The sequence below is a fragment of the Mus caroli genome, unplaced genomic scaffold (assembly GCF_978045245.1).
Source record: "Mus caroli unplaced genomic scaffold, Mus_caroli_1 scaffold_2, whole genome shotgun sequence".
Classification (NCBI taxonomy): Eukaryota; Metazoa; Chordata; class Mammalia; order Rodentia; family Muridae; genus Mus; species Mus caroli.
In genome coordinates, this window is record NW_028227257.1 from 147443654 (window position 1) to 147514562 (window position 70909).

Below are 70909 nucleotides of genomic sequence, written 5' to 3' on the forward strand. Positions count from 1 at the left end.
TTTAACTTTAGGGAAGCTTGAAATAACTGAATGTAAGAACAGTAAGCTCTGCATTTGCAGAATAATTGGAAAGACTAAGGGAGGGGGCTGCTCTGGAGCTCAGAGGCAGACACTCACCTGGTGCAAAGCCCTGGGAGAAGGGTAGGAAAGGGAGAGGCCTGGTGGTGAACTCCTTTAGTCCCAGCACCTAGGAGGCAGAGGCAGGTGGATTTGACGCCAGCCTGGTCTACAGAGCTTCAGGTTAGCCGGGACTACAGGGGATGAGTAGGGAAAGGAGAGAGAGTGATGTGCCAGACTTGTTAAGAGCAAGTGATTTTGCTGGAGAGATGGCTCAGCAGTTAAGAGCACTGACTGCTCTTCCAGAGGTCTTGAGTTCAATTCCCAGAAACCACAAGGTGGCTCACAACCATCTGTAATGAGAGCAGATGCCCTCTTTCAGTGTCTGAAGACAGCTACAGTGTACTTAGATATAATAAATAAATCTTTAAAAAAAAAAAAAAACTGGGCGGTGTTGGTGCGCACCTTTAATCCCAGCTCTTGGGAGGCAGAGGCCGGTGGATTTCTGAGTTCGAGGACAGCCTGGTCTAGAAAGTGAGTTCTAGGACAGCCAGGGCTACACAGAGAAACCCTGTCTCAAAAAAAACAAAAAAAAAAAAAGAACCAAGTGACTGTTAAAAACACCTCAGTTTTTTCACTTGTCATCTTTCCTGTCTCTCAAGCATGACTTCTGAGGGACTGAAGGATGATGCAAGTGTTATAAGGAAGATTTCTAAGAACTACTGTAGGCGATGGCTCAGTTGGTGAACTGCCCAGCAAACATGAGGACCAGAGTTCACTCCCCAGCACTCACAAACAGCTACAGTGGGGTATGTGCTTGCAGTCCCAGCACTGGAGGGCAGACAGGGGGAATCTTTTAGAACTTGATGGCTAGCCAGCCTGGAGGTTGTCTTAAATTCACAAGTGGAAGCCCCTGAGAAACAGATTAAAGCTGATCTCTGGCCAGCCTGCACATTGAGTCCTACCTCCACACGCTCACATTAAAAAATAATCATAAACTAACATCTGTAAAGAACAATAGCTTTTGATCTTTGAGTTGTCTGGCTCTTTATATGTTACTTAGAAAGCTTGGTATTTATTGATGATTGGTTTATAGTATTAGATCAAGGTGATACATGGCAATGATAGATGGTGCTCATGTGTGCACTCGTGTGGTAGCCAGCAATTGATAGATACCAAGTGTCTTGGGTCATTCTCACCTGCAGTCTGAGCCTTCCCTCACTTGCCCAGGAGCTCACCCATTAGCCAGTCCTGCCAGCTAGCTCTCTGCCAGAATCAGGCAGGCCACCACACTCACTTAGCATTTACATAGCTGCTGGGGATCTGAACTCCCGGCCTCATACTTTGCAGAGGAGTACTTTTCCCCTCTGAGTCATCTCCCCAGCCCTTGTTCTAGGTGTTTCTGTGGATTTTAATGCACTTCAGAGTTGGGGGCACTAGCAGGACTTCCAAGACACAGGAGCCAGTCCTATGTAGAACTGTCTCATGCAGTGTCCACCAGATGCGCCGTCCAGCAGCAGCACAGGCAGTGCTTACTGTTTTCTATGTCTAGTAGCGGGGACAGTAGCAACTTCCTAGTAGGTCTATAAGTCCTTGAGCAGTATAGAAACAACCAGATGGAAAACCTCGCTTTGCTCATGTCCGGAGTTCTCAAGGAGCTAATCTCCAAGAGTGACCTGCACCGCTCAGCAGCAGTGTTTCCTAGTGCTGAAAGACTAGGCCTATCACTTTCCCTATCACAAGCCTATCACTGCAGCACCGTCTTCCTCTGTTTTTCCTGAACTCAAGTCCATGGCCACCTTTTGTGTCTGTACATGTGTACATGTGCAAGCTTGTGTGTGGAAGCCATAGGTCATCCTTTTGTCCTCTGCTTTATTTTTTGAACGTGAAGCTAACTAGACTGTCTAGACTGGCTGGTCAAGAGCTGCTCTGAGGGGACCCTCCTGTCTTCATCCCAAACGAAGCATTAGGGATTGCAGCCATTAGATGCCATACTCATCCTTTTACCTGGGCCCTGGGGTACCAAGCACTTGTCCCGTTCTTATGGGACTGTGACCTGCTTCATTCCTGTCAAAGAACCTTAGCATGGGCATTTCTGTCTTCCCACAAGTCAGTTCTTTTTTTTTTCCCCTATTCTTTTGGAGTGTACATGGAGGTGGAGCTTAGAGAGCCATACATGCTAAGCATACAATCTTCCCCAGCCCCCCCTCCCCCCCCACATACACACAGTGCTGTTGTTCCTTCCTCTAGTTTTGGTAAATGTGGAGAGGCCAGGGATGATAGTTGAGTTATTTTGATAAGATTCATGTTTGTTTTAATTAGTAGTAGTTTGTTTTGCTGAGAGAATTTATATGCTTGGAGATATATTCACTGTAGATTCTGTCTCCTCACAGACAGGGCCAAATGGAGAGTTGCTGTGTGTGTGTGTGGGGGGGTGCACTTACTCTGGGGACCCTCAACTCCTACAGGCTGATCTCAGGGGACTGCTGCTCATGGATGAGTGCTCAGAGATGAGGGGACTTGATGGAGCTTGGGGACTTGTCTTGGTGTTTTCAGTGCTGGGCGAGGGGGCAGATGGGCTTCTTGGAGGCTGGGGTTAGTACTAACTTTCCTTCTCTTGCAGCACTAAACAAGATTGGTGATGAAATGGAGCCTGGAACGAACTCTTTTCAAGTAGAGTTTCCAGATTTTTCCAGCACCATTCTGCAGAAACTAAACCAGCAGCGCCAGCAAGGACAGTTATGTGATGTCTCCATTGTTGTCCAAGGCCACATTTTCCAGGCACACAAAGCCGTTCTTGCCGCCAGTTCACCCTACTTTTGTGACCAAGTACTCCTGAAAAACAGTAGGAGAATTGTTTTGCCCGATGTGATGAACCCAAGAGTGTTTGAGAACATTCTTTTATTTAGCTACACAGGACGCCTTGTCATGCCTGCTCCAGAAATTGTTAGTTACTTAACTGCGGCCAGCTTCCTCCAGATGTGGCATGTGGTGGACAAGTGCACCGAGGTTCTGGAGGGAAACCCCACGGTCCTGTGTCAGAAGCTGAACCACGGCAGTGACCACCAGTCTCCCAGTAGCAGTAACTACAACGGCCTGGTGGAGAGCTTTGAGCTGGGCTCTGGGGGCCACACTGATTTCCCCAAAGCCCAGGAACTGAGAGATGGAGAGAATGAAGAGGAGAGCACCAAAGACGAGCTGTCATCTCAGGTCACCGAGCATGAGTATTTGCCCAGTAACTCGTCTACTGAGCACGACCGACTGAGCACAGAGATGGCCAGCCAGGACGGGGAGGAGGGGACCAATGACAGTACTGAGTTCCACTACACCCGGCCTCTGTATAGCAAGCCCAGCATCATGGCTCATAGGCGCTGGATCCACGTGAAGCCTGAGCGCTTGGAACAGGCATGGGATGGCATGGATGTTCACGCTGCCTACGATGAGCACCAGGTCACTGAGTCTGTCAATACCATGCAGACAGATCACTCTGCCCAGCCTTCGGGAGCAGAGGAGGAGTTCCAAATTGTGGAAAAGAAAGTGGAAGTAGAGTTTGACGAGCAAGCAGAAGGCAGCAGCTATGATGAACAGGTGGACTTCTATGGCTCCTCCATGGAAGAGTTCTCTGGAGAAAAGTTGGGTGGGAATCTAATTGGACACAAACAGGAGGCTGCCCTTGCCGCAGGCTACAGCGAGAATATTGAAATGGCAATGGGGATAAAAGAAGAGGCGTCCCACTTAGGATTCTCGGCCACCGACAAGCTGTATCCTTGTCAGTGTGGGAAAAGTTTCACGCACAAAAGTCAGCGAGATCGACACATGAGCATGCACCTCGGTCTTCGCCCGTATGGCTGTAGTGTCTGTGGTAAGAAATTCAAAATGAAGCACCATCTCGTGGGCCACATGAAAATTCATACAGGCATAAAGCCCTACGAGTGTAATATCTGTGCAAAGAGGTTTATGTGGAGGGACAGTTTCCACAGGCATGTGACTTCTTGTACCAAGTCCTATGAAGCTGCAAAGGCTGAGCAGAATACAACTGAGGCTAACTAAAAATAGGGTCTGGCCCTTGAGTGGCATGCATAAAAATAAACTATGGTAATTAATGCAAATCTGGGCACAGATGATGCGTGCCACTTGCTATTATGAGAGAGGCTTAAAAAAAAAAAAAAGAAAGATATTTCTGAAAGACCAGCTCTAAGTAGGCCAATTAAAAGATTTAATTTCTCAAATCTGTATGTTCTCATCCTGGCCTAAATGGTTGATGGGGCTAAGTTCACCCAGTGCCCAGCTGGCAAGACAGCCCTTCCAGTCAGCAGTGGCTAAGGCAGGGGGCTGGGTGGCAGAATCTAACCCAATCCTGCCCAGGTGACAGCGGCCGGCTATCACTGTTGTCCTGAGGTCTTGTTGCATTTTGTTCTCTCCTGGTAGCTACAGGGCTTCTGGGCTTTGCTTTGGTAGCTGCATCACTGGATGCTGCTCCCCTCAAGGCTACAGCAAGGACTCCTGGGCTGAGCTGTGAGCAGAGCTCTTTTTTGTCTACTTTCATACGTTCTTAAGGTTCTAGCTAAAGCCGTGGTGATGTTAGGCGGAGCTTCAGAGTCCGAAGCAGGAGACACTGTCACCATGCTGCAGACTCTGGATAAGGCACGATTTTATGTTTAATTCTACTTGGTTAAGTCTATGGGTGCCAGAGATAGGTGTTTCTAGTTGGTGTGTTGTCCTACACTTCCCTCATTTAATGGCAGGAGATGACCAGTTTGCAGTGTCACATGACAGTGCTGGCTAGCAGTGACCTGTGGCTCCCCTGCCTTAGATCATGGTGCTTCCCAAAAGGGCAGCCAGGGACCACAGCTCCTGAGACTAAGCCAGAATGTGTGGCTAAGGGTTCCCCGTGAATAAGACGTTCCCAAACTCAGTGAGTGAGAGGCAGCAACTTATACACAGAAGGCTTGAGAGAGGAATCCTAAAAACACTGGTGTGGACAGGGCTCAGTTAGAGGGTGCACTGAGCAATATTGTCAGCTCTTTGTGGCTTCAGAGGGGGAAGGAGCCCTACATTAAGCAACGTCATCTACAGACTCATGTTCCCCAGTCACAGAGAAAGCTGCATTTACAAGTCCCAGTAGTTTATGAACGCACACACCATACATACATACATACATACATACATACATACACCATCTCTGCAAGGACAAGGCTGTCCTTGAGGTCTGTTCTGCATGGTCAGATGTTTTAGGTTGGAAAGAACAGAAAGGTTTTAAGCCTGTGATGGGCCTGAGGCTCCTGCTGGGTAGGGGTCTGGTATGCTTTGCTTTACTGGCCAAAGCAGCTTAGGGAGGAAGAGGTTTATGTCAGCTCACACCACCATCATTGAGGAAACTCCTGGCAGGAACTTGAATATTGACAGTCAAGACTGCTGGCCAGACACGCCCACAGGCCACTCCCTCAGCAGAGACTCCCTCTGGCTCTAGGCTGTGTCGGACAGAGCTAGACAGTAGGGCAGGGGTTTGCTCCTATATTATCATCTGTTTCTTTTCTTTTTTTTTCTTTTTTTTTTTTTTTGGTTTTTCGAGACAGGGTTTCTCTGTATAGCCCTGGCTGTCCTGGAACTCACTTTGTAGACCAGGCTGGCCTCGAACTCAGAAATCCGCCTGCCTCTGCCTCCCGAGTGCTGGGATTAAAGGCGTGCGCCACCACGCCCGGCTCATCTGTTTCATTTTTAAAGTTTGGCTTTCTCTAACATGACAGACATTTCTGGCAAAAGCCTCTGATCTTCAGACTCTGACACAAAGGATGTACCTTTGACCTTTGTCTGGAAAGAGGAAAGAAAATATGGACTCGCCAGTAAATGTTTGTGATCAAGATTACAAAACAGGGATCTATTTACAAACACTGTATCAGTCTTGGCATATAAAAGCACTTTGTATTAAACCTTTATTATAAGTATAGATGTAGGGTGGTTTTTGTTTTAAAACTAGAAACTAGAAATTACCTCCTAGTGGTTTGCTACATTCAGATCTTCCAGTGTCTGCCAGTCAGCAGCAGCCCTGTCCCTGTCCCTGAGAAGTGAATACAGATGTACAGTCACACTCACACGCCTCCTACCCTTCACATATTAGAGGCCAGCGGGTTTCCGGATGGCCCTGAGCTTCGTGAGGATGAAGTGCTTTGGGCTTCTTAATATTTCTACCCTGAGGCAGTTAAGCTGTTCTGTTGTCAGAAGCAACCCTCATGTTCATGCCTTCTGCCTGCTGGACAGATCCGTGTGCTGTCTCCCATTGAAGTCTATTCATATAAGAGCTGAGACCTTTGCAGGGAAGAGTTTGGGGGGGTAAAACACACCCTGGTCCTTGGGTTGTACTGAGTCCGTAACCTTTGTCAAAAGCTGACCAAGCTTTCGTTCAGTTGGAATGTGGCAGACCCTGTGAGAAGGTGGGGTGTCCGGTCCGGAAGCCTCTGACCTGCCTTTCCCCGTAGAGAGCCTTTCTGGCAGCCTGCCCTGTTACAGTACCAGCCTCTCCCCTCACCACTGCCTTAGGAAATAAATCCTCACCTTCCAGAAGAGCTTGACTAGTCTAGTCGTGGGCAGCACTGTCCAGTGTTTCAGGGATTCGGTCAGTGGCCCACCAGCACAATGTATGTCTCCACTCTGAGCCTTGGCTGGTTGTCTCCAGTCCGAGTACAAAGGGCTTCAAGGCCCTGCTGGTTGCGTTTCATAATCTGCAGGCACAGGCCTTCAATCTGGGATGCACACGGCACAGAAGCCCCTCTTGTGCTGTGGTTTGCTGTGTGTTCTCCTGAGCCCTGGCCCAGGACCCTGGATTTCTGTTCTCACCACCTCCGCCTACATCTTTAGAGCCTGCCCTAAAGGCTCCCTTCCATTGCAGGAGGAGTTTCCTGAACCACTCTGACCCTGGGCGGGTTTTTAGCTGTTGGGAAAGCTACATGCTACCGAGGGTGACGTACCCTGAGAAGTTGAACATTCTGGAAAAGGTATACTGGGGCTGAGTCCCCAAGGTCAGGGTGGAGCTTTGCTGTGCCACAGATGTGGTTGCTCCCTAAATTCTCAGATACTTTGGAAATGCTGAGGACCACAGGCCAGGCTATCCTTGGCCTCCTGGGAACTAGGCTGCTTTGACCTGTAAAACTAATCCAGTGAATCCTAGGTTGCTTTGGTTTTTGTTTTTCTTTTTGTTCTCTCTCTCTGCTATTTACATATTTAAAGGTACTAGTTTGCAAACCTCTACTGATAGTGCCCTGTGGGAAGATGCTGGAACACCGTTTGCAAATGTGATTTTTTTTTCTTTTTAAATGTTGCTTGAAGCCTGTGTCATGTCAGTTGCTGCTGCCTCCTTTCCTTTTATGAGGGTCCCAATGTTTCTTCCAGAACATTATTTTATTTATGCAAGTCAGGTGACTCTTAGGCCACAGAACCATGGGATGATAAGCAGATTGTCATTAGGTGCATATCATGGATATTTGTGAACCACCTGTGTTTTAGAAGTTAAATAGTTCTTTCTAGAATTGCTGTCTTCAGTGTACAGCGTGGTTTTAATTGAATGTTACCGTTTAATATTTTCTTCTTATAGAAGAGACCATGTCCTTTTGTATGACAAGTTTTAATAAATGTTACCTGTCCATTTTGTACAAAGTTGTGTTGCTTTCACTCATGTTTTGGTTCTGGCTTTTGTAGTCTGATATTAAAGTTGTGTCATCGCCTTTCGGTATGTAAAGATGACACAAGCCGTTCACAGGTGTCGTGAGTGCCTGTTCTCAGAATGGCTGCCGACGGTTATCTTATCCAAACCCACCTGCCACAAGTGTTGCCTGGTTCCATCCTCCCACTGGGAAGAGGCTGACTGGCCCCTTGGCCTTTGCCTTGTGCTCAGGAGCCATTGAAGATGGCAGGTGGGAGGGGTGTGACGGAGAAGCCGAGGGACTTTACCCCCGGCTCTCTCTAGGTACAGGTTGGCAGTGGACAGCTTCTCCTTCTAAGGCCACAGTTCCAGACAGTAAGCTTTGGTACCACACCCTCTTCTTGTCCCTTCCAGTTCCGTATTGGACCCGTCTCCCTGCTTTTTTGCCAGCCCTCAGGTGCTTCACTGCCCTGCCGGCTGCTTCTCACTGGGACCCCACGCACACTATGGGCTTCTGTGCTCTGTAACGTCCCCATGTGCCTCAGTCGGGCCCTTTCCTTGCCTTCCTGCATCCCCTTCTCCCCAAAAAGCCCAGCCCTGGAAAAGCAGCAGCCTGCTTCGGAGGCCCCACATACTTCCTCACAACAGCTCATTACCACAGACACTGCTTGTTTTAGACCATCTTCCCACACAAACCTTCTGTTACCACTGTTTGTTGTGAGGCACCCCCACCCCCACCGCCCTGTTGCTGATTTTAAAGCCAGCTCCGAATTGCCTGGGCTCACTTAGCAGTCTCTAGGTAGGGAAGGCCTCCAGAAGACCCTGGCTAGCCCCATTTTGAAATAGAGGCCTGTTCATTCTGGCCATGGGCAAACAGCACTGTGTCTGCATCGTGGCGACTCATTCTGGTCCCCTTGCCACCCCTTGAGATGCTGGTGGACAGCACTGCAGCAGAGGTCACCTGAGGAGCAGCCACACAGCACACATCACCCCCACCCCAGGGCGGCTGGCGGCCTCTTAGAGGCAGTGGCACGTGAGCACGGGGAGATGGGGTAGCAGGAGTGGGAACAGAAGGGGGTAGATGCGAAGGTTGTTACCCACCCAGATGGAGCTCAAGCACCTGTGCAGGTTTATTTAGCTCCCTTCTTAGTCAGCGAGGGACTGCTTCCCACCAAGCCACCAAAGCATTCCTCGAGACAGTCCTGGTGGCTGGAAGGTCCATACAGCCCCATAAACCCAGGGGTCACTCGGCAGCTGGAAATGAGGTAAGCTCAGACCCACAGTCGGGAGGTGAATGACTTTTAACTGTGTTCGTTCTCAGGTAGCTACATGAAGAAAAAGGCCTCTCTCGTGTGCTCTCAGTGGTACAGCACCTAGCGTGAGAGGTTCCATGGTTCTAGTAAACTAAACAAAGGCCTGTTTGAAGGTGAGTGAGTGAAAGTGCTGTCCCTTTGTGAGAAAGCACAGAGGTGGGGATGGGGCAGCTGGAGGAGCCTCCGGGGCTTGCTTTGAATGAGTTGGTCTAGTTTGAGTCAACAGGAAACAATTTTGAGTTTCAAATCTAGGCCCACTTTTAATTTCTTCTGAGCAGATGATGGGCCAGCTGAGCCTTGCACATAGATAGCAGTAGAGGTGGAGCTGTCCTGAGTGGGCGAGCATTCCGAATCAATACTGCAGGTAAACCTACAGTTTAAAAATAGTGACTTTACACTCGGGCTCAGGCGATCACGAGTTCTATTTTTTTTTTCTTCAGTTCTCCAGAATAAGAAGCCAGTACGAAAGCTATTAAATGTATTTATAACCTAATAAGATAGTAGTTACTCCCCTGAGGGTTCTAGCCTGCCAAATACTGCAGCTAACCTTGATGAATGGAAGCTCAGAGCTCCCTCCAGAACTGCCCATCCTGTTACTTTAGGGTCAGCAATGTTGTGATAAAATTTCACTTATTAGGGTTCTCAAAAAAGACCCTCAACCACTGGGGACTCCAGTCATGATGGATAGATGTTAGGACTGTAAACAGGCTAGCAGTCCCTCAGGATTCAGGCTGGCCTTCAATTCCCAAAGCCACTTGCTCCCAAATACTGACTTTACAGATAGGAGCCACCATGCCTGGCTCTTGGCTTTTTTATTTTATTTTATTTTTTTAAATGGCTATTCAACCCACTGAACACCATAGCCACTTTGGCCTAAGACCATTGAGTTCACCGAATACAATTGGCTCCAAGTCCCTGCCATGCTTAATGTGTGAAGCATTTGATTGTGGGGTAGAGTTGCCTTCCAGGCTACAGGAAAGAATGATAACATAGACTCTGATGGGGAGGGCTTGTCTCCCTCAAGAGAGAAGCTGTTTTAAGCCGTTCTCTTGTACAAGGGGGGCATGAGTCAATGGTAGATCACTTGTTTAGCCAGCACCAAAATTAAACATACAAAGGGTGAGATTTGTAAAGGTGACCCACACTTAGCAGAGTACTGAGGCCTCGCTCTGACATGACTCTCTTGGTGCTGAGGTATAGTGGGTCGCAATGGGTCCTTAAGTTGCTGAACTCTGCCATCCAAGGAGAAGTAAGACTTGAGACATCAGCTGTCCTTCCCTTTCGGCTTGCTTTCCAGGGCTCGGTCTATCACTAACTACTCCCTGGCCAGGACCAATATTCTTCCCTCACTCTGATAATGTGAACTCAGTCCCCAGCCTTGCAAGGCAGGACTCGGACTTGAGAGAATCAAAAACAAGGGGCTTTGTAGCCTGACCCTGGGCTGGGAAGGTAGCCCAGTCAGAAGTGCTTGCTGCTCTGGAGCTTCAGTGGGAAGCTGGGTATGGTGGCATATCTGCAATGGAAACAATGGGGATGCAGAGACAGGAACTCTGGGCTGCTGATTAGTCCAGAGAAGACTGCTCAGGGAGTCCCAAGTTCCAGTGACAGAACCTGTCTCAAGGAGCATGGTGGGGCCTCAGAGATGGCCCAGCTGCTAAAGGTCCTTGTGACCAAATCTGAAAATTTGAGTTCAATCTGCATGGTGGAAGTAGAGACCCAACCAACTCCTGTAAATTGTCCTATAAAGGAAGACAACAAGGTGGACACAGCTTCTGAAGACTACGTAAGGTTGACCTCTGGCCCCTGCAGGCACATACACTCAAGCACGCATTCTAGCATGCACACACACAAAGCTTGCCCTATTGCAACCTGGGAAGCCTATGGCTTGTGTACCTTCTACCTTGGTCACCTTTCATCCAGAAACTCCCAGCCAAGGGCTCAGAGTGTCCAGAGTAAACCCACAGCCTGCTGGTATCAAGAGATCAAAGGTCACAGACTTACCTATCAGTGTGGTTATCACCAGGTCAGTACTAACCAGCCCTGCTTAGCTCTCTGCATTGTTGGGCCCCAGGACATTCATGAGTTCCAAACAGCCTCTGTTCTGCACCTGTCTCCCAGCCTGTACTGCTCCAAAATGTCTTTTTCCAAGCAGTGCTGATCCTGCTGCTACTGCCAGGCAAGCTGCACTTGACATCACATCCCCAGCTGACACCCTAGCTCCTCCTGCTGCCACCAAGCCAGCCTACTTGCCTGACCTTTGTTGAGTCCCTTCGGCTGGCTTCTCTTGGTCCTTGCAGGGATGGTTTGACCTGCTCCACCTCTCTTCCATCACCCTTCCCTAGGCTTTGTCTTTCTAGAAGGTTCTTTTCTCTTTTTTTAAATTTATTTATTTTTTATTTATATGAGTACACTACAGCTGTCTTCAGACACACACTTAGAAGAGTGCATTGGATTCCATTACAGATGGTTGTGAGCCACCATGTGGTTGCTGGGAATTGAACTCAGGACCTCTGATAGAGCAGTAAGTGCTCTTAACTGCTGAGCCATCTCTCCAGCACCCTAGAAGGTTCTTTTAAGGGCCCCCAAAGTCCACACCACTTTCAGTGATCCCACTGCACTTTGAGCATGAGCCTATGGTGGCACTTGTCACTGAACTGCAGTCTTTAGAGGTCACCCACTCTTCATCCTCCTGCACCCATGGCCCTGGCAGGACAACAGGAACATGAGCAGTCCTTGTTATTTATTTATTTATGTATTTATGTATGTATGTATTTATTTATTTTGGAGTTAGAGATCAACCCCTGGGCCTGATACAGTCTAGAAAAGCACTCCTACCAAAGAGCATCCCCAGCCCCTCCCCTTGGCATTTTGAAACAGAATCTCGCCAAGTTGCTGGCTGGCCTTGAACCTTCTCTAATCCTGCCTCCATATCCAGTGGCTGAGATTGCCTGTGTGTGCCACCACACCTGAGAAGCCACACTGTAGTCATCTCTGAATGGCCACCCCTGGCACAGTTCTGACTCACAGCTAATACATGCTGCCAGCTATCTTCTTATTTATCTTTTCTAAGTACAGATGAGCTGTGTGGTGTTCATCCACCAGTTACTACCGTACACTGTTTTTGTTTTGTTTTTCAAAACAGGGATTCTCTGTGTAGCCCTGGCCATGACTGCTCTCATAACCTGTTTGTTTGTTTGTTTGTTTGTTTGTTTTAATTAAAAAAATTTTGAGCCAGGCAGTGGTGGCACATGCCTTTAATCCTAGCACTTGGGAAGCAGAAGCAGGTGGATTTCTGAGTTCCCGGCCAGCCTGGTCTACAGAGTGAGTTCCAGGACAGAGAGCTATACAGAGAAACCCTGTCTCGAAAAACAAAACAAAAACAAACAAACAAAAAACCTTTCGGGGGCTGGGGGGAGGAGGGAGGGTTGAGGATGCGACTCAGGTGGGACTGAGGACTCCGGTGGAACTGAGTTCCCAGCACTAGAGCCAAACACCTTTCTTAGAAAACGTGGCACCTGATAAACATAGGAAGTCTCTGGAATCCCTGCTGGCTGAGAATTCTAGTGGAAGATTTCATACCAGAACATGTAACTTTGCTACTAAACTGGGGAGATGCCAGTCAGTCAGGTGCTTGCCTTAGAGATATTAGGACCTGTGTTTGATCCCCAGAACCTCATCTGGGAGTGGAGGAGGGGAAGGAATGGGAAAAAGAAATTCCAGTACTGGGGAGGTAGAGACAAGCACGTCTGGCCAGCTGACCGAAGGCAATGAGAGAACTCTCTTGAAAACAAGGTTAGCGGTTCCTGAGGATTCTGGTTTAAGTACAGTCAGGCAGAAGAGACCAGGGTTGCTATCAAAACAAGACACACTCTAACAGGGTGGTCCTGGTGCAAGCCTTTAATCCCCACACTCCAGCCCTGAGAGTTCAAGGTCAGCCTGCTGGTCTACAAAGAGAGTTCCAGGACAGCCATACTCAGAGAAATCTTGTCTCAAAAAGCCAAAACTTAAAAAAAAAAAAATGGGGGCAGGGGATGTTAACTGTTCATCTCTGCTGGAAATTTGAGTAGAAAAAGCGTTCTTCCAGAGAGACTTGGGCACCTTTTGAAGCAGGTATTTATTTGCCTCTTATTTGGTTCTTCATCTAACCCTAAAACTTGAGGCAACTGATCAAGACTCAAAAGTTAGTTTTGGATCCCTTTCAAATTGTGTTTTTTCCCAATCTGGCCTTTAAGCAATGGAAGAGTGTTTATACTGGAAAGCAGGGAATCTGGGCCAGCGGAGGGACCTGAGAGGGATAGCAAGTGCAGTGGGAACTGTGTTGCTTGTGGACTGCCTCTGGAGGGGGCACAGCAGGCTTTTTCTGAGTGCCTGAAATTAGAAGAGGCAACCGTGAGGACCGTGGCTCATTTGCACTGGAGCCCGGCCAAGGCAGTGTTCTACAGCTCAGCTCCTCTGGGAGCGGCCGGAGAAGCATCAGGCAATTGGGCAATTGTTCCCACTCTTCCCATGCAGAGGGCTTGAAAGACCCACAACGTGAGGACTCCCCCACGTTCTGACTCAGGAGAGGCGACACCCCAAAATCACCCACAAGAAACGGTCTTGCTGCAACTGCAAGAGGATTTTTATTCGAGAGCGTTCTCGGGCCCATGGTCATACACCACGCAGGGGTAGAGGACCATGGCGCGCTGAGTAGCTGAGTAAGGGGGTATTTAAAGGAAGGAACCACAATTCATGGAGGTGGGGAGGGCGTTGTTGGAAAATACCAAAAATACCAGTTAAGAGTCACAAGGAAGTATAAAGTCACAAGTGTCAGGTTATCTCTCAAGACAGTTTCTAAGAGCCCCTAACAATCTAAGAGCCCCTAAAGATAGCACATTTGCATTGCAGGTTCCAGTAATGGTCAGGGTGCCATTCTTTGAATTGAACCCAAGAAGAGGGTAGGTGGAGGAATGTCGCTATCTGTTTTATGACCAGTACCTGGAGCACTAAGCCACAAAGGCTACACTCCCAAGCCTGGGCCCAAAAGCCTTGAATTTTGTTTTTACTTTGCTATACTTTTTTAATACTTCTTCATTCCCCCCTTTTTTTTTTGTTAATAGTTCTAATCTTAGAACTAGACACTATCTTTTCTCTGACATATTTGATCCTTTAGGGCATAGTACTGTTGTCTCAAAACTAAAAGCCGCACTGCACTAATTCTTGTTCTAATAAAGGTGACTTGTCTATTTAACACACATGCACCTATAATTAAAAGCAGAAGCAAAATCAAAAGGGGTATCATAAAGGTAGAAAGTAGGGTGGTCAAGAGTACAAGATAAGGGCCTTTCCACCGGAGTCTCAAGGTTTTCTGTGCAGAGACGTCTAATGTAGCAGGTCTTCTTCTCTTGAGTAGGCCTTCTGGAGCTGCTTTTTTGCTCGCTGTCTCACTCACTGGAGCACCTTGAGCCTAGAGAACAAAGGCTGGGATAGCAGCATGTCAGCACTATGTACAGAGGCTATTTTTACCAGTGGAGGGGGCCCCCTGTAGAGTAATTCATAAGGGGGTCAGTCTAAACTGTCCAGGGGTGTTTCTAACCCTGAAGAGCAAAGGGTAGGAGAGCTATCCAATCATTAGTGCCAGTCTCCGCTGTCAATTTGGTTCTATTTATTCTCTCTACCTGTCCTGAGCTTTGGGGCCTGCATGCACAATGTAACTTTTAACTAATCTCTAATATCTTGGCCAGTCCCTGATTTACCTGGGCAACAAAGGCAGGTCCATTACCTTGGGAAGATTTCTTTTAGGATCTTCAGTCCTGGTAGGAAAAGCTTCTATCCATCTTGAAACGGTGTCTATAAACACTAACAAGTACTTGTTGCAATATCTAGCTGGCTTAATTTCTGTAAATTCTACCTCGTCATAGCACAGGCCTTGCAGCTTTTGACTATTTCTTCTGCCAAGTCAGAGAGTCCTGTAACATAGTAGTCAAAGGACCTAACCACACCTTTGAATTTCTTGGCCCCCAGGTGGGTCAAATACTGTCCAAACTTGATAGTGCTCAGGGGTGTATCTAAAGCTGGTCTCTCTGATGTCATAATAATCTTTAGTCTCCTTGACTGCCAGGATCATTGCTCCTTGAGTCACCTGTTTAGCAGTTAGATCTGCTATCTGATTTTTTTTAGCCACAGCATCTTAGGTCTTTCTCTGCAGATGTCAACAGCCCTCTTTGTCTGTATATTGCTCCGTACAGTGGCAAAAGCATACCTGCTGTCATTGTTGACTTTCCTTTTGCCATTTATGGACCTTGTCTCAAAGTCACAAGTTCAGCTTTCTGGGCCGACGTCCCTTCAGGGAGGCTGCTGGCCTAGATCACTTGCTTTCTGTCCACCACCATACTGCTGTCCCCGCCTTCTGCTTACCTTTAACCTTGAGGCTGCTGTCATCAGTGTACCAGCTCGAACCCTCAGGCCAAGGCTGATCTGATCCTTCAGATCATTTCAGCGCAGTGGTGAGTAGGTGCAGTCTCACACAGTGGGACAGCAGGTGGAATGAAGCGAAGGTCGCTCGTTCAGTCAACAAAAAGTTCTGATGTGTCACAGGAGCATTGGTAGTCATCCATCAGTCAGGGGGCTTTCAGATAATGCTTTCAAGAGCGTGGGATGCCATTACAGCCAGTTGCTGTCCCAGAGTGAGCTTATCAGCATCCTTGACAAGCAGATTATGGCAGTAATAGCTTACAGGCAAGAAAACCACCCGCTGGCAACAGGGTGTAACTTCTTGGTTAGGTAAGCCACTGGCCTTTTTCAAAGTCCCAAAGTCTGAGCAAGAACTCCTCTGGCGACCCCTGATCTCTCTTCCACATAAAGAGTGAAAGGCTTGGTTAGGTCAGGCAAAGGCTGGCCATCAAGAGGGCCTTTTTAATTTTTTAAAGGCTTTCTGGCAATCCGGGATCCACAAAACACCTCCCCTTTCTTGGTTAGGGGGTACAACAAGGCAGCTAAGGTCGCCAACCCAGGTGTCTAGAGTCTGTAGAAGCCAGCAGTACCCAAGAATTTTCTTACTTGCCTTGGTGTAGTTAGCCACTACTTCCCGTCTCGAAGGGTGTCTCTCAAATAAGTAACTTCAGTTTGACACAGCTGAGCCTTTTTAGCTGAGGCTCGGTCTTCAGTTGCCCAGGTTTCCTGTCTAGATCCTGTCTTTTTCTTTCTCTCCTATCACTGTGGCCAAGATTCTAGTCAAATTTTTCTCTTGTCTATGATCCCTCCTGTTTTCTCTTTCTTCTGCCTCCCGCCTCTCTCTCTCACACACACACACTTTCTCTGCCTCTTTCACTAGATTGCCTAACTGTCTCCCTCTTTTTTCTGAAGCTTCTTTCTGATATCGGGGGCCAACTGCCTTATGAAGGCCAGCCAGGCCACTGAGGCCTTCTGGGCTTCCGAGGTAAGATTAAAGGGAGTGAACTGCCTGAAGGCTTCCATAAGTCTTTCAAGGAACATTGAGGGAGGTTCGATCGGCCCCTGCATTACCTCTTACCTTAGCCAAATTAGTGGGCCCATCTTGAGGCACCTTGGAGACCAGAGCCTGGCGTTAGATTTTCAAGCTCTCCTTACCTTCAGCCATGTCGCAGTCGCAACTGGGGCAAGTCAAAAGGAATCCCATGTCGATCTCATTTTGTAGCTGTGTAGACCTCCGTTGGCTTCCGGGCCATTTTTCTAGCTTCTAACAGAATTCTCTCTCGCTCTTCGGTTGTTAAGAGCATCTGCAACAGCTGTTGATAATCATCTCAAGTAGGCTGATGAGAAAACATAAGGAACTCTACCAACCCTGTGAGGCGTTGGGGATCCTGAGAAAGGGGGTGGTTAGTTTTTCAGTTATAAATACCAACAGAGGAAAATGACCAGTACTGAAGGGTTTAAAGTTTGGGCGGGTCCACCAGAGTCCGCCCGGACTCTGTGCTCTGCAGTTCCATGTACCCGCAGCGGTCCGCCTCTCGACACCCCGAGGGGTTTAGGGTTCCCTCGGCAGCTGGGGTTGAGGCTGTGGATAAGGGGAAGGTTGTGGACTAGGCCACTCAGGAGGCTTCATAGATTTTGGAGGAGCCGAATTGGCTGGTGGCTGCGATTTGGGAGAAACCTTTAATTTCTCTTGTAACATAAGAGTACAACCACAATTTTGAGTAGCAAAACCCAATTTTAACAGTGAAAACAATCTAGTTTTTTCTTTAAAAATGAACTCCAAAAACATTACTTGCTACAAATTTTGGTGGCCTGTTCCTGCACACAAACACAAGAAGGTGTAGCTGCCAATATTTCAAAAAGACACTACCCTAAATCTTATCTTTTATAAATCGGATTTCTAGGATAAGAATTACATAGAATATTACTCAATTTAGGCGTATCTTTAGAGACCTGTTCCCATGGATTGTCTCATGCTGCATGTTGTAGTTCTAAATTACTCTAACCCAGAGTTACCAGTTTTAAGTCAACTTTTTGTTACCAATGTTACAAATTTTTAATCATAACTAATAACTTATGAGCCACTAATCTATAACCAAGACATATAAAAACATATTTATACTTTTGAAACTATTTAGAAACAAAAATGAAATGGCCGCATACATTTGCTCATTTAAACCAAACAAAATTCTTAATTTTTCTAGCTGTAATTTCAAGAGAGGAGCACCTTGTCACCTGATGAATCTAATTATCACAAGCACAGAGATTTTTGTAGAACTTGAGAAGCTGCTGGTCCTTATAAGAGCAGCGTTTATAATCAGCTCCTAGCAGGGCTTCTCTAGCCACACTAGATTCCTAACTACAGGTGCAAGGCCCCAAAGACCAATTAATACTGTTTATTTTATTTTATTTTTTACCAAATTATCCCCAGATAGTCGGAGAGTACTGCTTTTCTCAAAACCCATTCTCTCACATCTCAGGTGTAAACTATCTCTAGTCAGGGTATAAAGCACCTATGAGAATTACCTTTGCTTTTCTAGATTTTCACATAGCTCTAAACACATACACAAAAACACATAAAACAGAAACCAACAGAGCCAGACACATTTGACCCTTTCTTGTCCTCTACAAGCAGGCAAGAGAATTAGACGATTTTGGAGGGGGAAGCTTCCGCTTCAACAGAACTCGGTCCCTCTGACCGATCCGGAGACGGCCAGGCGTCCCTGGCTCTCCTTACCTCCCAGGGCGTCCCCCAGGGCCACAGCCTGTGGTCCTCCTAGCACGTCTGCCGACCACAGTCCTCCGGTCCTTACGGCCCAAAAGGACAGCTGCAAATACCGACCGCGCGCGCATTTCAGACCCCATCACCCCATCGTCTACAAACACCAGCATCCATTTCTACCTAGACGACCAAAACCAGAGAAGCACACTTGTTCCTCACTCTGCCAGGTGTAAAACCAAGGCACGAGGTGGGACTCGAACCCACGATCTCGCAACCCGAAAACCAAGACACAAATTTCACTCTGCCAGGTGTAAAACCAAGGCACGAGGTGGGACTCGAACCCACGATCTCGCAACCCGAAAACCAAGACACAAATTTCACTCTGCCAGGTGTAAAACCAAGGCACGAGGTGGGACTCGAACCCACGATCTCGCAACTCGAAAACCAAGACACAAATTTAATAAACTCAGATGGATCCGAACTCAGACTTCGCCATGCTTCAGAAACATAGGACAAGACATAAATAACCCAACACAACAAGCACATGTTCCAATGTTCGTTTCAGAAAACAGACACTCAAAACAGAGACACCGGCCGGCACACACACAAGAGGGGATCCCCATACCTCCAAGTCGGTTCTCGGGTGTGAGGGGTGGTCGCGTTTCCCGGCCAATGCACCAAATGAAAGACCCACAACGTGAGGACTCCCCCACGTTCTGACTCAGGAGAGGCGACACCCCAAAATCACCCACAAGAAACGGTCTTGCTGCAACTGCAAGAGGATTTTTATTCGAGAGCGTTCTCGGGCCCATGGTCATACACCACGCAGGGGTAGAGGACCATGGCGCGCTGAGTAGCTGAGTAAGGGGGTATTTAAAGGAAGGAACCACAATTCATGGAGGTGGGGAGGGCGTTGTTGGAAAATACCAAAAATACCAGTTAAGAGTCACAAGGAAGTATAAAGTCACAAGTGTCAGGTTATCTCTCAAGACAGTTTCTAAGAGCCCCTAACAATCTAAGAGCCCCTAAAGATAGCACATTTGCATTGCAGGTTCCAGTAATGGTCAGGGTGCCATTCTTTGAATTGAACCCAAGAAGAGGGTAGGTGGAGGAATGTCGCTATCTGTTTTATGACCAGTACCTGGAGCACTAAGCCACAAAGGCTACACTCCCAAGCCTGGGCCCAAAAGCCTTGAATTTTGTTTTTACTTTGCTATACTTTTTTAATACTTCTTCAGGCTCACTCCATATATTAGAATATTTTACAGAGCCTCCTCCCCACCACATGATGATCAGCTGAATCAAGAAAACTTTACTGTCTCGGGGCTGGGAGGTGGGGGGCTGGGATAGATACCCCAGGCAGTAAGATGCTTGCCCTATAAATTTAATCCCCAGAGCCCATGGACAAAAGGATAAAGAAAAAGCCAGCACTGGAGAGGTAGAGACAGGTGCAACATTAGGGCTTGTTGTCTGGCCAGCCAGCCTGGCCTAATTGGCAAGCTCAACGCCCTCCCTGTCTCAAAAAACAAAACAAAATAAAACAAAACTAGGTCAATGGTACTTAAGGAATGACACCTGAGGTTGACCTCTGGCCTCCACCCACATAGACATGTGCACCTGAACACATACACAATTTTTTTTTTTTTTTGGTTTTTTTTTTGAGACAGGGTTTCTCTGTATAGCCCTGGCTGTCCTAGAACTCACTTTGTAGACCAGGCTGGCCTCGAACTCAGATATCCACCTGCCTCTGCCCCCCAAGTGCTGGGATTAAAGGCTTACGCCACCACTGCCCCGGCCACACACAATTTTAAATGTCAAAACACTGCTACAAAATCAGCAATATCACTAAGGACATGTCAAACCCTCTGCAGTATGTATCACAGTATCCAGGGTCCATTCTGAGGTTTAAAAACTCACTCCTTTATCATGTTGTTGTTGTTGTTTCAAGACAGGTTTCTCTGTGTAGCCCTGGCTGTCCTGGAACTCACTCTGTAGACCAGGTCCTTTACCATCTTACTATTGATTTTTTTTCTCTAAGGCAGGGTCTCCCGGTAGCTCAGGCTCACCTCGGTCTTGTTATCTAGCCAGGACAACCTGTAGCTTCTGGTTCTCTTGCCTCTGCCTCCTTAGCTGTCTGTAGTTACAGGGATGCACTGTGATGCCTGGTTTATTTGCTGCTGGGAACCAAACCTGGGACCTTGTCTGAAGGCTAGAGAATCACTCTACCAATTGAGCCACATCCCTTTTTGAGACTTTTGCTCACTATGTTGCCTGGGGCAACTTTAAATTTCTGTGTTAAAGTGATCCTCCTTTGGGAGGCAGAGGCAGGTGGATTTCTGAGTTTGAGGCCAGCCTGGTCTACAGAGTGAGTTCCAGGATAGCCAGGGCTACACAGAGAAACCCTGTCTCAAAAAAAAAAAAAAAAAAAAAGGTGATCCTCCTGCCTCAGCCTCCCAAATAGGTGGGACTATAAGAAAGAAAGCCCAGCTTACCAAATCTTTACAGGCCTCCTGCTTTGGCCCAGGGTCAGGCCTGCAGATGGTGATATCTTTGGAGGTTATAAACATCATTCCAGTAGACCAAGAAATGGGCGTTTTCTGATTGGCCATTTGCTCTGTGTATGTTCCTCAGTTAGCTAAACATTTCCAATCCAGACCTATAAATAGATCTAACCATCAACTCAAGAGAATAGTTCTCAAACAAAGCTGACTGTGGGTGGCAACTGGCAGACTCTTAGCAGTGGCTGTGATCTCAGCAACCATGCTTCACTGCCCTCAAAAGACCTGAGTTAGAGCCACTTCCTGTGATCGCTGGATAGCTACCCTCATGCTAAAAAAAAAAAAAAAAAAAAAAAGCTTTATTTTATTTCATTTTTAGTTAACTCAACATTTACCATCAACTCAGGGTAGAAAATTCCACATGGCCATTCCTGTTTCTGCCTCTCAGAATTTTCTCACCTCACTTTATTTATTTTATTTCAGCTTGAGTGCACGAATGCACACCAAGTGCATGCAGATGCTCTCTGAGGCCATCAGGCCAGCCCCTGGAGCTGCTATGAGTGACCCAATGTGGGTACAAACCCAGGTCCCTTGCAAGAGCATCAAGTGCTCTAACTGCTGAGCCACTGCTCCAGCCCAGTCCCAACACCTTTTTTGTTTTGGTTTGGTTTGGTTTTTGAGACAGGGTTTCTCTGTGTAGCCTTGGCTGTCCTTGAACTCACTCTGTAGACCAGGCTGGCCTCAAACACAGAAATCCGCCTGTCTCTGCCTCCCAAGTGCTGGGATTAAAGGTGTGTGCCACCACTGCCCAGCCCCAACACCTTTTTAAAAAACAAAAACAAAAACAAAAAAAACATAAGGCAGAGACTCTTATGGCCCAGGATGTCTTTAAGCTTGTGTGATGTTAAAGCTGGCCTTGAACTTCTGATCCTCCTGCCTGTCTCTCCAAAGCACTAGGATTACAAGTATGTTACAGGTATATTACAGGTATGTTACAGGCATGTCCTACCTTATTAGGCTTCTCCATATTCCATCCTTGTGGAATTCACCAGAAGAACATACAAACTACAAAATAAGTCAATATTCATTTATTTTAAAATAAATCTGGGGGCTGGTGAGATGGCTCAGTGGGTAAGAGCACCCGACTGCTCTTCCGAAGGTCTGGAGTTCAAATCCCAGCAACCACATGGTGGCTCACAACCATCCGTAACGAGATCTGACTCCCTCTTCTGGAGCGTCTGAAGACAGCTACAGTGTACTTACATACAATCAATAAATAAATCTTTAAAAAAATAAAAATAATAAAAATAAAAATAAATAAATAAATAAATCTGGCCAGGTGTGGTGGCATACGCCTTTAATCCCCAGCACTTGGGAGGCAGAGACAGGCCGATTTCTGAGTTTGAGGCTAGCCTGGTCTACAGAGTGAGTTCTAGGACAGCCAGGGCTATACAGAGAAACCCTGTCTCCAAAAATAAAAAATAAAATAAAAAATAAGTCAGTCTCCCAAAGGGTGCTATATCTAGGAGGTAGAATTGTGCTTTAGGAACAAATAAAAAACTACAGAAGTATTAATACCAAGCCAGACATGGTAGCCACCTGCAACCCTACTTGCTTCAGAGGCTGAGGTATGAAGATCATGCATTTGACTCTAGCCTGGGCTACAGGTAGACCCTGTAGACCTGTCTCAGAGATTGACATAGACAGAGACTAACACTAAATATGACTCTAGGCACTAGGATGTATCAATCAATTGGTGTATTTTTTTATTTTATTTATTATTATATATAAGTACACTGTATCTGTCTTCAGACACACCAGAAGAGGGCGTCAGATTCCATTACGGATGGTTGTGAGCCACCATGTGGTTGCTGGGATTTGAACTCAGGACCTTTGGAAGAGCAATCAGTGCTCTTACCTGCCAAGCCATCTCTCCAGCCCCCCAATTGGTGTATTTTAAGGCCCCTGCAGTTCTAGGTTTTATTCCCTAGAGAGATTAGGCTGGACCACACTAATGCTAGGGACTGAGGGTGGGGCAGGGTGGAGCATTCCGGGTGCTGGATGAGGCTCTAGCCTGCAGAATCTGAACTGAAGTGAAAAAGAGACATCCTCCCCAGAGGGAGTGGTGTGAAGGAGAAACCTGGAAGTGGGAGGCTTGAAAGTAGCTGTGGGAACCTAATGGGGAAAGGAAGTGGGGTTACCATGGCAACGAGCATCTCCTGCTGCGCATGCTGGGCCGTGCTCTTGTCCCTCTTCTTTACCTGTGATAACTCAGTAGACCTTTACTACAACTCAGCTTGAAAGCAAAGGGAAACTGGGGCTCAGACACTGAAGTACTCGGCCAATCCAGAATCCTAAAGGAACCCAAGTTCACCATCCTCACAGCCTGATGTTGCGCAAGGCCATGACCTGAAGCAGATTGCAGGCTGAAGATCAAGGAGCGGATTTAGTAAGCGATGATTTGAGCTGTCAGAAAGATGAGCCTGGTGGAATGCTATGATCTTGAACATGGTGTTTATGCCATGGGTCAAGTGATGAATCACAGATTTGTTGATGTGGTATCTCCTGGGTGTGGAACAGGTGTCTGTAAGGTGAGCCTCTAGGAGCTCAGGTGGACCAAGTTAAGATAAAAAGGACCATTCCTGTAGCCTGCTGGGGAACCTGTCCTTGACCCATAGACTCCAAGCTACAGAAGCTCTCTCGAAACTTGACTTAAGGAGACTTGCCTGGTTTTGTTTGGTTGGTTTGGTTTTGTTTTTGAGACTGGGTTCACTCTTAGTCCAGGCTGCCCCAGATCTATCTCGTGGCGATCCTTCTGCCTGGGCTTCTCAAGTGTCAGGATTATAGGTGTGAGACACTGTACTGTACCCAGTTTTCACCATGGTCTTGAGGAGAAGGGCAGCTAGCAGAAAATGTCACGAGTGCCATCCCTCCCCCACACTCCAGTCATCCCTCCCCCGCACTCCATCAAGTCTGACTCTTCACCTAGGAAGGCAGCTGCCCCCACCCTGTCCTCATTGTCTCTAGCCCAGCTTGTTGCACCAGCCTGGCCTCCTCACTACATTTCACCCTATACACCCGTCCAGGCCTCCCGGCTCTCCCTGCATCAGCCCACTCAGCTCAGAAACCTTCATGGGGTAGGTCACCAGTTTCTATCCACCACACCCAAACTCTCCAGACTGTGGTCTTAAACTCTCTGGTTTCTCTGCTGCCTCTCCAGCCTCCTCCAGTCCTCTCTTCCTTGGATTTTGCCTCAAACTTCCTGTACCCATGAGCATTGCCCTGTGTTGGGGATGCACTCTGTCATTCCTCCCTGCCACTGTGACCAAGGATACAACTGAGATCACTTCCTGAGAAACCTTCTGTGTGTCCTTCAGTTGCTGCAGCACTGAGACTTCCAAAGTTCCCTGGGAGGTCTGGGCTGGGTGTCCCACAGGCTTCATTTGCATATGTGCGGACTGGGAGCTGAAAGGTTCAGAGAGCCTCTTGCTTCTGTTCTTTGCTACTCAGGCAAGGCAGGCAGCGAGTGAGCTCTTGTTCTGCTTGAAGTTACAGTATCTGTCTCCTCTGGTCTTGAGGCGAGCGAGCGTGGGTATAGGCACCCACCAGGTGAGAGACAGTAGACTAAAATACTCCCCAAGATACAGAGACATCAAATTCTTTTAGAGAGAGCTAAAAATGTGTAAACGGTACCATTACTGCTCCTGCTCCCTCTGTGAGTCCAGTCAGCCCGCAGATTTGGAGTTTGCCTAGCCAGCCACCTCCCAGGCTTCAGCGTTGACGGAGAGATGAAGTTTGGCTTTGCCATGTTGCAATATCCTAATCCACTGCCTCCAGCCTTGGGCGAGTGGCTATCACAGCCCTGGTGACTGGGATTGGAGCCCATCTAATTTAAAGTTTTGTTTTGTGTTTTTGTCTTTTCGAGACTGGGTTTCTCTGTGTAGCCCTGGCTGTCCTGGCACTCACTTTGTAGACCAGGCTGGCCTCGAACTCAGAAATCCACCTGCCTCTGCCTCCCGAGTGCTGGGATTAAAGGCGTGCGCCACCACGCCCGGCTTGATTTAAAGTTTTAAAGTTGCACCTATGACTGGATTGTTTCTGCTCAGTCGGGTCCCTCCACCCTCAGGCTCGATTTTGTTTTTGAATTTACAGAAATGACTGGCTGGGCTGTGTTTTAAAAGGACAGACTTGACCTTGTTCTTTGAATACTCTTTTGCCCTTCTGCTAACCCAGGAGCCTCACAGAGCTACAGACCACTCCTTTCAGTAGTTGGGGGGGGCGGGGCGGGGAGTGGGTGGAGGCAAAGAATTCCCCCAGCCCCATCCCCAGCCTAGGTCAGGATGAAAGTCACTGTGAGGCAGGGTGTCCTGTGAACAGAGTGACATTTGGGGGATTTCTGTGGGGTTGCAAGGGTAGCCTCCAAATCTGAGGCTGGAAACCACTCCCTCCAAGTGTGCCCCTGAGCCGCCCCAGGCAAGATGCTTACATGCTTTTAAAGACGCGGGCTGCAGCTGGGCCCTGTTGCAGGGCTTGACCTCTTGACCTCCTGTGAGACTGATAACACAGGACTTGTTCAGACAGTAAACCCAGGAATAGCCCCTGAGGGACAGACTCTCCCCTCGTTCACAGGAGAGGAACAGTCTCTCCTGGGAGTGTTTATAGCCCTGTGGGCACAGGAGAGCCGGGCTAAGCACTTGGTGCTGCCCAGCTAGTTTAACATAAGCAGCACCTGCCCATGCTGTCTGCTCTCAAGTCAGTCCCTCCAGGACCTTAGGGCTTCCTGCCTGCCACAAAAGAGCCCAGTGGATCTTCCTATGGGTCCCCCAGATAGAGGAGTGAGGGGACGTTTGATCTCCGTGGGTTCAGTCTGGGGAACCCTGTTCCTTCCAGTTTTGCTGATCTTCCGTAGAAACCAGATCATAGCCGGGATCTGGTGCTTCTGGCCACTCTCATGCCAAGTGTTCCTGAGTTTCGGCCCTGCTCCTCATCCTTCAGTATTGATGCATTTGCTCTTTAAGTCAGACGCTCTCCATTTTCTAGCTCCATGAGAGCACGTTAATCAACAGCAGACAGTTTCAGATCTGAGATTATTAGTCCTGATCCTCAGCTCCCTATGGACAGCCTTGCCCACCTGCAACCCGGGGCATTTGGAGAGATTTGTACTCCAGATGATACAGCCTGGCCAGTGAGCAAAGGCAGGACTGTGCGCAAACTTCTTGTGCTTACTTTTTCCATTCTGAGTCCCTGGATCTCTAGATAGAGAGAACGAGGTGAGTCTAGACCCTTAGAGTTAGAAAGAAAGAAAGAAAGAAAGAAAGAAAGAAAGAAAGAAAGAAAGAAAGAAAGAAAGAAAGAAAGAAAGAAAGCCTTTGTGTTGCCGGGCACACAGATGTCGCACGCCTTCAATCCCAGCACTTGGGAGGCAGAGGCAGGCAGATTTCTGAGTTCGAGGCCAGCCTGGTCTACAGAGGTCCAGGACAGCCAGGGCTACACAGAGAAACCCTGTCTCGAAAAAACAACAAAAAAACCAAAACAACAACAAAAAACCAAAACAGAAGTTGAGCATCCCTAATAAGACTTTAGATCTGTGGGAGAGACGGGCGTTCAGGGAGTACAGAGGCAGGCATTAGGAAAAAGGCTTTCTGTGTCACATGTCATTCCAACACTCCCCAGGCTTCCATGCTGGGAAAAAAATCATGGGTTCTGGTTCCAGCAGAAGCCGGGCTGAGCGCAGAGGGTCTGACAGCCTCTGCTCAGAGGAATCCCGGGATGAGCCACTCCCCCGGCTTCTCTGACACCAAGGGCTAAGGTTTCTGGGAGTTCCAAATGGCTACTTGTTCTCTGAGGGTGTAAGACAGTGTCTGTCAAAGCCAGGCATTAAAACTGAAGGGCCTGGCAAGCCCTCGCTCAGCCGTCCGTCCCCAGTCCTGACTGACAAGCGAGACCCCTCTTCTCTTTGAACAGCCTGCTTCTGAGAGGATGAGGCTGATGAGAAAAGGGGAAGGGGGAGAGCTCAGAGCAGTCAAAGCATTTTCTCATTAAGTGGCCAGAGGCAAAGATTCCAAGGAGCTAAGCTTTGTGATGAAAGGGGAGCAGGGAGGGACAGCCTGTCAGGGATGGGGGTGGGGGCTGACAAGGGGCAGGGGAGAGACAATCAGGGTGCAACCCGAGGGGCGGGCTGCCCTCATCTCAGGCCCTCACACGCCCACTGTGCCTCCTGACTCAGCACCCACAGGACTCTGCAAACCAGTTCTGTTATATCATCCTAACAGTCTGGCAGATGTGCTGCCAGACCCATTTTATAGACAGGGAAACTGAGGTTCGAAGTGTCTGATTCACTTTCAGGGGTCAAGTAGTTCCCATCACACATGGAAAAGTATCAGAGATACCATGAAGGAAGTCCAAGTGTCTAATAATAATGGAAGCACTGAGTCAGAAAAAGTGATGGGGCAGCAGTAAGGAACAGGCACACTGCTGAGACCAGGAGACATAGACACAGGCTGCAAAGAACAGGCTCTGCAAGAAGCCCAGGAGAGGAGAACAGATCAGAGCTTGGCTGGCTCCCAGGGCCTGGTTTAGGGTCATGGGAGGAAGATTATCAGGTAGACAGTTAATTGCTTCTCAGTCTTTTGGAGAAGGTCAAGTGTAGGAACACAGGGCCTGCCGAGAGCACTGCTCCTGGGCATCTGTAAGCTTCCTGTTTGCACAGGACAAGATCAAAAGGGTAGGACTCTGGCTAGCATTCAGTCTCTTGGGACACGATTCTCCATTTCCCGTTTATCTTTCCCACGGCTCTTCTCACTCTCTCCTGTGACATATGTCCGTATTTATGTCTCTTTCCCATGAAAGTGTAGCAGCGTGTAAGTGTCGTCATAGTTTGGATTTTTTCCTGCCCTGTCTGCTTCCGGATCCCAGCATCTCTCCCCTACGCACACGGTGCTTAGTGAATGTTCAATAAACGTTTGTGGAATGATTGAGCATGTGACAGGAACTTCACAGCACGGTCTCCAGGCTCCCGGGACTGCACAGCCTGCTGATTCTGCTTTGCAGCGTGGCAGCCTTGCCTTTCGGAGCGACTCCCCTCAGCTCCTTGTCCTGCAGGCTGAACAAGCTAGCTGAGCATGTGTGAGGACCCCAGCAGGCAGGATCAAAGTCAGAACCCTGCCCTCTGCTTACACATGAAGAACAAGTGAAAGGAGAAGTCACGGGAACAATGAACAAATGTAGACGTTGGTCAACCCTCTTCTCTTTTTTTAAAGCTGATTAAAAGAAAACCCAAGCAAAGGCGAGGGTGTTCCTGTTCCTCCTACAGTGCCTATGAAAGGGGGGATTACAGAGCCCCCAACCTCCCAATGCTGCTGTCTGAAAATTTAGGTGAGGACCCCCAAGCAATCACATGTCATGATTTTTATTTTTCAACAGCTTTCAACTCTGAAGGGTGAGTTCCTATTACATCTAAGGTTAACTATTTGCTCTGGCGGAGATCTGCCTGGAGCAAAGAGAAGATTCCATCTTCCAGGGTGTCTTCAGAAGGTCTTGGTCATCAAAGCCATCCCGAAAAGCCCTCTGACTTCTAAGTGAGGGCCAGCAATGCCCCTGATCTGATGTTTGATGGGCAGGAGGTTGGTTTTACATTAAACACACGTGACTGCAGGAATGCTCTCCTGCACAGCTTGCTCACTGCGTTCTAATCCAGGGTGTGCCCAGCGGGTTTCTGCCTGCTTATAACACTGGGGCCATCGTCACCTCACCATTTCAAACAAGGTTAGATTTGCAGACGTCTCCTCTTTCCTGGCTGCATGTGGCACAGTATGTGAGTTACAGTAGTCCATTTAAGAAGTCCTGCTTAGTTGGGTAGTGGCGCATCCCTTTAATCCCAGCAGACAGGGAAGTGCAGCACTGCCAGCTGATTCTGCTGGCAGCATGTCAGGCAGCCTTGTCTTTCCTATTGGACTCTCTCAGTGCCTTGTCCTAGGTTTGAAACTTAACACACACATGACCGTGTACACATACCTCTGCACAGACAATTCCCCACCCCACCCCCCAGAAACAGTCCCTGCCCTTGGGAACATAATCTTAGAAGCAAAACCAGGTTCCTATTATTTCAACACATATTTATTAAGTACCAAGCGTGAAGAAATAGAAAAGAAACGAGTTCTCATCCTTATGTAGTTGATAAGACAGTCGGTGGGTAATGCAGATAATTAGCACACAATGGTACAGGGCATTAATTAATCACACTGTGATTACTTCAAAGAACTACAGAAGACCAAGAGAGTCAATTACAAAGGACGGTGTTGGAAAGTCAATTATCAGGAACAGGCTTGCTGAATCAATAGGAAAACCAGAGAGCAAGCTAAGAAGAAGATTGAGGGGGAGAGAAGGTGTGTGGGGGGGTAATGTCATTGTGGGTATGTGTGGGGGAAGGGGGGATGTCAGTGCAGATATGTGGGGGGGAGGTGGGGGGATGTCAGTACAGGTATGTGTGGGGGAGGTTGGGGGATGTCAGTGTGGGTATGTGTGGGGGAGGTGGGGGATGTCAGTGTGGGTATGTGTAGGGGAGGTGGGGGGATGTCAGTGTGGGTATGTGTGGGGGAGGTGGGGGATGTCAGTGTGGGTATGTGTAGGGGAGGTGGGGGGATGTCAGTGGGGGTATGTGTAGGGGAGGTGGGGGATGTCAGTGTGGGTATGTGTGGGGGAGGGGGCATGTCAGTTTGGGTACATGTGGGGGGAGGGGGGATGTCAGTGCAGGTATATGTGGGGGAGGTGGGGGGGATGTCAGAGGCAGTGCTCAGGGGTCAGTGGGTGTCAGAAGGGCTCAGGTCTAAGAGAGGCAAGACCCACTTGGAGGCTGGGCTTTCCTCAAAGCTGGGCAGGGTGAGCCAGGAGCTGAGGTGAGAACAAGTCATTTCTCTTGTGAGAATTGCTATGTTGAAATAGTTGGGGGGTGGGGAGACATCCTTTCTCTTTCTTTCCTTCCTTCTTCCTTTCTTTTGTTTCTCTGTTTTTTTTTTTTTTTTCAAGGGAGGGTTTCTCCATGTAGTCCTGGTTGTCCTAGATCTCTCTCTGTAGACCAGGCTGGCCTGGAACTCAGAGAGATCTTCTTGCCTCTGCCTCCCTAATGCTGGGATTAAAGATGTGCACAGCCATCACCGCCCGGCTTTATTTTATTTTTACGAGCTTGTTTCTTGCTGATCAAGAATATTTATTGTACCAGGTGTGGTGGTGCACTCCATTAATCCCACCATTCTGGAGGCAGAGGCAGTTGGGTCTATGAGTTTGAGGCCAGCCAGAGATACATCGAGAGACACTGTATGGGAGCTTGGGGGGAGTGAGAATATTTAAGTATAGTGTACATCCTATAATCCAGATTTGAAGCTGAGATGGAGTACCTGGATTTCCCACTATTATTGCTGCTTCTTCTGATGGACAGGCCAGTATTAAGTGCCTTGCCTCAAAATTAGCCTGAGCGCTGAATGCTGCTTTGGTCCTGGACCTGCCTCTCTCTTAAACCATAATATTCTCTACCGACTTTTTTTTTTTTAAAGATTTACTTATTGTATATATGTATGTGAGTCCACTGTCTCTGCCTTCAGACACACCAGGAGAGGGTGCCTACCGGATCCCATTACAGATGGTTGTGAGGCACCACCATGTGGTTGCTGGGAATTGAACTCAGGACCTCTGGAAGAGCAGTCAGTGCTCTTAACCATCGAGCCATCTCTCCAGCCCCCGACATTCTTTTCTGGGAGTTGGAGGTGGACACTCTACAAATCACACCCCACCCCCAGCATTACCATTTAACAGAAGAGAAGCTCCAGGTCAGAATTACCACCTGTCTCCATCACACAGGCGGTGAGCGTGTGTGCCAGGCCTCCAAAGAAGAGAGAGCTATCTGGCTCTGTGTGTGTGTGTGTGTGTGTGTGTGTGTGTGTGTGTGTGTGTGTGTGTGTGTGTATGTGTAAGTTTGTGTTCATTCAACTCCTCCCCAGAGACAGCATTGTGAAGGAACTCTCACATAATGTGAGGTTCTAGAAGTAAGTGGACATCTTGGATCTGTTAAGAGTCAGGCTCCCCCTGCTGGTCAGGTGGATAGAACACAGCAGGTGTCCATCCTGATGAGAAAGAATCCTGTGTGCCCTCTAAGGACGCCAACATTTGCCCACATAGATATCGGTCTGGTCATATAAGACTGCAGGGTGGTAGCCGGGCGTGGTGGCGCATGCCTTTAATCCCAGCACTTGGGAGGCAGAGGCAGGCGGATTTCTGAGTTCGAGGCCAGCCTGGTCTACAGAGTGAGTTCCAGGACAGCCAGGACTACACAGAGAAACCCTGTCTCGAAAAACCAAAAAAAAAAAAAAAAAAAAAAGACTGCAGGGTGAGCCGGGCGGTGGTGGTGCACACCTTTAATCTCAGTACTTGGGAGGCAGAGGCAGGTGGATTTCTGAGTTCGAGGCCAGCCTGGTGTACAGAGTGAGTTCCAGGACAACCAGGTCTATACAGAGAAACCCTGCCTCGAAAACAAACAAACAAACAAACAAACAAACAAAAGACTGCCAAGTGGTCTGGTGTGAAATAGTAAAGGTAGATAGATGGTCAGTCCTTTAAGACATTTGGCAGGAAGGCCAAATCTGCAACAACATTTTAGACTCCATTGTCCTTAACACATGCAAGCACTGTCACAGTTGAGAATCCAGATTGTTACCCATACATTCAATAAGAATCAGTTAAAGGGGCCTAGCAAACACAGAAGTGGATGCTCACAGTCAGCTATTGGATGGGCCCCCAATGGAGGAGCTAGAGAAAGTAACCAAGGAGCTAAAGGGATCTGCAACCCTATAGGTGGAACAACAATATGAACTACCCAGTACCCCCAAGAGCTCGTGTCTCTAGCTGCATATGTAGCAGCAGATGGCCTGGTGGGCCATCAGTGGAAAGAGGGGCCCCTTGGTCGTGCAAACTTTATCTGCCTCAGTACAGGGGAACTCCAGGGCCAAGAAATAGGAGTGGGTGGGGGAGTGGGTGGGGGACTTTTGGGATAGCATTGGAAATGTAAATGAAATAAATACCTAAAAAAAAAAAAAAGAAAAGAAAAAGAATCAGTTAAAATGATGAGCCCCCAGGCTGGGTTCACAGGGAAACAGAATCTCATTGCTGTGGACATTGTGAACCAGCCCAGACTTCCTGCCTGAGGTAGTCTGTTTTGTTTTGCTTTTTCTTCTTCTTCTTTTTTAAAGTTATTCCTTTTTATTGTATGTGCTGGGTGTTTTGCCTCCATGTATGTGTGGGCACCACGTACATGCTTAGTGTTGGAAGAGGCCAGAAAAGGGCGTTGGATCTCTAAAACAGGAGTTATAGACAGATTGAGGCCTGTCATGTGGTGCTGAGAACTGAACCTAAACAGTCAGCTGTCTTTTTTAATTAGATATTTTCTTCATTTAAATTTCAAATGCTATCCCCAAACAGTCAGCAGTCTTAACTGCTGAGCCATCTCTCCAGCCCGTGGGTTCTTGTATTATTATTATTATTATTATTATTTGGTTTTTCGAGACAGGGTTTCTCTGTATAGACCTGGCTGTCCTGGAACTCACTCTGTAGACCAGGCTGGCCTCGAACTCAGAAATCTGCCTGCCTCTGCCTACCAAATGCTGGGATTAAAGGCGTGCGCCACCACTGCCCGGCTGGGCTCTTGTTTTAAAGCCAGATAGCCTTCTTTTTGCAGAAGAGAAAAGCTGCCCAGGTATTTGGGCATGGGGACTCACACACTTGTAGTGTAATCCTGGGTACACAGATCTGTTTGAGTTGAAGGCCAACCTTATCTATATAGTGGAATTCTGTTTTTTTAAGACCTTGTCTCAAGACAAAACCCTAAAATAATAAAAATAGAAATAAAGAACTAAAAAGCATGGCTTAGGAGGTCGTAGGTGTGGGGCTTTCCACAGGCTTAGGGTCGGGGTGCACACGGTCGAGTCCTGCTCCGGCCAGCAGGTGGAGCCAAGGAGAAGGCGGGCGGAAGGCCACGGGCCGCAGAATCGGGGTTTCAGGCTCCAGACCCGGGTTGCTGTTCAGCTATCCGCCCGTCTACTGGTCGGCCTGCAGCACCAGCCAGGAGCTGGGATTCCGACCGGCCAGCCGCGAGAAGTCCAGCCATACGGACACCCGCCCTGGTCCGCGCCTGCCCGGAAGCGCGGGCGCCGAGGGGGCGGGGCCTGGAAGCGCTTCCGGGGGCGGGGGGCGCGGGCAGGGGCGGCAGCGGGAGCGGCGGGGAAGGGCCTGGCGCCGGCGGCGGCGGCGGAGGGGGCGCCGCGGGCGGGCGATGTGAACGCGGCGCGCGGCCCAGGTGAGGCTGGCGGGCCGCGGGCAGAGGCGGCAGGGTCGGGGCGACCCGTGGGGCGGCTGTCCGACCTCCCCCGTGGGCGCGGCGGGACGGGGGAGAGGCTGCCTGGTCAGTGTCGGGGCCGGCCGGGCGGGGTCTTGAGGCCCGGGCACCTGCCGGAGGCCAGGCGCTTGGCCCCGAGGGGTGGCGACCCGGGGCAGCTGCCCTGCACCCCTCCAGCCTCCGCCAAGGGCGGCTCGCTCTCCCTCCCGTACCGAGGGGTCTTAGTGACCGTTGTCCCCGGAGAGCCAGGCCCCGTTTGCGGGGGGGGGGTGTCAGCGGGAGGCTGCCAAGGAGCCGCTGCCTCTGGCCATCGCCGTGTGCCAGGTAAACAGGCGGCGCGTGTTAAGCTTGGCCTGGGTGGTCTGCATGGCCACTGGCGCAGGGCTGGGGACGGACTGGGGAGGGGGCGTGTTAAAACACTGCTCGCCTAGGCCAGGTGACTGTTAGGGGGCTACTCAATTCTGGGACGCTCCATCTTGAGGTTTTCAGCAAGTCTTTCCCATTCCATGCTGGGCCTCAGTTTCTCCATGTAAGAACTGAGAGTTTAGATGAACTCCCTACAGACCTCTCATGCTGTGAGTATCTGACATTGCAAGGTCTATGCCTGGTTCAACACGCTGGGCAGTTCTACCGAAGTCTCCCCCTCCACTCCAGATGTAGACTTTTTAACCACTTCGTGCACTTTGCCTCGGGGAGGTTTAAAATGATTCCCAGAAGGGTTTTCTTGGAAATAGCTTTACTGATCCTTCATCGTTCCTTACTGCCGTCCGTAGTTTTCCCGTGGAGCGTTTTGCATGCAAACATTTTGCTGTCCGTATTTGCCCATTCTCTCTTTGTTCCCTAGTCTAGGCTGTTTTTGCTTCACATCTGGATTATTGCAACAGCTTCTTAGTTGGTCTCTGACTCCAGAGGTTTCACCCTCCCCCATCCTTCCTTTATGCTAACGCCAAACTTAGTATAGGAAGTTAAAAAAAATAGTAGAGTGCTTGCTTAGTAAAAGTCAAAATGCAGTTGAGTGGTGGACGAAAGGAGTTGAAGGTACAGTGAGTCTCCAAGGCTTTACAGTGGGTGTTCAGACATTGCCTGTGACTAGGTGATGTCTGTGACACAAGGCCACTTCCCATAGAATTCAGCAGGAGAGGTAGAGGTCAGCGAAGGGTGGTACTTGAACTGTGTGTTAAAGGGGAGTAGGATTCAGATAGGGAAAAAAGGATCCTATGGAGTTAGTGATTAGTGCAGCTTCCTGGCCGAGGAGGGGTAAGATGGGAGAGGAGGGGGAAAGGTTGATTAGGCTTGGTTCCTGAAAGATCTTGAACACTAGGCCAAAGTTGAAACTATCCTAAAGGTAGGCATATTCCAAGAAGAAGAGACCAGGGCTGCTAGAGGTGGAAGGAATAGAGGCTCGGACACGGTGGGCTAGGGGGCCATGGCAGTCAGAGCGGTGTTGAGAGCTGAACAGTGAGTGTCCTTTCTGCCTGCTTCATGCTGTCCAGTCTTTGCTACATCTCCACGCCCCCTTTCAAGGGTCTCCACGGTTTGGCATTTTCCCTCTCACCTGAACCTGACCTTTTTGTGGCCTCTGTTCTCCAAGTTTGGCCAGCTTAGGACTGCCTGTAGGGCTGTTCCAGGCCTCGGAGCGAGCACATTCTCCATTTCACTTCCTTCAAGCCCCTGCTGAAGATACACTTCCTCCAGAGGGTGTTCCCTCACCGCCCTACCCCCATGCCTTTGTGGCACTGGGACTCCAGAGCAAGCTTGCTTGGTTATCGAGCTTGTCCTGGTGCAGCCAGAGCAGGAGTTTTGTGTGAAGGCACAGCATGTGTGCTAATGCTTCTTTCAGACTCGTGCTGCTTCATGCTGGAACTGGAGTTTTGAGAATAGTTCTTCATGTAGTTCCTGATTTTTGTTGGTAAACAATTTTTTTTTTCTTAAAGGAGAAGCTGTTAGTCGTTAGGAGCTTTCTCTGTCCTCTGTAACTCCTGGTATTTACTGCTGCAGTGCCAGGTGGATGATTTCAATTTTCTTCTCAGATGCAGAAAGCACAGAATAAATTCTGTAAAATGTTAGTGTTTATTCCTAATCAGGAAAGAAGAAAACATGTCATTCTTAAGTCTAAGGCTACGGGGAAAGAAAGTGGGTATCAGGCAGGCCTGGGTCTGGATCTCTGCACAGCTACTCACTAGCTGTATGGGCTTGAGCCATTTCCCTCATTTGCTGAGCTTGTCTTTTCTTTCCTTCTTTGGTGCCGAAGAGTTAATTAACCCAAGCCTTACACATGCTAGGCAAATGCTCTACCACTGAGTTACATTCTCAGCTTTAGCCTGACTTTTCTTACTTGCTATGTGTAATAAAGTCTGGATTGTAGGGTTTTTACAGCATCATGTGCATCTGTATGTCTCTGTGCTTTTCTACCTCTCTCACATCTCCACTTTATCCTTTGAGACAGAGTCTCATTGTATCTGAAGTTCACTGTTCAGCCAGACTGGTTGTCCAGCAAGCCCTAGAGATTCTCCTGTCCCCACTTCCCCAGTGCTGGGATTACAAGCATGAACCTCTCTGTGTGCATGGTCTTTACATGGGTGCTGAGAGTTCAAATTCAGGCCCTCCTGCTTGCAGAGTAAGCTCTTTAGCACAGACTGAGCCCTCCCCACAGCCACAGGATTGTTCAGTGAAGATGGCACACAAGGGAGATAGCAAAACTCAGGGACCGTTGAAGACATTTTATTATTATGATTAGGTGTGGTGTATTAGGAGTGGAGTGGAGATGGGTTGCCAAGCTCTGCCTAGCCCATCTGTACATGTCTCTAGTCTGCCTTCCAGATGAAGCAAGAATGTCAAACATTATAAACCTAAAGTACCATTATTTTGTTATATTTCTGTTAATTTTCATGTTATTTTAGTTAAAATTCTGTTTCATGCTTTCAAACTTAATTGTGTCCATTTAATGTTTTGTAGCTGACAAACTGCTGAATTTAGCTTAGTGAAGGTCACCAACTGAGCGCAGTTAAGCTTCTAATGGTTATTTTCTGTTGATGTTGCTGGCATGGAAAGCACCCTGGAAGAATGCAATTCAAGGTGAGCCTTTCTAATCCGTCTGTTATAAGAAGTGGAACGTGTATATTTTTCCAGGTCTCCTGAAAAGCCAGCCATGAGCAGATAAGCTGCTGCGCCTTAATTTATATTGAAAATTTTGCTTTAAGAAAGCTTACTCCTGGGCTGGAGAGGTGGCTCAGCTGTTAAGAGCACTGACTGCTCTTCCAGAGGTCCTGAGTTCAATTCCCAGCAACCACATGGTGGCTCACAACCATCTGTAATGGGATTCAATGCCTTCTGGTGTGTCTGAAGACAGATACAGTGTACGCACATACATAAAATAAATAAATAAATCTTAAAAAGAAAGAAAGCAAGCTTACTCCTTCTGCTTGAAACATCCTTTCAGCTCATGATTCCAATGTGAAATGTCTATACAGGAACAGTGGTGCAGAACTCTGCTGCCTTACTGGGGAGGCTGAGACAGGAGGATCACTCGGATCCAGGAGTTTGAACCCAAACTGATAATATAGCAAAACCCTATCTTTAGAAGAAAAGCAAAGATTTCGAAACACTTTGTGAGGCCTACTTATTTGACAGAATAAAAAAAAATGAGCATTTCACAGTCAAATTTTGAAAATGGTTTGAAGTGTTGGTCCAATTATAGCCCCTTAGCACGATGTCAGACTAGCTGACTTTTATAGATTATCTTGAATGGAATTTGTCTTTTTACTTGAAGTTGATCATGAGGCTAGGTACCAAGAAAAGCCACCCATCTCACCGGAAAGCCTGAGTTAAAGTTCTCTTCTTACTGAGAGGAATATGCTTTCGCTCTTGAGACTGACAAATGTCATTTCAGTTCCTGGCTGGGTCAGTCATTAGCTGAATGACCCCAGGAAAGTTCCTTGTCTCTTGGAGTGTGTCTCCTCATCTGTGTGTACAGTGGGAATAGTTGCGACATCTGTGTCTGTTGCCAGGAGGAACTTCCTCTGCACAGTGTGTAGGGCAGGAGCTAAGGGCAGCGAGTCCTCACTGTTGCTGGTGAAGTTTAAGCAGCCATCCCTCTCCTGGGTGGAAAGCTCAGACGCAGCTTCCAATGTTTTGCATTGACTAAGACAAATCACACCCTCCCCAAATTAGTGTATCTGGGCAGACCTGGAGAGTGTTAGCGCCTTGCTCAGAAATGTAGCAGTTCGGATAAAAATGTTCTCGCACATGAATTAATGCAGTAAGAACTCTAAACTTGTTTTCCTTTAAATTAGGAAGCGCCCTTCATGAATATCCATCACAGAATGCCATTTCCTCCCCTCCCCCCTGTCTTTCTTGCTTTGAGCTTCATCAGCAGCACAATGCTTCCTGCAGCCCTGCTGCTCCTTGGGCTGCTCTAAGCCTGTGTTTGGAATCACAGGCATCTTGCCTGGGAATAATGGTCCTTCCTAGCGCTTCTAGCGGCTTCCAGACTTGTCACCTTCCTTTCTTTTCTTGGACGTGTAGCTGGGCATTTTTAGAGGATGTGTAGCATCTTGGGGAGCAGCAATGTTTCCAGGTGAGAGGGGGTTCAGCCACCTTGCAAATTTTGGATCCTGCTTGTCCTGCACCTCCAGGGTCTTCAGCAGGGCAGCTTGAGTGTGAGGGCACAGCTGAGGGTGGCAGTCCAGAGGTCTTGGCTTACCTGCTTGGTTTAGGATGTATCAGCTGACCCATACTGTGAGCTGTGGGGTCCCTGCCTAAGAGCTCATCTGGGTGCCTGTGCTCTGCTTCTGTTCTGGGTGTCTTAGGGAGATCATTCCGACTCCTTACCCGTGAGCATTATGGAGGAGACTTTAGGCCTGCATGTGTTGATGTCCAAGTAACGTTCAAGAGTCCCTTGTTCGTAGACTCTCTGTGGCACAGGTCGGAGTGTCTGAGGATGTTACCAAGTGGTTGTGCTCATTTTCCTCCCATGTGATGTGAGGCCCTGTGCTGTTCTCCTTTCCATCCTAGTCAGTGGAAATAGGGTTTGATCGAGGGTCATGTGCACTGACCTGCTGCTACCAGGGCCTCCTTCCTGAGGAACAGTAAGGGTAGTCTTTGGTTCTCAGCCCTTCTTTTGTTCTTCTGGCTGTGTCATACCACTTCCTCTTCAGTTAGCAATGGTTGATCAGTCCCTAGTCTCTTCCCACTCCCATTCCATTCTTTCTACTGCCCACTGGGTAGCCTAAGCTCTGCTTGCCCTTTCTGAACTCTCCTGCCCCAAAGTATGCCAGCCTATACTCTTGAGTTCTTCACAGCTAACTTCAGTTCTAGGTACATTATCAGGCTACAGAGAACAAAAGGTGTAATTAATTTCAGGTTCTATGTACCCTATGGCCAGATTGATCCTAATAGTCCCAGGACAGAACACAGAGGCTTTGCCGGGATATCAGTTCACCCACGGCCCTCAGCTCATCAGGACCAGGAGCTTCCTAGTTCTTCCCCCGCACTGGAATTTCAACAGGCCTACTTTATATTAAGTAAAGTTTCTAAATAAGTTTGTCTTTAAAGTAAAAACATGTGCATATTATAGCACTTCAGAGCATAGGATAGAAATGTATAAAAACAACAAAACTCTCCCCAATCCAGAGCTCTCTTTGAAAGGAGAATTCTCAACATGTACTTGCATGTGCTGGGTACTAAGAAATGGAACTAGGTCTGGAGAGGCGGCTCAGCTGTTAAGAGCACTCACTAGCTGCTCTAGCAGAGAGGGTCCAAGTCTGGTTGGGTTCTCAGTACCCACACAGCAGCTCAGTTATCTGTAACTCCAGCTTCAGGGGATCTGATGCCCCTTTCTGTCTCCTTGGGTACCTGTATGCAGATGATGCAAAGATGTACTTTTTTTCCAAGAAAAAAAACATATCTAATATACCTTAAAATCTTCATTTACTTATCAGCCTCATGTTTTCCAACTTCATAGATCTATAGACACCTGTGTAGCAATGAATTTAACCAGTGTCAACTGATGCCAAACCTGGAAGCAAACTCTTCAGCTATTCCCAGCACGGTGACATGATGCGCATGTCTGGGCTGGCTCTTTTCTAACTCCTTGCAGAAGAAGCTCTCTTCAGACACACCAGAAGAGCTAATCAGATCCCATTACCCTTGGTTGTGAGCCACCATGTGGTAGGTGGGAATTGAACTTGGAACCTCTGGGAGAGCAGTCAGTGCTCTTAAGTGCTGAGCCATCTCTCCAACCCGGATTAGTGTGGGTGTTTTTTGAGACAGGGTTTCTTTGTGTAGCCCTGGGTATCTTTTTGTTTTGGTTTGGTTTTTTTTTTTGTTTTGTTTTGTTTTGTTTTTTTGGGTTTTTCAAGACAGGGTTTCTCTGTATAGCCCTGGCTGACCTGGAACTCACTTTGTAGACCAGGCTGGCCTCAAACTCAGAAATCCGCCTGCCTCTGCCTCTGCCTCCCAAGTGCTGGGATTAAAGGCATGCACCACCATGCCCTGCTAGCCCTGGTATCTTGTAACTTGTTCTGAAGACAGTGCTGGTCTCAGACTCACTGAGATCCGTTTGCTTCTGCCTCACAAGTACTGGGATTAAAGGTGTGTGTCTCACTACCACAATCTACTATGTATTTATATTATATATATATATATATATATATATATATATATATTCCCACAATTTGGAAAAAGTCCTAGAAACCACGAAGCCTAGAAAGATGAAAAACAATAAGGAAAAGGTGTGCCACAAATGCATAAGCATGTAAACAAGAAATTGGACATGTAAAAGCAAACCAGGCCGGGCGTGGTGGCGCACGCCTTTATTCCCAGCACTCGGGAGGCAGAGGCAGGCGGATTTCTGAGTTCGAGGCCAGCCTGGTCTACAAAGTGAGTTCCAGGACAGCCAGGGCTACACAGAGAAACCCTGTCTCGAAAAACCAAAAAAAAAAAAAAAAAAAAAGCAAACCAGAAGTAGTCTATAAAAATGTAAACAAACAAAGGTGCAGTGTTATTGCTGGAGTCAAAGACCAGAGGATTACTATATGTGGTGAGTTCCAGGCCAGTGTCTCAAAACACAAAAATGCCAGCTCAAATCATAGCTGCATAAATTGCTTCTGTAATTCCATAGCTGCCTCCCGTAGCTCAGTTATGCTTGCCAGCCCTAGTGACTTGTATGTGCCAGGAAAACGTGCCTTTTTGGGGCTCTTGTGTGGTTCCTAGTGTACCATACCTGTATATCTGAGTGTGTCAGTTGACTGTTACTGGTGAGTTTCAGTCCACAGCAGGTTACTGGTGGTTGAGTTTTTAAGAGAATCAAAAGGTCCCATTGATATTGTTGTCACCTTTAACTTTCATGTTGTTGAAGAGTCAACTGTAGAGCTTGACATGATAGTGCAGACATGTAATGCCAGTATTTGGGAGGCAGAGGTAGAAGGTGTCAAAAAAAAAAAAAAAAAAAAAAAAAAACGTGTATAAATCATTGGCCTTCCAATTCGACCTCCCCAGGAGCTTGGACTGCAGTGCAAGCCGCTGCACCCTACCTTTTCTTTCTCCATTTCCCTTCTTACTGGTTTTTCAAGGCAGGGTTTCTCTGTGTAGACCAGACTGGCCTCGAACTCATGGAGATCCACCTTCCAATGCCTCCCTAGTGCTGGGTTTAAAGGTATGCACCACCACCACCCAGCTCCCTGCTTTTTCTTAATCAGTCTTTGGTGGCTGCTGCAGATGAAAAAAAACAGAAAAGCACAACGTAGGCCTTATTACATATTGGATTCATCCTTCTGCGTGTGTCCACACTTCTGTCCACTGTTTCTGTATTCTAAGTCTTTAAAAGTAATCTTTGTTGAATTTGTTTATTTATTTCATATATGGGTCCATGCACACATGTGGAGGGTCCAGCTTATGTGGCAAGTGCCTTTGTGTGCTGAGCTGTCTCTCCAGCCCCTAGCAGTTACTTTAGACCAAAGGCTTTTTTTTGTTTTTTTTTTTTTTTTTTGGTTTTTGAGACAGGGTTTCTCTGTGTAGCCCTGGCTGTCCTGGAACTCACTTTGTAGACCAGGCTGGCCTCGAACTCAGAAATCCGCCTGCCTCTGCCTTCCAAGTGCTGGGATTAAAGGCGTGTGCCACCAGTGGGCCCAGCGACCAAAGGCTTTTTATTTACTGATAAATATCACCAAATTATCCCTCAGGATTACATTTGCCAGCTCGTAAAAGCTTGCTTGCATGTAACGGCTTAACAGTGGTACTTTGGAGCATGTGTGCCTCAGTGGTAATGTTTTCGAACCACACGAAAGATCCTGGGTTTAATCCCTAGTACCGCCAACTACAAAAAAAGAAAAGAAAAGAAAAGAAAGGGATCCTTTTTCTTTTTGTAATCCAAACATTTTAAATCATGAATAAAGTTAAAACATGTTTTGGTGGGTTTTTGTCTTTTAAGTTGTATGTAGCCTTTGCCCATTTTTTTTTTTTTTTGAAAATGTTTTTGTGTTAGTCCAATTTGATTAACAAATTAAGTAATTTGGAGCTAGCCCACTATTGAAACAAACAAACAAAATAGGCATTTCCCTGTGGCTTTTCAGAGAGAGAGAGGTGCATTTTTCATCATACATTTTTTTTTTTTTATGTTTTTTTATGTTTTTATTTTTGTTTTTTCGAGACAGGGTTTCTCAGTAGCCCTGGCTGTCCTGGAACTCACTCTGTAGACCAGGCTGGCCTCGAACTCAGAAATCCGCCTGCCTCTGCCTCCCAAGTGCTGGGATTAAAGGTGTGCGCCACCACGCCTGGTTCATCATACATTTTTATATAGTCATGTACATTTGTCTGTCTGTGCCTTTGTGGCTTCTGGAACTGATGTCATGCCTGGGAGAGCCATTAAGCCAATGTTTATGACTATACCCAGATCTTTTAGTTATTTTTGGTGATACACAAGTGTTTTCAAAATACTATTATAAAAATATTGATGATGCTGGGCGTGGTGGCGCATGCCTTAAATCCCAGCACTTGAGAGGCAGAGGCAGGCGGATTTCTGAGTTGGAGTCAGCCTGGTCTACAGAGTGAGCTCCAGGACAGCCAGGGCTACACAGAGAAACCCTGTCTCGGAGCACCTCCACCCACCCCCAAAATAAGAATATTGATGATATTCAGGAGAAAGCCAAAGGCAGCTGAACATTGCTTACTGGTTTTTAGGACATGGCAAGCAGGCAACTGCTTTGAAGGCTTCAGGAGCTGTGTTCTGATTGGCCAGGCTTTCATGTCACCCTACAAGTGACCTACAGGGACACTCACTGTAAGAGTGTTCTTGCTTCTCTGCCTCCTTTGTTCATACCCATGTGAAGGATCAAGGCCAGTTACTGGTGTCTCTTTTTAGCTCAGCATGTCTGTTCCCGTCTCCTCATTTCTGTACAGTGCCCTTTTCTTCCAGAGCTCCCTCAGGTAAAAAACATGACTGTGAGGGAGGCCTCGGAGCTGAGCTTAGCATCAGTCATCATGCATTTTAGAGCAGTGCACCGGGCAGCATCCACAGCGCAGTGAGCTTTCCTGGTGAGACTATGCAGAGTTTTCAGGTAGTTTTACTTGCTAACTTCATTGCCATCTGGTCTTCTGTAAGGCCTTTTGTTCCCTTCTCCTTTGGTCTGTGTGAGGAATGGTACTGGACAGACTAGTCCCTTTCCCAGTGGCCATGCCACAGTGCTAGGGCTTGTGAGTGGCTTCCCTCCTTGGTGTGCCCAAACTTCTCCCACCTCAAGCTGTTACTCTGAACTTACCTTGTCATTTAGACTTCCCTGCTGCTTGGATGCCGCCCCCTACCCCCTTAGCATCCTCATGGCTCTCTCAGTTAACACTTGCTCTCTGACCTGCAGTCTCAGTGCTGCCTTGTGTTCTGTTGAACTTGGGCTGAACCTGTGTTGTCTTGGTGGTGTCTTGTCTCTAAGATACCCACTTTGAATCACCGAAGGGCTGTCACTTGAGCCCTAGCTTTGTGGTTCTTAACTAATTAAATTAAGGCTTTTGTATGGAGAGAGGACTTTTTGCCTAATGCAGGTATAAATGAGCCAGAGAAAAAGGTATCTGAAGAATACAAGGGCATCAAAACTGATCTTGGAAGAGGTCATGCACTTTATTAGGAGCGTCCCCCTTCCCCCAAATGTTTTCTTGATCACAGCTCTTACCTGCACAGGTCTGTTTTTGTTGCTTTCAGAAATAATCTACTGTTAGCATAGGCTGGCCTCCTGTCTTCCTGCTGCTATGCTGGGAGAACAGGCATGAAAGGGGATTTTGATTGGAAAGAGGATGCTTTGAGCATTTGTACTTTTGAGGTCTGTTACTGAAATGCCTTCACTGTCTTAGTCGTGGATAGGAAGGTGCTTGTCACTTGTCCCTGGCACCTTCCTTCCTCTTCTGCCACTGCTGCTTCACTCCTGCTCCTGGGCCCACTGAAACAAGGAGGTTAGGCCTATAGGAGGTCCAGACAGCAAACATGGAAGCGTGCTGAGAACACCTGACTCACTGGGGAGAACATGGGCTCCTTGAAGGGAGGCATGCACTGCCTCCTTCCTAGCAAGAACCCAGCATTGGACCTCCATAGGATAGATAGCCTCGTGCCCGGGAAGGCTAAGGATTGTGACTGCAGGTGACTTTTAAAGAACAGGAAGATTATCCTCCCACTGGCTGAATAAGCAGAAGAGAACCAGGAAGATAGCCAGCAGTAGCCAGTTTCAGCTAATTCCTTGTGTGATGGGAGCAGAGTTCCATGTTCTTTTCCACAGCATAGCTTTCACAAACAAAAACAAAATAGCTATTAATGGCACCATGGGGAGGTGGATCCAGTTTATATGTGCTCGTTTGTAGAGTTAAAATATGACTAGTTTTTTTGTTGTTGTTGGGTTTGTTTGTTTTTTTGCCTATTATAATGTGCTAGGAAGACATGATTAATCTGCTAAATTAAAGAACACTGATCCTAATGTTTTTAGTGAGTGGAATAATCAAATTCATTATTGTTTTCTGAAGCAGCTGCAAACTTAATCTAAATGAAAAACGAATATAAATCACATCTCTGCATTATCAAAAATGAATTTGATTCCCATCTCTCCCTGGGCTGGGAGAAAGCTGCATTAAGCCCATGTCAAACTGCAAGCCAGAGACTTTTGTGAGTCCTTGCATTCCCTGTGGTTTGCTGTATGTAGGAGTTGATGTGGAGTGAGTATTTCCTGTCAGTGTAGAGAAATCATTTAAGTCCCCAGTTAGTGTGCCATTTACTGATTGCAATTAAATCTTAGTGCAGCACAAATGACAGTCTAATTTCCTTAATTTATAAAGAGTTCTGACAACCCAGTAAAAAGTCAACTGCAGGCAGAGAATGAGAAGAGGCAGCTCAATGCGTGTTCAGCTGGACATTGACAGATGCCTTTACATTCGAGAAACATGGCGGCCTCTTTGGTAGAAAAGCACATGCATGTCGGAGGAAGGAGGTACTGTTTCCCCCCTCCAGTTCAGCAGAGGTGAAATAGTTTAATGCACGTTGCTGGTAGTTGTGGGAACAGCTCTTCCCTGTAGTTGGGGCAAACCAATGGGTCCTTGGCACCTCTTTAGAAGATGCTTCAGCATTGCAGGCTAAATGCAAAGCCTCTCAGTTCTTCTGCAAGGAGTTAGAAAAGAGCCAGCCCAGACATGCGCATCATGTCACCGTGCTGGGAATAGCTGAAGAGTTTGCTTCCAGGTTTGGCATCAGTTGACACTGGTTAAATTCATTGCTACACAGGTGTCTATAGATCTATGAAGTTGGAAAACATGAGGCTGATAAGTAAATGAAGATTTTAAGGTATATTAGATATGTTTTTTTTCTTGGAAAAAAAGTACATCTTTGCATCATCTGCATACAGGTACCCAAGGAGACAGAAAGGGGCATCAGATCCCCTGAAGCTGGAGTTACAGATAACTGAGCTGCTGTGTGGGTACTGAGAACCCAACCAGACTTGGACCCTCTCTGCTAGAGCAGCTAGTGAGTGCTCTTAACAGCTGAACCGCCTCTCCAGACCTAGTTCCATTTCTTAGTACCCAGCACATGCAAGTACATGTTGAGAATCCTTTCAAAGAGAGCTCTGGATTGGGGAGAGTTTTGTTGTTTTTATACATTTCTATCCTATGCTCTGAAGTGCTATAATATGCACATGTTTTTACTTTAAAGACAAACTTATTTAGAAACTTTACTTAATATAAAGTAGGCCTGTTGAAATTCCAGTGCGGGGGAAGAACTAGGAAGCTCCTGGTCCTGATGAGCTGAGGGCCGTGGGTGAACTGATATCCCGGCAAAGCCTCTGTGTTCTGTCCTGGGACTATTAGGATCAATCTGGCCATGGGGTACATAGAACCTGAAATTAATTACACCTTTTGTTCTCTGTAGCCTGATAATGTACCTAGAACTGAAGTTAGCTGTGAACTCACCTTGCCTAGTTCCCAAAGCTTTTGCTTGCTGCTTGTTAGCAGCTCTGGGGAGGAGACTGATGTCTCATTGCTCAGGGAGGCTTTGCTGTGAGGCAGAGGGGAGCACCTCTCACTTTTGCCGAAAGATGAAGTCCTCTAGGTGTTAGCCATGGTGTGCTGCTTCTTGTCGCCTTACTGATGCCAGCCATCCTACTAGAGGAGGCCTTGCAGAAGCCTTCCAGCCTCACACTCCATCTCAGAATGCTCTGCTGCTCCTTGCCCTCACCTCAGCCTCTGATATTCTGGTTAAACCCCTTCTGCTGGAAATGCCATGAGACAGTGACACCTGACCTTTTCTAGGTGACGGGTGTATTTTTGTAAGGCTTGCCAAAAGGAGACAGAATTGCATCTCTTCTTCAGTCTTGTTTGTTTACTGATGACGTGATTGTTTTTCTCTGTCTGAAAGGCTATTTTTATTCTTTGTTTTTAAAAAGCATCTGCTCATATTTATGGAGTTGTCAATTGTGGTATTTGGTATTTATTGTTTGTGAATTTCATACTTCTTGTCTAGGTAATTCTGTAATCCTTTTCATAATTTGTTTTCTGTCCTTTTTGTAAGCATTTTCAAGGTATAAAAGTTTTACTTCTGTAGTTATACCTCCACATTTCTACGTTGACATCATGCCATACAGGAAGGATCTAGCCAGAAGTTTATCAAGTTGCCCAAACCACCTCTCGTTAGTGATTGTCCTTTTCCCCATACTTGAAATGGCGGTGAAGTCTTGGTGTGAAGTCCACCATCACCAGCAGCTTTTTGGGCCTTGCTCTTCCCTTGTGCCCTGTCCCTGCTGAGAAGGAGCTTGCAGCAAGTCCTTCCTTCCTGACTCTGGCTCTATCTCTTGAGACCTGTGATTCCTTCTGTGGGGACGGTTTCCCTGCAGGACTCCCACACCCTCGCTGATCTAGATAACCTTTCTGCATCCCTTTGATCCTATTTAAAGGATAGTTGGCTTGGTTGGCCTTCTGTGACCACACCCTCACTCTGAAGAAGACCTGCTCTCACCAGGATTTATGGTGAAAGGAGTATGTATGACTCCCCTGATGCCAGGGCCCAGTTGTACATTACATCTGGCTCGAGTTTTCTTCTTTCTTTCTCTCTTTTTTTTTAAGATTTATTTATTTATTATATGTAAGTACATTGTAGCTGTCTTCAGACACACCAGAAGAAGGCATCAGATCACATTACAGATGGTTGTGAGCCACCATGTGGTTGCTGGGATTTGAACTCAGGACCTTTGGAAGAGCAGTCGGTGCTCTTAACTGCTGAGCCATCTCTCCAGCCCGTTTTCTTCTTTCCCTTCCCTTCCCTTCCCTTCCCTTCCCTTCCCTTCCCTTCCCTTCCCTTCCCTTTCTCTTCCTCTCTTCCTCTCTTCCTCTCTTCCTCTCTTCCTCTCTTCCTCTCTTCCTCTCTTTCTTTCTTTCTTTCTTTCTTTCTTTCTTTCTTCCTTTCTTTCTTTCTTTCTTTCTTTCTTTCAGCAGGGTTTTTTTGGTGTGAAGTGGTGAGGAATTTAAAATGCCTCATGATGATGTTTGCTCTATTGGGTTAAATTAAGTATGTATTTTTTTACTTCACAAGCACAAATGCTAGGTGGGCTAGGTACTGCACAGCTGTGGGCTGTTCTCAGCAGTGCTGGAGGCTAGGGCACTGCACACCATTGGAGCCTTCCTTAGCAATGCATGAGGTTTTGGGTTCTGTGTCCAGCACTGTGCTGTAGTGGTGGGAGAAGCTTGGATGAAAGTTTGGTAACTACTGAAAAAACACTAAAAACATGTGGCTTGTATTTTTTTTTAAGATTTATTTATTTATTTATTTTATGTATATGAGTACACTATAGCTGTACAGATGATTGTGAGCCATCATGTGGTTGCTGGGAATTGAATTTAGGACCTCTGCTCGCTCTAGTCAGCCCCACTCGCTCTGGCCCAAAGATTTATTTATTTGCTATTATAAATAAGTACACTGTAGCTGTCTTCAGACACACCAGAAGAGGGCATCAGATCTCATTATGGATGGTTGTGAGCCACCATGTGGTTGCTGGGATTTGAACTCAGGACCTTCAGAAGAGCAGTCAGTGCTCTTAACTGCTGAGCCATCTCTCCAGCTCCCATGGCTTGTATTCTTACAGGACATCAATGTTCTAGAATAGATACATTTTTAAATTGTTTTTTAAAAAGAAATTTAACAAAATATTCCATTGGCCTGTATTTATGAATTCATTTTAAAGACAGCATTCATCTCTATAGCATTAAGTCTCATAGCCAAGATCTGTTTCTTCACTTACCCATATAAAAACTCCTTATTAAGATAGTGGGTAAGGGCTGGAGAGATGGCTCAGTGGTTAAGAGCACTGACTGCTTTTCTAGAGGCCCTGAGTTCAATTCCCAGCAACCACATGGTGGCTTACAATTATTTCTAATAGGATCCGATGCCCTCTTCTGGTATGTCTGAAGACAGTTACAGGGTAGTCATATACATAAAATAAATAGACCTTAAAAAAACTAAGATATTGGTCAGTGAGATGGCTCAGTGGGTAGGGTGCTCATTGCCAAGCCTGATGACCTGAGTTCAATACTTGGGATCCACATGGTGAAAGGAAAGAAAAGGCTGTGGCAGTGCTAACAGGAGCTAAGGATATTGGGGCCAGCACCTGTTTGGTTGGATATATTTAATATATTTTTGGAGCAGACAATGACTTTCCAAGGATGATGTTTTTGTTTTGCAGTTGTTACTACTTTGTTATAGTTTTACAAGTAGTGCTTTGTCTCTTGCTTATCGATTTGTTTTCTTACTCTGAACGAGTATTTACTTCTAAGGTGAGATTTTGTCGGGGTGTCAATGTGGCGCGTGAGATTCTCCTTTGCCTTTCTGATGCCCAGATCATTTTAGCCCTAACCTTAGCTGCTCAGTCCCAATCCTTGGCATTTGCCTGTAAGGGCCTTACAGTCCCATAGTTGAAACAGACTTCTTTCTGCTGCCTGCCGTCCTCTGGTGTCGGGTTTGCACCAGATGCACAGAGTTGTCTTCCGTGTCTCTGTACGCAGTTAGAACAGCGTGAAAGGCCTGGAGATCGTTTGCTTCTTGGCACTTCTGCCAATTTATGTTATCCTAAAAATATGTCCATTTCATGCAGATTTCAAAATGATTTCAATCATAAGTCTAGGATAAATAGGAGCACAGCATTTTTCTTTGACTAAAATGTTTTAGCTCAAATTCTGACAAGATTGAAAATGCTGATGTGACCCAGTCAGTGGCTGAGCCCGTCCTGCAAGAGTCTTCAGTAGACTGGCCCTACTCTTCCTCTCCTCGCTGGCTCTGTGCTAGCCAGTGGTTTGTTTCCTTCTGTCCGTGCTTGTCCAGCCTCCGAGTTGAGTCTCTTTCTTTGACTGTTTATTGCTTACAATTGTTAAGGCCCTGACTTCCCTTGTATTTTTTGTTGTAGATGATGCTGTCTAATCCTCTAGTGTAAAAAACTTCAAAACTGCAGAACATTTTGACTTTTTAGCTTTTTGGAGATAGGGTTTCTCTGGGTAGCCCTGGCTGTCCTGGAACTCGATGGTCGACCAGACTGGCCTTGTACTCAGAGATCTGGCCGCCTCTGCATCCCAAGTGTTGGCATTAAAGGCTTGCACCACCACTACCTGGTTCAGCAGGTTTCACAGTAGCCAGTGACAGCTATGTGCCGCTGTGACATTTTACTGTGTTTGCTTTGCCTCTCATGTGTCCGTCTGGTTTGGGAGTTAGTGCTCAAATAAGTTAAGACATAGGCAGACTGTCTCACGTGCCTTTCTTGCTCTTGATGCAGTTCTTAGTAAGGAGCCTTTTCCTAAGAATGATGATTGGCCAAGTGTGACGGTACACACTCCTAAGAGCCGAGCTGCGTGTTCAGGGAGAGCCCGAATATCAGGCCCGACTGAGGCCCTGTCTCAAACCAAAATCGTGTGTGTGTGTGTGTGTGTGTGTGTGTGTGTGTGTACAACAGTGAACTTGAGGTTAGAAGACAGCTTTTGGAAATTTATTCTTTCCTTCCGTTGTATGGAGGAAATTGAACTCAGGCTTGGGCAAGTGTCTTTACCCACTGAGCCATTTCACTGGCCTCTTCAGTGTCAGGGGTTTTAAGTGGTCCAGAGCTGCAGATTCCAGGTCAGGAGTGGTGGGAGCAGTTATTCCAAGTATGCCAGTTCTGTGAGCAGCACTGGAGGACCCTACACTAGCAGTGTGTCTGTCACTCTTCCTGCTTTTGCCTGAAATAATTCTATCCTGTAAGGGACTGAGTATTGCTTGACCTGCAAATCAAGATTGCACTGGAAAGAAGTTTGTTCCATTCCTTGTGACTAAACACTTGAAAAATACCAATTGGAAATATGCAAATAGAAGCTAGGGATGACTCAGTCAGTAAAGTGTGTGCACACAAGCATGAGGACCTGAGTTCTAATCCCTAGTACCCATGTGAAAAGACCAAGCGAGGGCAGAGAGATGGCTCAGCATCCACTTGAAGCCTGGCAAGCTGAGTTTAATCTCCCAGAACTTTGGAGAGAAGGAGTCAACTCCCAGAAGTTGTTCTCTGGCCTCTGCATGTGCACTGTGGCACCCCAGACATAAATACAATCTAATAACAAACGTGGGGATGAGAATAGTGGTTCTGTGGCTAAGAGTGCTCACTGCTCTTCCAAAGGACTCAGATTTCATCTCTCGCACTCACAGCATTGCTCACAACAGTCCGTAACTGCAGTCGCAGGGACTCAGCAGTCAGTCCTAGCTTCTGAGGACACTGCATGCATACGGGACATAGGCATGCAGGCAGGCAAAACACCTATACACATAAGTAATAGTAATTTAAAAACTGGGCCTGGGGACATGTGCCTATTGGTTATCCTAATGCTATAGGCAGGAGACAGATAGGTATTTTGGTCTTGCTGACCAGCAGGACTTAGCAGTTGGTAAGCTCTCAGCTCAGTTTGAGACTATTCTCAAAAAGCAAGATAGAGACCAAGAAAACAAATGGTGTTGACCTTTGGCTCCTATGATCATGCTCACACATGTTTCTGCCCATGTAGTGTATATGTAAACATGTACACAGACATAAGCCATACACACACACACACACACACACACACACACGCACGCGCACACACATGCACTACACAATGCAGATATTGTGCACATGAATTGGAGCGTTTTTGTCGGGTCCTCCAGAGACCAGCGGCAGCAGGAGGATGGGAATGTCCCTTGAAGGATACCACCTTGTCTCAGCTGAGGCAGCCTCCCTCCCGTGCGTACAGGGCAGCCTCCCGTGGGCGCAGGGGTTTACTTTTGATCAAGTTGAGTGTTGAGAAAGAGTGATGCTGGGCCAATGGATCATTCACTTATTTGGCTGTAGGTGAACTAATGGAGAGATGGAAGATAAAACTGAGCAAGAAGAAGAGTGTCCAGGCAGACCGTAGTGCTAGCTGCAGAGTTGCAGTGAGCTATTTATGCTGCCTGCTCTTGCTGAGGAGGCCTGGCGAATTACGGGTGCTCTTTGTCTCTGCAGATTACGTTTCGTGTCGGGAGAAATGGACAACAGCAGTTTCATTCAGTTTGATGTGCCTGAGCACAGCAGTACGGTTCTGAGCCAACTAAACGAGCTCCGCCTGCAAGGGAAGCTATGCGACATCATCGTCCACATTCAGGGTCAGCCCTTCCGAGCCCACAAAGCCGTCCTCGCAGCCAGCTCCCCGTATTTCCGGGACCATTCAGCACTGAGCACTATGAGTGGCTTGTCGATCTCTGTGATTAAGAACCCCAGCGTGTTTGAGCAGTTGCTCTCCTTCTGTTACACTGGAAGGATGTCCTTGCAGCTGAAGGATGTTGTCAGTTTTCTGACCGCAGCCAGCTTTCTTCAGATGCAGTGTGTCATTGACAAGTGCACACAGATCCTAGAGAGCATCCACTCAAAGATCAGCGTGGGAGACGTTGACTCTGTTACCATTGGTGCTGAAGAGAATCCCGAGAGCCGAAATGGGGTGAAAGATGGCAGCTTCTTCACCAATCCTGTTGAAATCTCCCCTCCGTACTGCCCTCAGGTACGGCAGCCTCCAGTCAGCAGTGATCTCCGGATGGAGACAACCCCCAACAAAACCCTTCGGAGCCGCTTGCAGGAAGAGGGGCACTCAGATCGTGGGAGCAGTGGGAGTGTGTCTGAGTATGAGATTCAGATAGAAGGGGACCACGAGCAAGGGGACTTGTTGGTGAGAGAGAGCCAGATCACTGAGGTGAAAGTGAAGATGGAGAAGTCTGACCGGCCCAGCTGCTCCGACAGCTCTTCCCTGGGTGATGACGGCTACCACACGGAGATGGTTGATGGGGAACAAGTTGTGGCCGTGAATGTGGGCGCCTACGGCTCTGTGCTCCAGCATGCATACCCCTACTCCCAGACAGCTTCACAGCCTTCCAGTGTGCCAGAAGCTTTTGGAGGTCAGACCAATTCCAGTCCATCCAGGTCCATGCTGAGCTGCTTCCGAGGCCGTGGGGCCCGCCAGAAGCGAGCTCTGTCTGTTCACCTGCACAGTGACCTGCAGGGTGTGGTGCAGGGGTCTGACAGTGAAGCCATGATGAACAATCCCAGTTACGAGAGCAGTCCCCGGGAGAGGAGCGCCAGGGGGTATTGGTACCCATACAACGAGAGGTTGATCTGTATTTACTGTGGGAAGTCCTTTAACCAGAAGGGAAGCCTCGACAGGCACATGCGGCTGCATATGGGGATCACCCCCTTTGTGTGCAAGTTCTGTGGGAAGAAGTACACGCGCAAGGACCAGCTGGAGTATCACATCCGGGGCCACACTGATGACAAACCATTCCGATGCGAGGTCTGTGGGAAGTGCTTTCCATTCCAGGGTACCCTCAACCAGCACCTGCGGAAAAACCACCCGGGGGTCACCGAAGGCAGGGGTCGCATGGAGTCCCCCGAAAGAACAGACATGTATGTGGAACAGAAACTCGAAAGTGATGCATCAGCCTCAGAGATGGCACTAGATTCCCGCCTGGAAATGCACACAGTGTCCGATGCGCCTGACTAAGGAGCACCTGCACAGAGCACAGCAATCAGTGCGTCCTTATGATCTGCTTGGTTGTAATCTTTGCTTTTCCCCACCACCTGGACATCTCTTGGTTTTTTTGCTAGTTTCTCTGAAGGTTCTGGGTGGGGACTTCTTGTGTTTACCCTCCCCTCTACTCCCCTCCCCTAAGGAGCTCAAAGCATGAAGGGCAGCATATCCAGGGAAAACGCAGGCTGACAGTATTCCTTTTTGGCTAAATGCTTCTCCCAGCTCTGCCAGTGATTCAGCTATGCCAACTGGTTGACCTCACGTTCTCTGCTAAGAGGCAGCACTCCCTGTGGGTGCTAGCCCCAGTGCATTTTCATTGTGAGAGGCTAGGATGCTGTCAGCTGGTGCAAATGGGTAATCTTTTCTAATTTAAAATTACTTTTAGGGGGTAGTTAGACAATTTATATATATATATAATAAAGTGGTTATTATATATATAGTATATATACATTCTCAAATTTGAGTTTATTCTGGTTGAGGTGAATGTAAGAGGAATATATAATTTAATACAATGTGAACAGAGCTCTGGCTTTGTTTCAGCCCCGCCTACTATGTTAGTTTTAACCCTTTGTTTCCCTTACAGAAGAATGTCAGTAGACTTTCATATATAGTAATCATTGTGTCCAAATGCAAGCAAAGCAAATCACAGTGTTCGTAGCTCTGCTTCATAACAAACACATAAACCAAATGCCATAAGGTTCCTTCAACTGTAGTGGGAAACCATTTTGGAGTTTTTGTTTGTTGTCCAGGTACACTGGACAGCTTGCGGTGCTGACCTTTCTACACAGTGTAGTGTTACACTAGCCAACCCCAAAGGAGCAGTGGTTTTCAAGGTTTTTACTGGCTTACAACTCTACCTTCATTCTGTACTGTAGAATCATACATACCAGGTAACTAAATCGCTCCACCTTGAGTTAGTACTCCGACTAAAGGACAGGAATTTGTAGAGCTTGTCTACAAAATTCTCCAAGCAGTGTTGTGGTTTTGTTATTTTGTTTTCTTTTTTTTTCTCTCAAACAGCCAGTTCAGGTGCACAGCAACTTTTTTCTATGCAGTTCCCAGGGAAACTGCAGAACTTGGAATTTGTACTTTTTGTAAAGCTATATACTCTACGGGAATTGCAAGCAATATATCTATCTTGGTATTGTGTGTGCTAATGAGAGCCCCAGAGGCTCCCCACTCTCAGTGTTTCCTGCTTAAAGAAAAAAGTCAGAACTCTCTCTAAGATCCTCTGTGTGTCACCAGATCTGTGTGTGTCTCACTTTTTTGGTCATGTGGTGCTATTTTTATGTTAACTATCTTTTAGGTCAGTATCAGTCTAGAAAATGTGAAACCTACCAGTAGTACTGATGTAGTTACTTTCCTCTCAAGTTCACAGCCTGGAAAGAAACCTCAAAAGCATGTGCTGGCAAACTGGTTACTGTCTGAGTTGTGTCTGGTCAGTGCTTTGGAGAATGTCTCTGTTTGCTGTTAGATTCATATACACCAACAGGCTTCACAAATGGCTCTGGTGCTGTGGACTCAGACAGAGAGAGCAGTTTAGTCATGCCAGGGACAGCGGCGCTCTAGTCTCTGCCTGAGAACCTGAGCCTGAGACATGGACTCAAACCAACAGACCCAGAATCTGAGGACCAACCTCAAAGGCTAGGAGCTGAGGAATACAGAAATAGATGTTTGCTGGTCTGCCATGCTTTTGTGGCTCATAAGATACCAAGAACAATGGGTTTGGGGGAAAAACTTTTTGGTTGTTTGTTTGTTTGTTTGTTTTTGAGAAAAAGTTTGATCCCAGCCCTTGTGTGTAGCAGCCCCGGTGGCGGCTCAGTAGCACCTCCTTAGCACACAGGATCTGCTCACATGTGAACTCGCCTCACCTCAGTGTTAACTCCTGTAGATGACTAATCCCGCTGCTCCTGGAGCAGCTCTTGCTAATCGGGTATATGGTATGCCTTTTCCTCGTCAAACTGCCTAAGTCGGGATCTCTTCTTTCCCTGGAGCATTTGTTCAGCCTAGAAAGCTGAGCGCCTCAAGGGGAGGCTGGGCCCCAAGTGTTTACCTACTTAAGTGTGTTCTGAGGCTTCAGGTAAATGTCTGTGATTTTCATTTTCCTTACATGATTGCGTTTGCTTTTGATTTTTTTTTAATTAAATGCAAAGACTTCTTTTTTGTATTGTGATATCAATTAAGTTTGTGACAAGAAAGGCCCTAAATCTAAGGATGTGAGACATCGAGCTCAGGGAAGGAGCCTCCTTCTCACTGAGGCCTGGGGCCTTCTGAGGTGCTTCCAGAGCTTTCTGTGATGAGGCTGGTACACTCGGGCAGCATGTCCATGTCCTGGCTCTTGTCACTGTCTGTTGGAACTCACAGACATGGAGTTCTTGTGTTTGTCAACTTGTTTAGCTGGTTTGAGTTTACCAAAGAGTGACTTATCCAAAATTGTCTTTGACAAAAATATACATTGCTTTGATTGTACAGTTCAGGTTCAAACATTGTAATGGGACTGTTAAAGGGCAGAAAACCAATTTGAGTTTTAAATGATCATGATTCCGTGTTTTACAAATTGCGCTTGCTCCCATTCGTGTTGCTAACACTTTACCCTCTCCACTGCTAGCAGTGTTAAGAATGAATTCTCAAGCCATAACACAGTACTGTAAAGTTCACAGGGCTTCGAGGGGGACAGCGCCCAGGCCAGCACATCGCTGCATAGCCTATCTGCACAGTCACCCTAGGTGCCTACCGGTGGGCATGGCTACCAAGGGCTCACTGTGCAGACACTGCAGCAGCGGTTAATTGTGCCTAGCCACATGAGGATGTTCCAGGAGAGACAGCATAGCCACCTAGCAGGCCTCTCTCCCCGAAGCTCACTGTGCAACTCCTTGTGGACAGCAAACCTGTCCCTGTACAGTTGTAGGTTAGGTCTCTCACTATAGCCGATGCACACGTCCACTAAGATAAACAATATGTGAAGACATCTTTTGCAGTGCAGTGTGTCCTGCTTTCATACAGGCCTGTGCGTGATTGAGTCTCTTCTCAGCTACCTTTCCATGTTAGACAATGTGAAGACAGCCACAGCGCCCTTCCCTGCAACATTACCCCATTGCACAAACTGTGAAGATGTTTTATACTTTTGCTAACACTTGTGGTTTTCAATCTTTGTTTGTTCTCATCAGTACTCTGCCCTCTTGTTTCTACTAAAACTGTAAATACATTTAGAAACCATTTGTAAATACAGTTACAAAGATGAGTTCATCTTCCTGGTCAGTGGAAAAGCCTCCCAGTCAATTGGCTCTGCCTTGGCAGTTTTTTGTTGTTGGTGGGTTTCTCTCTCTCTCTCTCTCTCTCTCTCTCTCTCTCTCTCTCTCTTCCTCCCTCACTCCCTCACTCCCTCCCTCTCTTCTCTTTCTCTCTCTCTCCTTCCTTCCCTCCCTCACTCCCTCCCTCCCTCACTCCCTCCCTTTCCTCTCTCGTGTGTGTGTGTGTGTGTGTGTGTGTGTGTGTGTTTAAACAGCAGAAAGGATACTGTTGGTTCACTGTTAAACAGAATATACTGTAGAACTAAATTGGTAATTTTTAAATCTCCCAGAGATCTATAAATGTATGCCTCTCCTAATGATGGCAAGTATAACCCACCTCTTTATTTTACAGGCATGTATTTGTGTGTGTGTGTGTGTGTGTGTGTGTGTGTGTGTGTGTGCGTGTTTAATTTTTAACAACCTAGATTCTGGGGAGAATCCGAAAGAACATGACGCAAGGGCGGGGGGACGTCTGTATGAGTGAGCTCTGCCTTGGGTTGCTGTGTTTTATTCTAAGCTTTCCACTTGTTACTGCTATGTGTTTGTAGTTCTGTTGTTGTTAGATTCTATAATGGTTTCCTGTGAAGCCACCACTGAAAGGGACTCAAATATGCAACATCTAAACTATTTTCCAAGGGCTCATGCCCCTTGAATGGTGCTTTTAGCCTGGTCAGGGTTATTTATTAAATTTTATATATGAAAGTACTGGGGAATTATGTAAACTCTTTATACAAGACTATCTAGTTCTTACATCATAGGTTTCATTACTCAGTGCAGCTGAACTGAGAGTTCAGGGAAGTCATTCACTTTGTTCCAGATTTGTAATGGTTGTCACACATGTCGTCTTCAGTAAGTGCCAGAGTTCCCACTGTTCCTGCCAGGGCTTGCCAACTCCAGGTGCTCCCCTGGGTCTGGTACAGACAGGGCTATTGCTGCTCCTGGAGCGAGCTCTGCTCACTGCCCTGAGTGGCAGCCTGAGCCTACAGACCTCTCACCGCCCTGCCCTTCAGTGACAACAAGCATGCTGTGAATGTGGCTCAGGACTTGGAGACCAAGCTCCAGGCTGCTGCCCTGAGTAGAGCAAGAGGTAAACTCACCTGCCTCCCCTGAGAACGACCATTTTCCTAATGTGAAATCACCTCTTACCGCTTTAGCAGTAGGGCTAACTAGTCTTCTGTTACAAATGGCTGAGCAATTTGAATGACTTCACATGGTGTCATTATCTTGCAATATAAACTGGTAACCTCAACGCCACACTTCATCACCACGTGAAGTAAATGAAGCTAGCTAAGCGGATGCTGTGTCACTAGTAACTTGCCATTAAGGGTTATTTTATAGCATGAATTGAAGACTATTTATTCAAATGATATTTTACTCGTATTCATTTTGCTTTAGGTTTGTGACATGAATATTTCAGTGCTGCTTCATTTCGTTCTGAATTCTTGTTTCTTGCTTGTAAATGGCTTTTTTATGGTAATAAATTCGATGGAAATTGCTGTTTGTAAATAAAAATGCTGCTAGAGCAACCTTGCTGTGGTCTCTGTGTTCCCACCACAACCCATGTCCTCCAGGAGCACCCCTGCCTCTGACAAGCATCTCTATTTCTCAAGCCACTGGCTCTCGGAAAGGCTGGATGTAGCCTAGGAAGCCTGAAGCACTGTGATGCTCTGATCCTTTCTTGTGTGGCCAAGAGGGCTGTCCTCAACATGCTCCATCCAGCTGTGGGACCCCGGGGGTGGGTGTCCTGAGCTGCTCAGTGCAGCTCACAGTGGGTAGGCTCTCTATCTCTGCTGAAACAGTTGTCAATGACCAGAACTACTTTTCTTCCTGCTTCCTACACTTTTTCCTTTGTCTTCCTCCTACTCTTTTCCTTCTGTTCCTCCGTGCTCCCACTCATCCCCCTCTTCTATTCCTCTATACTCATCCTCCATCTCAGAAGCCTTTCTTCCTTGCAGCATCCCTGCAAGGTTAGACCCTTCACAATAGACTTACTGGGTGCTTCTGCTTTCTGTCTGTACTGCACAGACACTAGTGGGACAGTTTTGTCACTATGTTTCCACCCCTCAGCCTCTGCTCCGTACTGCAGAAATCCTGAACTCTCAGCCTTGTGTTCTTAGTACAGACCCTGTACCACAGTGAGGGGCTGAACAGGGCAGTGGGGCTGGGGTGCAACCATGGATCAGCATGGCTGCCACGATTCTACAAGTTGATGGTCTCTTGCTGTGTGTCCAGGCTGCTGGAAAGTTCTCTTCCATTTGAGCAGGGTTCCTTTACAGTCAGGTGACATTGAGATGGTATATGCTATGGAAAGCCTGTTTGAGAACCAGCTTCCCTTCTAACTGGTGCCGCCTGCGTTAGCTTCGGTGACTGGAAGCCTGCCTTTGAGTCTTGCCTGACTTGACTCTGAGCCTGGCCATGGACTTGAGTCCCATGACTTCTTTTTGCACTTCCTCTTCACTTGAGGGTTTTATGTTTTGGGACAAGGTCACACATAGTCCAGGATAGACTTAAACTTATTATGTAGCCAAGGATGCCCCTCTTGCTTCTCTACCTCTAGATTGCTGGGATTAGAAGCATGCACCCTGTCTCTTAAATCTGTTTTATGTGGTGTTGGAGATCCAACCTGGGACTTTCTAGGCAAGCATTCTGCCAACTCAGCCACATCCTTAGCCCCACTTCAGGCTTTTAACCAGTACAACTATGGAACCCACCTTTGATAAGTCTTGGTTAGAACCTGGAGGATTGCTGCCCTGGCAATCAGATTACTGTCAATGACTGTCATTTTAATGAGTTACTTTCAGATAAACTGTTCATCACACATCTGGGTCCCTGGAGCTGTCTTCAGAGGATTTCCTAAATGATTTTTCCCTCTCTTCTCAACCCCTTCACTTTCTTCCCTCAGTATTACTGCGAGTATCAAAAGATGGCTGTTGACATGGAGACACCCGGGCACCAAGGCTAGATTCCATCACGGCATGGAATGAGCCTCACCAAGGCTTTTGAAAATGTCCTTCCGGGCTAGAGAGATGGCTCAGTGGTTAAGAGCACCAACAACTTTTCCAGAGGTCCTGAGTTCAAATCCCAGCAATCACATGGTGGTTCACAACTATCTGCAATAGGGTCTGATGCCCTCTTCTGGTGTGTCTGAAGAGAGCAATGGTGTACTCATATACTTTAAATAAATAAATCATTAAAAAAGAAAGAAAGAAAGAAAATGTCCTTGCTTTGACGGATGATTCTTCCCCGGGGAGCCCGGCTTCTGGTGCTGTTCAGCAAGGGACAGGAATCCCTGTCTTGCCTGTGCCATTCATGCTGGGGGATGAGCACAGTTGCCGGTCTCAGCTTTCATGTTGCCCTTTAATCACAGCTCCAAACCTCCTCTCTACTCAGTGACTCCCTCATTGTAGGCAAGCATTGTAGCACTAACTAAGCTAACCCACTCAGCCCTTCTTGCTTCCTCTGCTGTGGCTAGGCTGGTGGTGAAATGGGGGGATGCTACCAGGTTATGATAACAACCACCAGTCGTCTTCTTCCCTCTTCTGCAGTCCCTTCCCTCCCTGGCCCCTGAATAGGCCTCTTACCACCAGGCTCTGTTGAAAGGCTCCACTTCCTGATGTGGCATTTTGCTCATAAACACACAGTTTTAGAAACTATCTAGTTAATGTATAAAAGTGTGTATGATGTCTGGGTGGGCGCACACACATACTGCAGCACATGTTAAAGTCAGAAGACGACTTTTGGTTCTCTGCTCTCTGTGCTACCTTCATAGGGGCTCCAGCAATGGAACGTAGGTCATCAGGCTTGTACAGTGCTTACTTACACTCTTCATACATCTCAGCTCCCCCCACCCATTTTTTAAAGCCCGGGGCTATAAGGACCCTTGAGAACCTAGATTTTTGCCAGAGGGAAAAAGAGCCAGAAAAAAACCTACTCTGAAAGGGGAGGCTCAGCTAGGTGACAAAGGTCATGAAACAAAAGTCAGGTGAATTAAGTAGCTGATTATAGAGCAAGCTGGGTGGTAGCAGGGCAATCTTTAATCCCAGCACTTGTGGGGCAGAGACAGGCAGGTCTCTGTGAATTCGAGGCCACCTCAGTCTACAGAGCAAGTTCCAGGACAGCCAGGGCTATACAGTAAAACAAAACAAGCAAAAAAGAAATGTATCTGAGCTGGTGCAGTGGCTGATGTCTGTGATCCCCGTACATGGGGAGGCCGGGGCCAAAGGACCAAAGTCTTTCTCGTCTGCACAGCAAGAAGTCAGCCTAAGCCTCAGGAAGCCTTGTCATGGCTAAAAACCAAAACCAAACGAACAAAGTGGGGGTTGCATGCATGTAGCACAGACACACACAGACACACAGACACACAGACATACACGCAAACACACACACCACCACCACCAACAACAACAACTCATAAGTCTTTTAAAACCCAGACCAAATCAAAATGAAGGAGGCAAACGTATGAGGTGAGGTTAGAGTACACACATATGTAATATACGCATATACAATACATGTGCTGATTCACCACCTATAGATATCTGAGTTTTTTACTGAATACCTAATATTTAATGAGATAACAATAACTCTAAATACAGGCAGTTAGGAAATAAGGATAGGTTTGGGGACATATGTTAAGAGCTTTTTTGTTTTTGGTTTTGTTTTTTTCTTTTTTGATAAAAGGTCTCTCTGTGTAGCCCTGGCTGGCCTGTAACTTGCTCTGTAGATCAGATTGGCCTCAAACTCACAGAGCCCAGTCTCCCTCTGCCTCCTGAGGGCCGGATTTAAAGAAGCGTGTGACCACCACCCGGCTTCTGCAGTGTTTCTAACACTTGAAGTGAAACCCAGAGAGTAACAGTTAAATGAGAACACAGCTCACAACAGCTGCAGCTCATGTATTAGGCTTGTATTTGGTCTCAAGCTAAGAAATGTAGGTTCTACACTGTGGCCACGGGGAGGCAGTAGAACTCAGTTCACCCAGCACGGAGGCAGCTTCTGCTGTGGAACTTCACATTTAGCAGGCTCTCGCACAGAACATTTCTACATAGGGTTAGGCAAAGGCAAGGTCAGCCCACTGACTCTGCAGGGTCTACATTGCCTTGGAGGCTAGCCAGCATCTGGGGTCTGCCCTCAGCTCTATGCCTTGGAGCCTGCCAGTGATGCACAGGGAAAGGTCCCTGGACTCTGTCCCCTGGATGTTAAGACAGACTGATAGCATCAGAATGTAACAGAGTGGAATTTGAAGGTGTCCTGTGTGAAATGCTGAAATGCAGCCAGTTTAACACATAATTTGAAATAGCCGTTCCTAGTATTACTAACAGTGCTAGCCGCCACTTATGCACCAGTTAACAGGTCCGGGTCGATGGCCTGAGCCACACTCCTGCTTTATTTCTTGAATCCTCAGAGCGACTCTGCTAGGTTGTGTGTCTGTCACATATTCAGTTCAAAGCTTGTGCCCTGGATGATGGGTTCTCCGGGAGCTGTGGGCATTGAAGTGATGGGATCCAATGGGAGATTCTTAGTGACTGGGTACATGGTCCCTCCCTCCCTGTCCTCTTTCTCCTCTTCAGTGCTTTGAGATATTTCTGCCCTGATGTCCCCCATCACCAGAGGACAAGCCCATGGCCACCTGATTTTGTACTTGGATTCTCCCAAACTTAAGTGAATAAAATTACTCATGTTCGTCCCAGTCCTCTCTCTGAAACAGGCTGTCTTACAACCCAGTCACCCAGGCTAGCCTTGAGCTACTGAGCCTCTTCCTTTACCTACCAAGCACTGGGATCAAACTGTGCACCCCCAAGCCTGGTTTAACCTTTTTCTCTTTATAAAGTTAACAGCCTCGCTTATTCTGTTGTGGCAACACAAGGCTGACTGATAAGGTGAGCATTACTATCACCTCCATTTTACCCACAAAGAAAGAAACCGATTTCTGGGATTAGAGATTATATAAATCCATCAAAGACATGCCCCCTGCCACAGTATGAGGCAGAGGGGTTGAATATACGTTAGGCATCAGGGCCTCAGCAGAACCCAGGGAACTACTGAGCATTAGGCAGAGACACCTGACCACATAGGGGCAGGCAGGGGAAGTGACAGGGAAAGTGAGAGAAACCTGATGATGAATCCCAGTGCACTGGCTAAAACGAGAGGAAAGAAGAGAGAGATTTCAGGTGGAGAGAATGGCATGAATGAAGGCTTGAGGGTGGAGGCATAGCCTCCTGGCTTGTTACAAGAAGCAGAAAAGCCAAAGCTGCTGAAGCCCAGGAGAGTGGCCTGAGATGAGTGTTAACGACCACCAACCCAAATGGTTTTCTAGTCGAATTAAGCAAGTTTTATTACATGTGCCATAATATAGCCTATCTAGTGACTGCTGGATTAGAGAGAATAGCCCTGAACACAAAAGAAGTGGGGTTTTTACAGCCCCCCCCCCCCGCCCCGCGTGCGCCAAAATACAAGGGAAATTTTGGTTACGTAGTGACTTGGCCTGGTCCTGGGATTGGGTCCTGAGCTTCCCGTGGGGGCTTTGGTGACTTTTAAGTCAGACATCCCCCTTCCTCATCACGTACCAGAACCGAGGGAAGGATAAGAATTAATTAGGGCTCACCTATGGGAGCATTGGGGAGTGAAGCCGTTCCCACTCTGGTGGGAAGGACGGACAGATCGGGACATGTCACCCAGTGGTCTCTGAAAACTCTCACAGACTCTCCTCTAGGCTGCCTCAGACCAGTTGACAGTCAAGATTAACCACCGCGGTAATCAAGTGGCCACCTTCTGAGGCTAGGGGTTCAGAACCAGCCTGACTCTGCCTTCACATCAGTAGCCATCTTGTTATAAGGTCAAAATCTGTTCTTTTCTATTTACTACTGTAAACATTTGACCATACCTTGACCCACTTCTGGAATTTGACCACACACCCTGACCTTCACCCTCATTAAGAGAAGATGCTCTGCTCTGTAGATCAGGCTGATCTTGAACTCACAGACATCTGCCTGAGTCTGCCTCCTTAGTGCTGGGATTGAGGGCATGTTCTACCACCAGTGAGCATAGTCAATAACTTTTATTTTTAGATTTATTTATTTTATGTATATGAGTACACTGCCCCTCTCTTCAGACTCACCAGAAGAGGGCATACAGATGGTTGTGAGCCACCGTGTGGTTGCTGGGAATCGAACTCAGGGTCCCTGGAAGAGCAGTCAGTGCTCTTAAACCATTGAGCCATCTCTCCAGCCCATCAGTTAATTTTTTCGAAGAGCAAGGGTATAGTTGTTAAAGGAGAGTGACAAAGGACTCCCAAGGATGCGAGATGCTCCAAGGGAGAAGAACCCTAGAGTCAATGTTAAAAGAAAGATTTGTAGCCGGGCGTGGTGGCGCACGCCTTTAATCCCAGCACTCGGGAGGCAGAGGCAGGCGGATTTCTGAGTTCGAGACCAGCCTGGTCTACAAAGTGAGTGTCAGGACAGGGCTACAGAGAAACCCTGTCTCGAAAAACCAAAAAAAAAAAAAAAAAAAAAAAAGAAAGATTTGTCAGTCATATCAATAGAAATATGACGGGTGTGGTGGCGCACGCCTTTAATCCCAGCACTTGGGAGGCAGAGGCAGGCAGATTTCTGAGTTCGAGGCCAGCCTGGTCTACAAAGTAAGTTCCAGGACAGCCAGGGCTACACAGAGAAACCCTGTCTCGAAAAAAAAAAAAAAAAAAAGATCCGTTCTCCCCAACCCTAAGGTGGATCCCTCTTCTAAACTTCTGGTGCCTCAGAGCTCTCCCCTCCCCCAGCCAGCCTAGTAGGCTCCTTTTCATGTCAGTGCCTTCCCTGATTGGTTGTTCATCTTTATTTCCAGACTTCGGATGCATGCTTAACCTATTGCCTATATTCAGTTCCCACTGTTGAAATCACTAGTGTGACTTCTGTCTTCCCAGCTGGACCCCAGCAGGATTCAGGGAAGACGTTGATTATTTTGATTTGATTGATTACATCTGGTTTGAATACAGTGCTGACCCTCTTCTGATGGGAACTGGTTGGCTGGGAAATTAGGTGTCTCAGCATCGTATGTGGGTAAGTGCGTGCTCATCCACCCCCGCTTTTTGATGACTGCCTAGCTCAGTGCTGTCTCAGGAGGCCACTTCAAGGACTAGGAAGCACTTACAGAATGAAAATGTGTGAGGCAGGACTGGGGACATGATTCAGCCCCCCTCCCCCCACCAAAGTGTTGTGCAAGCCTGGGAACTGAGTTCAAACCCTGAGCCCAGAGCTTTGGAGGTAGAAGCAGGCCGATCCCTGGCCAGTTCAGCGGAGGCAGGGATCTCAGGGTTCAGTGAGAAACTGTCTCAAAAATAAGCAGAAGAATGGCACTGACTTCTGGTGGCAGATGCAAGAGTGAACCTCACCTACCATATACGCAGACAGACAACAAGCAAAGAGGAAATGCTTGAAAGTTCAAGTCATGTTCAGAGAACCAAAGGGTTTTCATGATGGACCTAAAACAAAACAAAACAAAACAAAACAAAACAAAAGCTAAATAAAACTCACCACCCCTTTTTGTTATTAGTTGGATTTTCAAGACAGGGTTTCTTTGTGTAACCTTACCTGTCCTGGAACTCACTCTGGAGTTCAGGCTGGCCTCAAACTCAGAGATCCCCCTGCCTCTGCCTCCCAAGTACTGAGATTAAAGGTGTGTCACCGCACAGCAAATACTGTCCCTCTTGAGTCAGGGAGAGTGTTGCTGAGAGAAACTCAGGTTAAAGTGAAAGGCCACCCGGTTTTCCCTGGGAATAGCATTGCTGTGGGGAAAGGAGAGGGTTTCTGGGGAGACACGTGCTATGGGCATATTTCAAGAGGTTGAGGCAAGGCAAAAAGTTAACGCAGAGAGATTGCAGGAGATATTTCCAAACACCAATCCTCGGCCACAATGCTTAGTATTCAGAGTAAGTCAGTCAGAGGTTGGAAGGGACAGCTGCAGCATAGATGTCTTCTTTTGCATAAGACTGTGGTAGCTTTTATCAGGCTGTGGTTCTGGAAGAGTCTTTTGTGACAGTTATTATGAGGAGGTCATACATGCGGATCATTCTTGCATAACCGCTTGACTTTATTTTCTGTTAAGCGTGACATGGCAACTCCATTTTGATTTCAGCCGCTTTCATGGGCTAGGGGGTTAATGTCAATGAAAATCACCCCCAAGTGTAATTCAGCGGGTTACAGAATCAAGCTGTTGTTTGAAATCAGAGACCTAACTTCTTTCTAAAAGCATTAGGGCATTGATTCAGAACCCCCTGAGGGCCTGGGTGAGGCTTCCAGGTAGACTCAAATAAGTTTGAGAGTCATGAACCCCTAAGGTTCTCTTCCATGGAAAGGAAGCAGCTCTCATACGTGCACAAGGACAAATATCATCCTGTTGAAACCCAAGATGGCTCCCTTGTTAGGGGTGTGTCCTCTTCAGGGTAAGGTCCAGTCATCATTTAGTCACCTCTAGAATTATATGTGGGACTGTGGTGATGGCTCAGGTCCTCGGTAAGGACCTGAGTTTGCCACCCCTGCCCCCAGAACCCACGTTAAGGAAAACAAATCCAAAAACTGGGCATGGCAAAGCATGCTTGCAATCCCAGCACTGCGGAGGCAGGACTGGAGGATTCCTGGGGGCTCACTGGCCAGCCAGCCCAGCCTGCTCGGTATTATCCAGGCTAGTGAAAGACCCTGTCTCAACAATATGGACAGCACCCAAGGAGTAACAGTAAAAGTAAGACCAATTTTAACTGAGAATAGCAGTGCTATGGTAAAGGGAAAGACCCTTGGGCCTCCAATCACATAGACACACCTGGGCATAGACACTATACACATACATGAACACTCATGAACACATGCACACAAATTAAAAAAAAGAATTATAGATATAGATTTAGATTCATAGTTAAGCATGTGTCAGAATACAAACGGTGGCTTGGAAAGAAATGGTTAATACTCCAGGCTGAGCATAAGATTTTGCCACCAATATCAACAAATACTGGGGGCATGTGTTTGGCAAGGGTAGACCAAGCAAGACAGAGTATAATTCTGGGGCCGGGCTGAGTCTGTTACCATGACTACACTTACCAGCAAGTCTGGACACATTGAATTGGCTCAGGCAGGTAGCAGGAATCCTGCTTGCTCGGTGGTTGACCAAAGTTTGAACTCCTGGAGGACAATGAGATCTCAAAATAGCCAAAATGGGCAGCAAGGACAGAGTAGCAATGCCGTGAGCACAGCAGGTGTCTGCAGTCCCAGTATTAGGGAAGCTGCGGCAGGAGCATCAGGACTTCAAAGTATCTTCAGCTACATAGGGAGCTGGAAGGCAACCTGGATCCCAAAATGTAGCTGGCTTCATTAATAGAGTAGAAAATATTCCTGGTCTCCAGAAACCTGACATAAGTCTCCGTAGTAGAAAGCCAACATTTTATTTATTTACATATTTAATTTTAGTTCTGGGCAGGAATGCAGGAGAGTCTACACATGTTAAGGACAGACCTTGTCACAGACGCATAATTCTATCCTCGAAGTCCCAGCTTCCCCCTCCACCACACACACACTAGGAGTAGTGGCCATAAAAGGTTACCAGAGTGGCTTGTACCGAAAGCAGAGACTTGCTGGATAGCAGTGATTCGTACGCCTTAATCTGTTTGACTCATCATATTCACACCAAACCAGGGGAAATTACTTTTACACCGATAACTGTTTCTTTAACTCTCTGGACACAAACTAAGAACCCAGTGAATCAGCCCTGACACGACCTACCTGAAGTTATGTGGATTTCGACTCCCCCGACTTAGGGATCTTATTTTTGGGTTTATTTATATTGTTTTGTGTGTATAAATGTGTTATTAATGTCTGTTTGCTGCAAGTGAAGAAGAAGAAACGGCTGCTTTCGCTGTTGGTTCTTCTGGGGACAAGCCCCTGTCCTAAGGCTCTCCTGAGGCTTCTGAGCTCACAAGCCTGGACTCAGATATGCTTGAAAGGGGCAGCAAGAGGCCTCGCCCACCCCATGACTGAGCAACCAATAGAGTTTATGAGTCCTTTACCAGAAACCAGGGTGAAGCTCAAAGATATATTTCTTATTTCACAGCACAGTTGTTTTCTGCTGTTGCTAACACTATTCTGTCTATGAAATCTCTACTGGAACAAATCAAAATAAACCCTGGGACAGTAACTCAGGCAGTAATTTAGAAACAAAGCCTTCTTTCTTTAGAAGATTGCAGAGGCATCTTGACACACACTGAAGTCATATGAGAGGAGGGAACCCCAATTGAGAAAATGCCTTCATAAGACTGGGCTGTAGGCAAGCCTACAGAGTTCTTTGTTTTGTTTTTGTTTTTACTGGAGGCAGGGTTTCTCTGTGTAGCCCTGACTGTCCTGGAGCTATGTAGATCAGGCTGGCCTTGAACTCAGATCCTCCTGCCTTTGCCTCCGGAGTGCTAGAACGAAAGGTGTATGCCTCCACTGTCAGGCTTGTAGGGCACTTTATTAGTTGGTGACTGATGGGGAAGGGCCCAGCCCATTGTGGGTGGTGCCATCCCTGGGATGGTGGTCCTGGTTCTTTAAGTAAGCAGGCTGAACAAGCTAGTAAGCAGCATCCCTCCATGGCTTCTGCATCAGCTTCTGCGTCCGGGTTTCTGCCCTGCTTGAGTTCCTGTCCTGGCTTCCTTCAATGTAAAAGTAAACCCATCCCGCCCTAACTTGCTTAGTATTTTATCGTAGCAACAGTGACCCTAAGACAGCAATCAAAAGCAACTTGCTTTAACCTAGCATGGTCCGTCATACACACTTTTTTTTTTTTTTTTTTTGGTTTTGCTCTGGGACTTTCTCACCTCTCTTCTCTCACAGTCTTATATTCACAGAAATCTTTTCCAATTCAGGTTGCTCTTGAACTTGCTATGTAGCTGAAGGATGACCTTGAATTTCTGACTACAGATTGTCCTGCCTCTCCCTCCTGGGGGGCTAAGATTACATGCATCATACCCAATTTATGCAATTTATGCAGTGCTGGGGATTTGAACTCAGGACCTTGTGTATACTAGCTAGGCACTCTGTCTACTGAACTATATCCTCAGTCCATCATTCACAGAGAATCCTGATTGTCTTGAAACCCCCTACTGGCCCATCACATTAATAGATTGTTCGGTATCAGTTTAGATTCGGTTTATTACTTTAGCAAGAAGGGAAGGGTTTGTAGGCTCCAAAGATATAGGCTCCCCATGGCTATTTTCTCAGAGAGCAAAAAGAGCCACACCCAAATGGAAGAAGCCATTGACCACTGTGGGGAGTCCTCTTCCCCAGTTGCTAAGGAGCTGAATCTATGCTGTTTACAGAACAGATTCTAAGGATTTGTGCTGAGAGGCTGCCCTAGGAAGATCATACCCTCTCAGAACCTGGGAGCTGATAAACTGTCTCTCATAAAGCTCCCAGGAGAGAGAAGGAAAGTGGCAGATGGTTTCTCTGGAGGCAGGGTCACAAACTCCCATCTTCCGGTGCTCCAGAAGGATTATAGGACATTCTTCCAAGTCTCAGATATGCTGTCACTCAAATGTGTACTGCACAGTCTGAGTGCATATGTGTCAGTTGCCAGGGCATTGTGGAGGAGCCAGTCTTCAATAATCATAGTGTGCAATAGGAAGTAGCAAATGCTGTAGATACCACTGCAGGAACCTTTCCTGGGGAGATGCAAATGCCTCTTAACGCTAGGCAGGCAACCACAGACAGACCAGAGTGCAATTCCACATACGTCAAGCTTGGTGAATCAGCGTGTTTCCTGGGCTTCTTTACAGAGGCTGAAGGAGAACTCTGGGTAACCCCAGAACATCTCCGCGCATAGCTAATGGCTTCCTCCTCCATATCTGCCTAGATAGTGTCTCCCATTTAACTACCATCCAATACTCTATGTACATGAGACCACAGATCACATGCAACTGGGCAGAATGACATCATCTGGGGGGGGTGTAGGAAGGAGTGGCTGGAATGTCTGCTGGGTGTCTAATGACCCCTTCTGTGAGGAGGCATCACTGAGGGAAGTCACATCGCTCCAAGGTAGGGATGGCTATCCAGCTCAGAGGATATATATCTTCCTAAGACACCTTAGGAGGACATGTGAACTAGAGAGTGGAGTATAGGCTCCATAGAGATTCAGGGTTCCACTTCATGAATGGAGTGCCCCAGAATCCAGGAATCTGGAAGAATTTTGGGATATTGCTACCAATATAAAATAAACATCTTACCTCACACTGACTTTCAACAAAAAGAACATTGTGCTTGTAAGCCTTTGAGGATAAAAAAAAATTAGTATATGAGAGTTTTGCCTTAATGTATATTTGTGTACCATGAGTGTGCAGACCCTATGGAGTATATCAGATCTCCTGGAAGTAGTGTAATAGATGGTTGTAAACCATCATGTGGGTAATAGAACTCAAATCCAGGTCCTCTGACAGAGCAGCCAGTGCCGTTAGCCACTGTGATGATTTGAATGTGCTTGGCCCAGGGAGTGGCACTATTAGAAGGTGTAGCCTTGTTTGTTGGAGTAGGTGTGTCACTGTGGATGTGGGCTTAAGATCCTCACCCTAGCTGCCTGGAAGCCAGTATTCTGCTAGCAGCCTTCAGATGAAGATGTAGAACCCTCAGTTCTGCCTGACTGTGTCTGTTTGGATGCTACTCTGCTCCCACCTTGAAGATAATGGACTGAACCTCTGAACTTGTAAGCCAGTCCCAATTAAATGTTGTCTTTTATAAGACTTGCCTTGGTCATGGTGTCTGTTCACAGCAGTTAAACCCAAACTAAGACAGCCACTAAGGTGGCTGCCACCTTTCTTGGGATTTTGGAGGCAAAATATGTTATATCTATGTGAATTTCCCTAAAGCAACTACCAGGTATCCCATTGGACTGCTGATTTTGAGGGAGATCCAGGGCAAAAAAAAAGAGGTCTAGAAGGATGTAGGCTGCGTGCAAGGTACTTTGCTGTTGGATCTGTTGACACAGCAACTTTAGGATCAGCAGATAGCATGCTCTGTACAGACCCTGCCAAGCTCAACAGGAGACAGGACTGCAGGTACCCCTGCAAAGTGGAATCCTCTTTTGTTGCTAGGTTTCTTCTGGGAGGAGCTACAGACATGGCAAGTGGCTAAAAGCACTGGCTGCTCTTGCAGAGGACCTGGGCTCAGTTTCTAGCACCCACATGGCAGCTCAGAACTATCTGTAACTCCATTTCCCATGCCCTTTTCTGGTCTGCTCAGGCATACACACAGTGCACAGCAGTACATGCAGGCAAAACACTCATATATATAAACACTTTAAAAATTCTTTTAAAGTTTCTTCCAGGGGCTGGAGAGATGGTGCAGCAGTTAATATCACCACCTGCTCTTCCAGAGACCCAGGATTGGTTCCCAGCACCTACATGGTGGCCAACAGCTTTCTTTAACTCCAGTTGTAGAGGACCCGGTTCTAGAGGATCTGTACTCTGAGGGCTGTGCGTGCTCACAGTATAGTAAAACATATGCAGGTAAAAACACTAATAGATGTAAAAAAAATAATCTAAAATTTTACAAGTTGGGCAGTGGTGGTGTGTTGCGGCCTGCCCGCAGTCCACAACACGAACGGTTCAACTGAGAATGGCAGTTCGATCTGAAAAGAGAGGAATCTAGACGGGGCGGAAGAAAGAATGGAGCTAAGACAACATCCTGATCAAAGCTCAATTTTACTATTTTCAGACACTCAGTTATAAAGGAAGGGGGAGGGAACCCGATTTCCCGCCAAGTAACTCAGGTTCCAGTAGCAGGACGAACACGTGTGTGCCTCCAGGCAGCAAAGGCAGGTTCCAGCAGTAGGCGTGGCAGGACGAATGAGCAGGTAGCTCCACCCTTGAGCAAGCAGGTCCCAGGCTGGGGGAAGGGAGGCCACAGTGGTGCATGCCTTTAATCTCAGCATTTGGGAGTCTGAGGTAGGCAGATTTCTATGAGTTCAAGACCAGACTGATCTATAAAGCTAGTTCAAGGATAGCCAGGACTATACAGAAAAACCATGT

At 47.1% G+C, this 70909-nt stretch overlaps 2 protein-coding genes across 7 annotated transcripts in view; both read left to right on the top strand.

Moving 5' to 3' along the window:
• Positions 1-4237, top strand: part of Zbtb43 (zinc finger and BTB domain containing 43) — a 15872-nt gene extending 11635 nt beyond the window's left edge. For all 5 annotated transcript variants that reach the window (XM_029474208.2, XM_021151153.3, XM_029474210.2 and 2 more), the window contains one exon: positions 2681-4237. In XM_029474208.2, the coding sequence (XP_029330068.1) occupies positions 2681-4107 (1427 nt within the window). In that variant the 3' untranslated portion in view covers positions 4108-4237. The remainder of the gene's footprint in view (positions 1-2680) is intronic.
• A 28684-nt stretch (positions 4238-32921) lies between these two features.
• Zbtb34 (zinc finger and BTB domain containing 34) lies at positions 32922-57414 on the top strand. 2 transcript variants are annotated; one of them, XM_021156876.3, is made up of 3 exons: positions 32922-32998; positions 35993-36112; positions 51040-57414. In XM_021156876.3, exons 2-3 carry the CDS (start codon positions 36081-36083, stop codon positions 52562-52564), a joined length of 1557 nt encoding a protein of 518 aa, XP_021012535.1. In that variant the 5' UTR covers positions 32922-32998; positions 35993-36080; the 3' UTR covers positions 52565-57414. The 2 variants fall into 2 exon arrangements, with proteins under 2 accessions (XP_021012535.1, XP_029330241.1); XM_029474381.2 differs by lacking the exon at positions 35993-36112 and having other exon boundaries at positions 32950-32998.
• The last annotated feature ends 13495 nt before the right edge of the window (positions 57415-70909 follow it).

Coding starts and splice junctions, on each gene's coding strand:
- Zbtb34 (XM_021156876.3), top strand. CDS start 36,081: ATGGAAAGCACCCTGGAAGAATGCAATTCAAG. Junction 36,113..51,039: donor CTGGAAGAATGCAATTCAAG/GTGAGCCTTTCT, acceptor TTGTCTCTGCAG/ATTACGTTTCGTGTCGGGAG.